Source organism: Furipterus horrens, unplaced genomic scaffold (genome assembly GCF_987537825.1).
Source record: "Furipterus horrens unplaced genomic scaffold, mFurHor1.1.pri manual_scaffold_6, whole genome shotgun sequence".
In the NCBI taxonomy this organism is placed as follows: domain Eukaryota; kingdom Metazoa; phylum Chordata; class Mammalia; order Chiroptera; family Furipteridae; genus Furipterus; species Furipterus horrens.
The window spans coordinates 90,943,897-90,996,083 of NW_028327176.1; the positions used below are offsets into that span (position 1 = coordinate 90,943,897).

Sequence of the window (52,187 nt, forward strand, 5' to 3'; positions counted from 1 at the left end):
ATAGGTCCTATTTAGAAACAGACTTAACATTTAAAAATCATTACAGATTTAAAGTTGTTTAAAAGTTGGTTATAGTTTTACGTAAATTATCATGAAGCAAAATGTAGAAAAAAAGAAAGGGAAAGGTGAGAAGAGTTTCCAGTTTACGGCGGGTAGGATTGGGGGGAGGGTTCTAGAAAGGGCGAGAAGGGTGTAATGCAAGTGTCGGGTTACTGCATCCGACCTCCGCGCCGCCTGGGGCTAGAGACCCGCACCACCGTGAGCCCGGCTGCGCCCTTTCTCTCGCGCAAGTGCAATGGCTTCGCATGCTGGCCTAGGCGGGCGGGGCGCGGAGCCCGAGCCGCAGTTCGCGTCGATCGCGAGCGCGGAACGATTGCTTCTGCCTGTTGTGTAGTTACGTTGTCAGAGAAGCGAAGAGGCGGCGGGAACCCGGGCCGGGGTCTGGCTCTGTGCTGGTTATAGTGGGCGATGGGGGAGCCCGGCTCCTTGGCTCCGAGGGACCGCCTCGGCAGCCGGAGCTGGTGCTTGCGGCGCGTGGGGATGGACGCCGAGTGGCTCCTGCTTGAGGATGGAAATGAGGTGAGCGGGAGGCCTCGGAGAATGGGACTTAAGGGAAGCCGGGCCTGGAGGGGGCCGAGGCGCCCGGGCCCGAGGGCCAAATGGAAAAGGGGAGGCGGGAGCGGGAAAGAGGATTGGGGCGCTAAGGGCCCGAAGGAGAGAAGGGAGAAAAGGTTCTGATGCGAGCGGTTGTGGGGGGAAGGGCCTGGGGTGGGGGGAGGGGTGTTTGGGGGAAGCAGGGACCGTGTGGGAGGAAAGATAGGCCTGAAGGGCGAGCTGGGGAGTCGGGTTGCTCGAGGGGCCGGTGGGGGTGTGTGCAGAGGACCTGAGGACCGGCTGGGGTTTCGAGGGGAAGGGGGCGGCTGGTTCGGGAGGGCCGCGCGGAGCCCTGTGGAGCTCAACTTGCGCGGAGAGCGTGAACTCTCGAGTATTTTGAAAACGGTTGCGGGTTTTGGTCAAAAATGCCTTCCTTTCCAACTCTTGAGGAAAATGGGCACTGAGGGGTGGGCCACTTTAATCCTGTCAGTCTCGGTACTGCCCAGTGGCATCCCCTGAGCTAGGTGCGGAGTGGGGATTCAGAAAATGCTGCTTATATTGTGTTCCAGTGCGGTCATAAATGCAAAAAAAAAAAAAAAAAAAATCAAGAAAGGTGAGACAGTTACTTTTGGGGGACATTTGGAATGGGGTGGTGGTTCTAGAGGATGACAGAAGAGGGAGGAAGGGGAGTTAAGAGTGCAGTGAGCTTGCAGAGAGCTGGATCACGGACCAGCTGATCGTGGCTGGGAACCATTTGGGTTTTGGAAATAATCTGTGTGAAAGATAAGTCTTTTATAATTATGTATGTATGTATGTTTGATTAGCTTTTCCTAGTCTCAATTCAGTCTCCCACGTATTTATTGAGTACTTTGTTTAGTGTACTATAAGGGAGCCAAATAAAAACTTCTGCCCTCTAAGAGTTTTTGTTTTGAATGGGGAAAGAGGATTTTATACTCAGAGAAGCAGTCTGTGAACATCGAGGCAGACTGTATGATCAGGTGCAAAGAGCAGTAGTGGTTCCTCAGTTCAGAAGAGGGATTCAGGTCTAGCCTTAAATGTTGCTAGATTAGGTGGTTATAAAGGGTTACTTTTAAGCTCTGATTTGAAGAACATTGGGAAGACACTTCTGCCTCCAAATCTCTTTGTCTCTCCAGGTGTCAGTGCATAAAAGTCTGCATTGGGCATTCATTCTTTTAGAGAATGAGCATTTACTTATCCTTGCACTGCCCTTCCCCAAATCATGCACCTTTGGGAACTTTCACAAATGATACTAACACCTGAATAATAGTAACTATGTTTTGTATAGGGTTTGCACTTTCACATAATAACCTAATCTGAGCCCTACACATATATATATTGTATTCCTACACACAGCCCTATAAGGCACTTAGAAGTCAGATGTTTATTCTTCAGATTAAATTGCTGTGAATTAATTTATCACTTCTGAATAGCTTGGTAACACTGTGGGTCTTGGTTGAGGGGAGGGGAGAATAGAAAGAATTAGAACATCCGTAGCAAGGACTGAAAAGCATTCCTATACATATTTTGAACTGTTGTATAATTTTGTCTGAGGAGCGACCCACAGAAACCAGAAGAAATGGTGAAGACACATGGAAGGATTGGCTTGTCTCAGAGCCCTGGTGTGGTGGAGGGGTCTGCCAGGCTGGGCTCTATGCAAGGCTGGGGGTCTTAGGAAGCAGTTGGAGCATAGCCTGCACTGTGCATGAAGAGAGGCCTGAGTCAAAGACAAGAGATGAAGTCTTACTAACTGTAATGGTCCCAAATCATAGTGCTAGCTGATGTGCACATGTTTAGAAAGAGGTATGCTGATATCATTTGATTGTTATAGTAGAGTATGATCAGTTTTCTGCCTTCCCAGGTCACCTCACAGTCTCAGATTTCACAGATAACATAATAAAACAAGGTTCCTCTCATTTCACTGTAGGGAATACTATAGTAAACTGTCTGCCTGAATGTGTGTCTTTAAATTTTTTAAACCAGAGAGTTTTCTGAAAAAGCAAATTAAAGAGATTTATTGCAAATTAGCTAGTTTCCTGGCCCTATAAGTATTTTGGCCCTTGGGAAAGGCCATACTATCTTCATTTTTTCCTTTTTATTTTGTGTTTGGTTTTCACAAAATTTTCTGTGCTAAGAGGGTTGGAAAAAGGGAAAGGATGGTTATAGAATATTTACTGGTCTTCTGGGAAACAGTAGGCATCATTCCCACGAGGACAGGGAGAGGATTAGTGAAGGTGGATAAGGACAAGATGACCAATGATATCACTTCAGTAAGCTCAAAGCCTTGCAAAATTGTTGTATAGCAAATGGAAACAACCCCAACGTATGAGTTGGTGGTTTTTTTGCATTCAGTTCCCATGGGAAATTTAGTTTTGTGTTAACAAATGATGCTGGGATATCCAGATACGCTCACTGCAGACTGTTAGCCATGGTTACTAACATAAAATTTACGACCAGTCAGTGAAGGGAAGGACAAGAAAGAATGTTTCCTTCCTTTTCTAGATCCAGAGTCTGTAGGAAGCAATTTCAGAAAAAGACACCCATCTCCCTTTTCTGTAATACTTTTCCCAGGCTACTCACAATGGCAATCTGGCTGTCTCCCCTCAAGTATTAAAATGGAGTATGGAATACTTCCTTTATTAGAAATAAAGCTACCTAAATGGAAATTCCTGTTGAATATGGAGGAGCGATAAGCCCTTAAATAGTCCTTTTTTAAAGGATATATATATTAATTCAGAGGAACTTCCATAGTTAATGAAATTTTTGGCAAACTGTCAAAGAACTGAAAAACTTTGGACTTAGGATTTTGGTAGAGGTGGTCACCACATAATTTTAAAGTGGAACAAATCAGATTGTAAGAGTTCCCGGCTGTTTGCTGCGCCATAGTTTCCAGTGGTAGTAACCCAGTTTCCAGCTTCTGGCCTGAAGAAGACCTGTCTTGGAATCTGGGAGGACTCATAAGGAAGATCTCTTCATTCATTCACAGATATTTACTGAGCACCATGCCAGGTACAGAAATACAGTGGTACACAATACAGATAAGGTGGCTGCTCATGAAATTCATATTCTGGCAAGAGGGAGATAAAAATAAACAAGCAAGTTAGTTTTGGGTTGTGATAAGTGCATGCTAGTAACATAAAGGAATGCAGTGGGGTAGGACAGGGGAGTAGAGAGCAGGCAGCAATTTTAGATAGGGTCATCAGGATAGGCCTCTGAGGAGATGAAACTTGTAAGACAAGAAGGAGCCCATGTAAATGTCTGAGAGAAGAGTGTTCTAAGCAGAGTGTTCTAAGCAGAGCAGGTGAAAAGACTTTCAGGAAGAAGTGAGTGTTTCTGATCATGATATGAGATAACACTAAAGAGGTGGAGGAGGGGTTTTGGACCTTCAGAGCCTTATAGGCTATAGGAGGAGGTTTGGATCATTGGAAAATTTTAAGGAAAAAAGGGAAATAATTTGATTTACATTACCATTCTAGTTGCTGTGTGAAGAATAAAATTTAGAGGACCAGCACAGGAGCAAAAAACAGCATAACTGGAGGAAGCCAGTTTGTTTCTCCCCCAAGGACACGTTTATTGATTTCAGAGGAAGAGTGGGAGAGGGGAGAGAGAAAGAGAAAGAAATATCAATGTGAGAGAAAAACACAGACTGGTTGCCTCCTGTATGCTCCCCAACTGGGGGTCCAGCCTGCAACCTAGGTATGTGCCCTGACCGGGAATTGACTGCATGACCCTTTGGTGTATGGGATGATGCTCCAGCCATCTCTGAGCCACCTACCCAGGATGGAAGCCAGGTTGTTTTTGACTATGGTAGTGGCCATAGAGGTAGAAGCGAAGAGATATTTAGGACATGCTAAATTACAGCCAGTAGAATTTGCTGATGATTTGAATGTGGGGTGAGGAACAGATGAATTAAAGATGGCTCCTGAGTTTTGGGCTAAGCAGATGGTTGGATAATAGTGTCAGTAATTGAGATAAAAGTGTGTGGCGGGAAGATGGATCGGGGTCTTTGAGGGACTGAGGAAGACAGGGATGATCCTGAAAGATTTTCAAAAGGAGCAAAGAGGGAAGCTTTTAGAAAACCACAGATCACTTGATGTAATGTTCCCAGGTAAGGTTGTTATATTGGTCATTAAAAAGGTGGCTTGTGCACCAAGAAGAACAAACAGGGAATTCTAAGATTTGGATCTCAGAAGAATTTCATTTCCTTCCTTGACAGGGTTATTATGAACCAGACTGGTCCATCAGGAAAGTATAATAGGTGTGAATTCAGGCTTCTTTGCAACCTTTTCCAGGGGCTCTTAATACTGTCCTTGTGGATAAGATGGAAAATATGGACTCAATGCAAAGACTTTGGTTGAATTTATAACTGGTTGAAAGATGTATCTAGAATGTGTGGTAGAAGGTTTACTAGACTTTCCTGAGAGCTTTGGCTTTGTATCCATGTCTTGAATGCAGGTACAAAGGGCGTTATATCAGTTTGGTGAGTGACTCAAACTTGGAAGGAGTAATGAATATGTCTGATGGCAGATTAAAAATTCATAAAGGTCTTGACAAGCTCATGTGACAGGCTGAACTAACAAGATGAAGTTTAATAGGAATCAATGTAAGGTCTTGCACTTAAATCCAAATTTACCAACTATCAAGTATAGGACAGAAGAGATGTGACTTAGCATAGCAATTCATGGGGGAGGGTCAGACCAAGAAATTTAATCATTCCTAAGCCTGAGGATACATTGGCAGTGTGATAGAACTGCTGTGAAAGCAAATGCAATTTATAAGCTCCAATGATAATATTTAGAACTGGGAAAGTGATACTTGGATTCAGCTGTGTAATAGAAATTAAGTTTATTTTTCTTACTATGGCATCCAGGATAGCAAAGACCCATTAGGATAACAAAGAGACTCAAAACCATGTCATGAGAGGTAGGTTGAAGTAACTGGGAACATAGGGCCAAGAAAAGGGAAGACTTAGCAGGCACTATAACGTCCATGTGGGAGGGGAATGGAGATTTTCTGATGATGTCATGGCATAGCCAGGGCCAATGGATGGAATTTATAGTGAGGAAGATGCCAAGTCAGAGTCATTAAAAAGTTGGGAACTGTCTTGTATGGAGGCTATATAGTTCTTGGCAGTGTTTAAGACTAGTTGAGAACTTCCGGTCAAGATGGAAGTGTAGGTAGACACCCTTTGCCTCCTTGCGCAACCATAGAATTACAACCAGATCTCAAAAATAATAACACTGAGAATGTCAGAAAATTGAGCTGTATCAGAATCTGACAACCAAGGATTTAAAGAAGACACATTCATCCAGTGGGGTAGGAGGGTGAAGTTTCTGACACAGGTGGAGACATGGCGTGACGTGGAAAGGCGGTGGCAGTGGTGGAATAGATGAGAGGGATACCTTAGGAGTGAGTGATCCCAGCCCCCGGCCAGAACCACAGCCCAGGGTTCCAACACTGGAAAGATAGAACCCTATTACCTTTGGCTATAAAACCTGTGGGGGTTGGGGCAGCGGAAGAAACTGCCACATTTTCTCTGCTTAAAGGGCCTGCATGGTTTTAGAATATACACAAACCTACCCACTCCAGGATTCACCACTGGGGCAGCAGCTGGAAGGGTGCCAATTGCAGATAGGAAGAGGGTGAAATGACTGGAAATGGGGTGAACACCAGGCAAACAGCCAGAAGCCAGGTGGCAGCATTGTCCCCTCTCTGAGCCCTCACCACACAGCCACAAAGCAGTGAAGCAGATTGCCACACCCTAGTAGTTATCTTAAGGTTCTGCCCCACACGATTTGCAAGTGCCTTTTCTACACAAGCCATGCTACTAAGGGAGTAAAAGCAGCTGTACCTAATACAGAGAAACAAACATGGGGAGGCTGCTAAATTGACAAGACAAAGAAATACGGTCTAAATCAAAGAACAGAACAAAACCCCAGAAGAACTAAGTGAAACAGAGACAGCTAACCTATCAGATGCAGAGTTCAAAACACTGGTAATAAGAATGCTCAGAGAACTCCATGAGTACGGCAAAAAAATAAAGGAAGAAATGAAGGTTACACTAAATGAAACAAAGAATAATCCACGGGAAACCAACAGAGAAGGGAAGGAAGCCAGGATTCAAACCAACAATTTGGAACATAAGGAAGAGATAAACATTCAACCAGAACAAAAGAAGAAACAAAAATTCAAAAACATGAGGAGAGACTTAGGAACCTCTGGGACATCTTCAAATGTGCCAACATCTGAATAATAGGGAGGCCAGAAGGAGAAGAGGAAGAGCAAGAAATTGAAAACTTCTTTGAAAAAATTAGAAGGAAACTTCTCTAATTTAGCAAAGGAAATAGACATATAAGTCCAGGAAGTACAGAGAGTCCCAAACAAGTTGGACCCAAAGAGGAACACACCAAGACACATCATAATTAAAATGCCAAAAATTAAAGTGAAAGACAGAATCTTAAAAGCAACAAGAAAAAAGCAGAGTTACGTACAAAGGAGTTCCAATAAGACTGTCAACGGATTTCTCAAAAGAAACTGCAAGCAAGAAGGGACTGGCAAGAAGTATTCAAGTGATGAAAAGCAAGGACCCACAACCTAAATTACTCTATCCAGCAAAGCTGTCATTTAGAATGGAAGGGCAGATAAAGTCCTTCCCAGACAAGGTAAAGCTAAAGGAGTTATTCACCACCAACGCATTATTAAGTGAAATGTTAAAGGGACTTATTTAAGAAAAAGAAGATCAAAACCATGAACATTAAAGTGGCAACAAACTCAATTATCAACTCAACTACTGTATCTAAAAACAAATTAAGCAAACAGCCAGAATAGGAACAGAATCATAGATGGAGAGATCATATGGAGGGTTATCAGCTGGGAGGGGGAGGGGGAGAATGGGGAAATGGTGCAGGGATTAAGAAGCATAATTGGTAGGAATAAAATAGACGGGGAAGTTAAGAATAGTATAGGAAATGGAGAAGCCAAAGAACTTACATGCACGACCTATAGACATGAACTAATGGGGGTATTGCTGGAAGAAAGGGGGGTACTGGGCGGACAGGGGCAAAGGGGAATAATTGGGACGATTATAATAGTATAATCAATAAAATATACTTTAAACAAAAGTGGTTTGATGAGGGTGTGCAGAAAGAATTTCTCCATCTCATGGCTTTTCAGGGTCCTACCAACCCTGACATCCCATGAGTAAGTCCATAGCTGTCTCTTCTTGTCACAGCTTCTTGCCTTTCCTACCTAGTGGCTCCCATGGCAGCTGAAGGAGAAGATCGTTGATGAGCTGTGTGGGTTTTATGGGAGTCTGGTTTCGTAAGTCAGGACATGTGGATACCACTGGTTGACAAGATTGTAAATCTTTTTTTCAGCACAATGGCTGATGGTGTCTCTTACACTGTTGTCTTCCTAGGTGACTTTAGGACGAGGATTTGGTGTTACGTACCAATTGTTATCAAAAATCTGCCCTCTGATGATTTCCCGCAACCACTGTGTTTTGAAGCAGAACACTGAGGGCCAGTGGACAATTATGGACAAAAAGGTACTGGAATCCATAGATACCTAATGATTTTTATGGAATTTTTGTTTATTTTTAAATTGCTGTGTGTGTGTGTGTAGCTAAGACATGATCACAATTTAAAGATTCAAAAATATATTGCCTCACCTAACCACCCAGTTGTCTTTCTCAGAGACAACCACTTCTGCATGCTACCAGAAATTAGATTATGTCAAAATAATTTCAAAGAACTTGAAGTTGGTTACTATGGGAACACCTGAATTGTGCCAGTAGGACTTGCTCCAGAAACTAGACTGAGTTACTAGGGGGGATTGGCCCTTTGTAACTTGAAGGTCCAGGAACCTTGGAAATCTGGTGAAGATTCTGGAGTATATCTGTGGTTCAGGGCATGGGGAGGCGGGAGGGGCTGTGCCTAGTCCTTCCTCTCCTCATTCCTGTCAATCAGAGCAAACCATCTTCCTCCTTTTTAAACGTGTTTATGTATTGGTGTTGTGAGGAAGATTCCCTTTGAATAAAGGGTTTTTCTGCTTTAAAACTTTGAAAAGTGTGAATACTAAGGGAGGTGAAATAGTATATAAAGCCCAGAGATTAGGAAGTACCTAAGGTGCAGATATACATGCACTCAGGAATACAGTGAAAGTAAAGACTATGAAGTGAGAGTAATTCTAATGTAGACAGTTAAGGATTAGGAAGTATAAAGTGCCTTCAGACACCATTTTACACTGCTCTGGTTGGAAGGATTTTAAAGATAACTGTTAGAAGGAAGTGTATTAAAATGGTTTTAAGATGAATTTCTAAATGTATGGAGGGTTATTCCCACACCAAGCAATGCTAGGGACACCAGCTGGGTGTCCTACAATTCTGTTACTATCTACCTGGAGGTAGCATCAGATCCCACAGGTGAAGGGCTCAGTCCCACAAGATTGCCCTCCACTTCAGACTCCAGTTGCAAGCCCAGGTTAACACCTGTGCTTCTGATCAACCAACAACCTATAGAGGTTGCAGGACCCCTTCCTTGGACTTCAGATGCCAGTTGCAAAAGTCCAGGTTGTTACTTGTACTTCTGATCAACTGGCTCCCATGAACTCCTACCCCTTTGGATTCAATTAATTAACTAGAGTGACTTACAGAATTCAGGGAAACATTTACTTATATTTACCAGTTTATTTAAAAGGATAGGAGGGCTTCCAGTCAGGGTGGCGGCATGGGTAAATGCGCTACTTGCATCCTCCCATAACCACATCAAAATTACGACTGTAGAACAACCATCATTCAGAACCGCCTGAAATCTAGCTGAATGGAAGTCCTACAACTAAGGATATATAAAAACCACAGCAAGACTGGTAGGAGGGATGGAGAGACGGAATGAGCTGGTCGCACACCAACATATGGTTTAAAATTGGGAGGGATATCTTGGCTGTGGACATCCCCCCTGAGGAGTGAGGGGTCCCAGCCCCACACCAGTTGCCCCAGCCCAGGGTTCCAGTGCCAGGAAGAGAAATCCCCATAACTTCTGGCAGTGAAAACCAGTGGGGATTGTGGCCGAGTGAGATGAAGGGCTTCTAGAGTCCCAGGCAGTTCCTTTTAAAGGGTTCGTGCACAGACTTACTAGGACTTGCTCACTCAGAGCTCCAGCACTGGGATAGCAGCTTGAAAGGCACCAGGGATATATGGGAAGGAACTGAATTGACATCAGGGCGAGAGCTGGAGGAGGGCAGCTTTCTCCCAAAGAAGTATGGGCAGAGGCCATTGTTCCTTTTCTGAGCCCTTCCCCAGAAGAGCTTGTAGGAGATCATACCTGAGTCTCCATCAACTTGGTTATCACTCTTTGCTCCACCTTGATGATTCTCAGGCCCTGCCCCACTAATTGCCGGCTCACCCAAGCTGTTTCCAGTGGTGTTTCCATATATATGGACTGTCTTGGCTCGTGCTTCAGACTTTTCTAAAATCTCTCAAACAAGTAGCATCTGGCCTTGTCATGCCCTCTACCTCTTGCTAAGTGACCCCAGGCTTGGCACTAGTGACAGCTGGACTTGGTTTGCAGCTTGGACTCTCCTGGACATCTCCAAGCCCAGCACAAGTAGCAGCCACCTGCAGAATACTTTGTAGCTCATGTCTTGTGACCTCTGTCAGAACACAGGCAGTGGCCGACTGGCCTGCACCTCCTGTGAGGTCCCAGAGCCAGTGCACTCAGTGGACAGCTTCAGACCACATCAAAGCGCCACCCAGTCACCTCCACAAATGACACACTCAGGGCAGACTCACTGGGCACCAGAGCCCCGCTAAAGTAAGTCCTGCTCCATGGGGTTGGCCCCTGTTGCACAGCTGACCCTTCACAATGGTCGTAGCCAGTTCTTGCAGCTGATCAGCCTGGGGGTAAATCCCTCCCACTGATGTGCCAACAGCAATCAAGACTCAACTAAGAGGAGGGTTACACTAGCCCTATAAGACACCTACTACATAAGGCCACTCTACCAAGCCTGGGAGACATAGCAGCTCTATCTAATACATAGAAACAAACACAGGTGGGCAGCCAAAATGAGGAGGCAAAGAAACATGTTCCAAATGAAAGCAGAAAAAAACTCAAGAAAAAGAACTAAACAAAATGGAGACAAGCAGCCTACTAGATGCAGAATTCAAAACACTGGTTATAAGGATGCTCAATGGACTTAGGGGAAAAGTAGATGAACTTAGAACTTCAACAGCATAAAAATGGACATGGAAACCATAAAAAAAGAATCAGTCAGAAATGAAGGCTACACTAAATAAAATGAAGACTAATATACAGGGAATCTGGAGTAGAGTACATGAAGCCAATAATCAAAATGGTGATTTGCAATATAAGGAAGCAAAAACACCCAATCAGAAGAGCAAAAAGAAAAAACAACAACTCAAGAAAATGAGGATAGTGGAAGGAGCCTCTGGGACAGCTTCAGATGTACCAACATTTGCATCATAGGGGTGCCAGAAGGAGAAGAGAGAGAGCAAGAAATTGAAAACCTGTTTGAAAAAATAATGACAGAAAGCTTCCCTAACTTGGTGAAGGAAATAGACATATAAGTCCAGGAAGCACAGAGAGTCTAATACAAGATGGATGCAAAGAAGCCCACACCAAGGCACATCAGAATTAAAGTGCCAAAGGTTGAAGACAAAGAGAAAAACTTAAAAGAAGCAAGAGCAAAGCAGTTATCTACAAGGGAACTCCTATAATACTGTCAGCTGATTTTTCAACAGAAACTTTGCAGGATAGAAGGGATTGGCAAGAAATATTGAAAATGATGAAAAGCAAGGACCTGGAGGCAGAATTACTCTACCCAGCAATGTTATCATTTAGAATCAAAAGACATATAAAGAACTTTTCAGTCAAAGAAAGGCTAAAGGAGTTCATTGCCTCCAAACCAGTCTTATATGAAATGTTAAAGGGTCTTCTTTTTTTTTTAAGGATTTTATTTATTTATATTTAGAGAGAGGGGAAGGGAAGGAGAAACAGAGGGAGAGAAACATCGATTGGTTGCCTCTCACACATCTGCAACTGGGGGCCTGGCTTGCAATCCAGGCAAGTGCCCTGACCAGGAATTGAACCAGCGACCTTTCGGTTTGCAGGATGACAACACCCACTCCACTAAGCCACACCAGTCAGAGCTAAAGGGTCTTTTTTTAAGAAGAAGGAAAAAAAGAAGATAAAAAATATGAAGAATAAAATGTGACTAAATACATATCTATTAACATTTGAATCTAAGAAACAAATAGACAAGCAGAACAGAAACAAACTCATAGAACATTTTGATGGTTGCCAGATGGGAGGGTGGTTAGGGAATGGGTGCAAAAGGTGAAGGGATTGAGAAGGACAAATTGGTTGTTACGGAATAGTCATAGGGTTGTAAGTACTGCACAGGGAATGCAGTCAGTAATGTTTTAATAACTATGTATGGTGTCAGATGGGAGCAAGATTTATTGGGATGATCACTTAAGTTATATAATGGCTAATCATTGGGTTGTACACCTGAAACTAATATAATTTTGTATGTCAGCTGTAATTGAAAAAATTAAAAATGATCAAAAAAAATTTTTTTAAAGGTATATGATAAGGGATGCAGGTGAACATCCAGTTGGAAGAGATGTGTAGGACAGAGGATGTAGAAAGGGTGTAGAGCTTTCATGCCCTGTCTAAGTGCTGCACTCTCCCAGCACCTCCATGCATTCACCAACCCTGAAGCTCTCGGAACCTGTCCTTTTATTGGTTTTAATGGAGGCTTCATTACAGAGGCATGATTGATTAAATCTTTGGCCATTGGTGATCAATTCAACCTGCAGCCCCTCCCCTCCCAAAAGATTGAGAGGCGAGACTTAGAGTTCCAGGCCCCCTAACAACCAGCCCTCATCTTTAGGTGACCTAGGAACAGTCCCGAAGTCACCTCATTCACATAACAAAAGACACCGTGCTCTCTGTCACCACTTAGGAAAGTCCAAGGGTTTTAGAAGGTCTGTGCTAGAAATGAGGATGCAGTCCAAATATGTGCTTCTTTCTATAATTCACAGTATCGCAGATATCCTGCAGGCCTGCCCATCAGCCTCATTTTCCATGCATATAATTGATAGTTTTAAGCTCTTGGAGAAAGTAACTTCTTGTACTAGGATTAAGTGAGTTGGCACTGTGTTGAAGGAGAATTTAAGTAAATTGGTTCAGTACTCTTGGCAAGGTACTGTGAGAAAAGAAATTGGCACTGAAAAGGAGACCTTAGAGATTATGTAGTTTAGCCCCTTCTGGGAACAGATGAACCTGAGGCCCGAAGAGATAAACTGACTTGCTCAAGGCCTTCTATGTAGCTGATTGGTTGAGTGAGTGAATAACTCAAACTCAAATAAGTCTCTCTGCTATACCCCATTGTTAAATACCAGGAAAGGACACAAGCAGTTTGCCAAACTGGCTGCATTATTTTTTAAAAAATTAATATTGCATATTTAATACACCCTACAAGGTTTTAAAGCTCCTGCAATAGTTTATATCAAAACACCATAGGGAAAGATGTTTTCCTCATCAGAGGTGGCTATTTAGTAACAGGGTTATGGTATTATAGAGGTAGGTTGTCTGCTGCTTCTTTCTTTGATTATTGGTTGAGTTAGACCTGACACTTGTTTTTGACTAACTTTTGGCATCTGAATCCAAAAATGACCCCAGATTTTCTCTATCACGTCAACTTTTTAAGATACAGGATACCCTCCCTTTGTCCCCAAAATCATACAAAATGTACATACAAAGGAAAACAAATAAAAAATTACCTGAGTATACTGTTTATTTAGAGTTATTTTATTCATATAAAGGCTATATATTGTTACTGTAAGTCAAATTGTGTACAAGTAGTAAAGTTCTGCTACCAAACATACATATTAAGGTATTTTATCTTTTCAAAAAACAGGCTAGGAAATGCCAAAATGGGATACTTGAAACAATCTCTTTCAGTTGGCAAAGCTTTAACAAATTGCTTCATGAGACCCAGTTTTATGTGCAGAGGTGGGAATATAATGTTCTTTCTGTCAACAAGTGGCTCATGTACAATGTTTGGGTCACCAGGTTTGAGGTCAGATCTTGGAGGCCAATTCGAGTCCACCCAATGCTTCTTATGAGCTCTGCTGTCCCAGATACACAGAAAACAGGGATACCTGATGTATCTGCATTGCTGACCAAGAAGGAAGCAGACCATTTGAAGGTTGACACAGATGATCCAATTGCGCTTGTGATACTGCAACGGATCAATGACTCTCTTTATGTCTTCATATTCTTCATGAAAACAAACTGAACGGCCAGTTGGGACTGCACCAAATAAATTGCCATTGTGGAGGAGGACACACTTCACGCTCCGCTTTGAGCTATCGATCAACAGTTGCCATTCAGTTGCATTATAAATTAAACCATGTATGTTATGGCAATACACAAAGCCACCCTCATTTCGAAAGTACTGCAGAAATGCACTCTCTCTTGATCAAAAGTAGGATGCCTTCACTCCTTTTTCAAGCAAGTTTTTCTCATGCAGTCTTGATGCTAGGAGTTCTGAAGCCTTTTTTGGATAGTCCCAAATCTCGTGCTAAATCATTCAACTATGCTGATCAAATCCCTCATGAACTGAGTCATCTTCACTTTCAAAATCTTCATCGTTGCTGTCACTTAGTTCTTCACCATACTCTTGTTCTTTGAAAGAGGATAGGTAGTTCAATGAAAACTGGCATTGGGATTTCAGTTGAATGAGGCACTGGCCGTATAGCTCGTGGTAAACTAGGATACTCTATTTTACATTTATTTTTCTTGTGATATCCTGACGTTTTCACTATACAAAAGTAACAGTCACTTGAATGATCTCTGGGCTCTCGCCAAACCATAGGTATACCAAATAGCAATTTATCATGTGTTCCCTTTGTCCACATCTGTAAACTCTCAACACATTGCTTGCACACCTTGTGAGGTGCCCAAGACTTATCTTGATCACCAAGTTTTACTTTAAAATATGCAAAATAGGCTTGCCAGACAAATGTGCTGATGTTTGTCTTTTGACTGGGAATGGTGAAACTGCCACAGATGTAACAAAACAAATCAGGGTTGTTCAGGCACTTAGGATGAGAAATAGCAGAGGCAGACATGATCTGTAGGAAAGGAAATAAGTACATATGTAAATAAAAAAATAAATCCTGCTAACTCCTTGTATACAGACAATAACTCGGACTATACTTCGGAATATGATTCACTACATAGAGCAGCACACAACCTCTCGCTACACTGTCTCATGTGTAACTGAATAGCCTAGACAAGTATGAACCTGTCGCTGGTCTCCAAGGTCATTCTCCACTCCTCCCCACTCGATGGAGGTTTGCTCTCAGACAATAGGAGAGTGCTAGTGCTTCCCTCGATCCAGGCTCGATCCAGCCTAGAGCCAGTTGCGTTAAGATAAGCTGTACAGAAAAACCTTGATGTTATAGAAGAAAACTAACTGCAGTTTTGAAATCAGCATGCCTATTTAACTCTAAAAGAGCTGAAAAAATCGAACTCAACAGGAATTATGTTAAAAATTATTCCCCTGTGTTATGTGCAGCATGGATGTGTTCCATTTATGAGATAGCAGGTTTTTTTTTTTTTTTTTAGAGACCTACTTATGTGAAGAACTTGTTCAAAATGGCATTTTTTCTGCTTTTGCTTTCACCTGGTCCTATGCTTTGAAAGTGTGCAAAACTCTCGAGGAAAGTATATTTATGTCTGTCTGTAGGACTTAAGAACCTGGATGCAGTTTTAGACAAGAGAAAAGTAGACACTACAGTAATAGCAGAGAGATCCATGGAGAAGGCCCCTTATCATTGGAAATTTTTTTATTTTGCCTTTAGCAGAGTGCTCTTTGTTTTCTGGGCTCCAGATTTTCAATCTGCTGATTGGGCAAATGCACCTAAAGTATCTGAGGGTGAAAGTGCTGGGTGCTTTATGGCTGAAACAGAACCATTTCCTGGGGTTCTCTGTGACCCTCAGGTACAACTTGAGAACAAGGTGGTGTTTGCAGCTTTACTGCCTGCAGACTCATGGGTTCCTGTAGCTTCTGTTTGCAGGTCTCAGCTTGTGAGCCCACTTGTGTGTGTTTTGTTTATAAGTTCCAAAAATATAGAATGTGCCAGGACAGACTCAGCAAGGTGACTAAAGGGAAATCTTTTTTTTTTTGGTTACAATAGTTCCAATTTTTTCCCCTTTGCTCCCCTCCCCCCAACATTCCCCTCCCCCAGCAATTCCCCCCCATGGGTTGTACATACAAGCTCTCCCGCTTCACCCTTTCATATATTCTTCTTCTTCTTTTTTAATAAGTAAATGATTAATTAATTATTTTAACAATAAAAAATAACAATCCCTCCCTCTCAGACTTAAGACCCTTTATAACTTTATAAAGGACAATGGGCAAAGGTCTCAAGCTCCTCTAGCTGCTTCAAGCTGGACATGGTCGTCGTCCTACCTACCCTTGGGTCCAGAAATCCCTAATAAGAGTGGGGGTGTGGAGGGGAGGGTGGCCTTCCCACATGGGAAAGGATCATGCAGACTCCAGGTCAGTTGGCTGTCCCCGGACAACGGCGTGCTTGGTTTAACAGGCTGGCATCCTTGTTGTATTCCAGCCACTTAGTTCAGCCAAACCGTTGAGTCTCAGGAGGCAGTGCTGCAGACAGGATTAAGTGAGGCCTGTATGTACAGACAATCACTCAGGTAATGAGATCATAGGCTTATGCCCTCTGTTTCAATTTTGCTCATTTGTTTGTGTTGTTCATTAGTTTCCTGTAATAGGTGACAGCATAAGGTATTTTTCTTTCGTTGCCTGGCTTATTTCGCTAAGCATAATTCTCTCTAGTTCCATCCATGTTGTTGCAAATGGTAGAAGTTCCTTCTTTCTTTCTGCTACATAGTATTCCATTGTGTAAATGAACCACAGTTTTTTGATCCACTCATCTACAGATGGGCACTTAGGCTGTTTCCAGCACTTGGCTATTGTAAATAGCGCTGCTATGAACATAGTGAGTGGTACATAGGTTCTTTTGAATTGGTGTTTCAGGATTTTTCAGATATAATCCTAGCAATGGAATTGCTGGTTCAAAAGGCAGTTCCATTTTTAGTTTTTTGAGGAAATTCCAAACTTTTCCATAGTGGCTGCACCAGTCTGCATTCCCACCAGCAATGCACCAGGGTTCCCATTTCTCCGCATCCTCTCCAGCACAAGTTGTTTGTTGATTTGTTGATGATGGCCATTCTGACTGATGTGAGGTGGTATCTCATTGTGGTTTTTATTTGCATCTCTCTGATGGCTAGTGATGTTGAGCATTCTTTCATATGTCTATGGACCCTCTGTATGTCCTCTTTGGAGAAGTGAGATAGCAGATTTTGAGAGGTTGGGAAACCACCAGCTGACTGATTTTTAAGTATATTTTATTGATTATATTGTTACAATAGTTCCAATTTTTTCCCCTTTGCTCCCCTCCGCCCAGCACCCCCTCCCAAGTCCATGCCCATGGGTCGTACATACAAGCTCTCTCACTTCACCCTTTCATATATTCTTCTTTAAAAAATAAAAAATTAGTTATTTTAACAATAAAAAATAACAGTCCCTCCCTCTCAGACTTAAGACCCTTTATAGTCTTATAAAGAACAATGGACGAAGGTCTCGAGCTCCTCTAGCTGCTTCAACCAGCTGATTGATTTTAATGATCCTTGAACATCAACCTCAGGGACACAGAGGTAGCCTGTCCAGCAACAGATCATGACAGCGCTCCCCAGGTTGCTCTCCAGTGTTTGCTTTGCACCTTTTCTTCCAGAGCTGTTATCATAAGACTCCTATCTCAGGTCTCAGATAGGAGAGAAAAGGTAGGTGCCTGATTCTTCCAAGTCTTCTGGTTTAAGCCTCTTAGCTTTGATTCAGTTCATGAGGTAACTGAGTTTTGAGAGAAGCTATGACTGGATTGTTTTGATGGAGTGACTATTCTTACAGGTAAGCCCCTCCCCTCACTCTTTTTTTTTTTTTTTTTTTTTTTAACAAATGCTCCTTTTCTTTCTGGCATGATACCTTACCAGCCTTCTCCTGATGAAGGATTTGAATTTCATTTGCAGAATATTATTGTTATGGTCATCTCTGAAGTCATTTGCCAAGTCTTTTCAAGAGGTGGATATTAGTGATAACTCAAAACTCAGAACTATATTCCTTCTTCAAAAAATGGTCTCTCTTATATGCTGCAATGGCCAGAAAGGGAAAGCTTAAGGACAGATACAAAAAAATGCAACAAATGCAATTTTGGTTTAAAATTGAATTAGAAAAAAAACAACGTTGGAGGACTGCTTATTCTGCACACAAACGTGTGGATGGGCCCTGACCAGGTGGCTTCATAGTTTGGAGCATTGTCCTGTGCACCAAAAGGTTATGGGTTCCGTCCCTCAGTCAGGGCACGTACAGGAGGCAACTGATCTATATTTCCTCTCATGTTGATGTTTCTTTCTCTCTTTCCCTGTTCCTCTCTCTCTAAAATCAATTTTTTTTAAAAACTGCAGATGGCTGTAGTTTTGTAGATTTCAGTTAATCAAGCAGCTCTTTAGATAGTTCATCCTATGTATTTGTATCCAGCTGTTTCAGAAAATCTGTTTCAGAGTCACAATCTGAAATGCTTTGGTGAGTGTGTTCATCTCCAGTCCTAGAGGCTCAGGTAAATCGTTTGAGCCTTTCCCATTTTCCTTTCCTATCATATTGCTGTTAACCTGTTAATTGGTGATTCCCACCTTTGTCCTCCTGTAGGCTCTGGCATTTAAAGTCTCTCTTGATATACACTGTGTGAACAAACCTTGCTGCTTGGGACAATTCAGCTTCTGGTCTTCCAGCAGCTAGAGCACTGGTTGTCAACCCTGTTTGCAGTTTTTGCCCTTATCTGGGGAACTTTTATTTTTCTTTATTTTTTGTTTTTTTAAATATGCTTTATTGATTATGCTGTTACAGTTGTCTCAATTTCTTTACCTTTTGTTCCCCTCCACCCAGTGACTCCCCCCAGTGGTCCCCCCCTTTTAGTCCATGCCCATTGGTTGTGCATATAGTTCTTCTCAACCTCTTCCTGTCTACTCTACTCCCTCCTACTATGCTTCTTAATTCCTGTACTATCTCCCTCCCTTTCCCCCCTTCCCCCTCCCCGCTGACCTCCCCCCAATATGTTCCCCATACCTATAACACTTTTCCCACTCTTGTTGCCTACTTAGTCTGCCTTTGTTTCGATTCCCTAGCTTCTGTTGTTGGTTGTTGTGATACAGTTTTCATTTTAATGTTCTTAGTTTTGATCCTCTTTCTCCCAAACAAGTCCCTTTAACATCCCATATAAGAGTGATTTGGATCTGATGAACTCTTTCAGGTTTACTTTGTCCTGGAAGCACTTTCTCTGCCCTTCTATTCTGAATGACAGCTTCGCTGGATAGCGTAATCGTGGTTGTCGGTTTTTGCTTTTCATTCCTTTGAATAGTTCTTGCCAATCCCTTCTTGCCTACAGAGTTTGTTTTGAGAAATCAGCTGATAGCCTTATTGGGACCCCTTTGTACGTAATTCTCTTCTTCTCTCTTGCTGCTTCTAAGATTCTCTCTTTATCCTTAATTTTTAACATTTTGATTATAATATGTCTTGGTGTGGTTCTCCCTGGGTCCAGTTTTTTTTGGCACTCTCTGTGCTTCCTGAACCTATAAGTCTATTTCCTTCCCGAAGTTAGGGAAGTTGTGCTTCATTATTTTTTCACGCAATTTTTCAATTTCTAGTTCTTCTTCTTTATCTTCTGGCAACCCTGTGATTCGGATGTTGGCTTGCTTATAGCTGTCCCATAAGTTTCTGAGCCTCTCCTCATTTTCCTCACTTTTTGTTTCCTCTTTCTGCACTGGTTGACTGTTTTGTTCCTTCCCTATGTTTCAATATGTTGATTGGATTCCTGGTTTTCTTTCCCTCACCACTAGTTTCATATGTGTTTTCATTCATTTCAGCAGGACCGGCCTTCATTCCTTCCCCATCTTGTTTAAGATCTGCTGTTAGGTCTATAAGCATTCATATAACCAAAGCTTTGAACTGTGTCTCAGAAAGATTTCCCATCTGCTGATCCGTTAGATTAGATATTTGCTGGCTGGTCAGCTGTGTCACCAGGATCTCTATCATGATCTGTGCCATCCTGACAGTTTTGTGTTTACCTTTGCTTCCTGGGCGGGACTGTCACAAATCCTACGCTATAGGGGGCGGAGCCCCTTGCACTCATCACTATTGGGTGACCCTTCTCACCACGCTGTGGCGTTTTGTGTGGGGGCGGGGGTCCAGGATGGATTCCTGCTGTTCACTCTCTACTGAGAGACCGGGAGCTTTCTCTGTCCCCATGTCCTCTGGCCCTCACAGTCCAAGGCAATAGGGGTATGCTTTTCCTAGCGTTGGAATCGCAAGCTGATGGGTCTGATCTGCAGTCAGGGGTGCTCCCCAGGCACTTCTTGCCTCCCCTTAAATATGGGTGTCTGTGCTTACCGCTGTCCCGCTGCCGTCATCGCAGCTGCCGCTGCCAGCACAGCTTGACCTCTCCACCCCGGCTTCGTCCCTCCTACCCATCCAGATGAGCAGCACTTATTTACAACTTCATATGTTAGACTCTCATGTAGCTTTATTTTCTGGAAGTTCTGGTTATTTCTGGTTTTGCAATAGTTGTATTCCTTCTTAGTTGTGGAGGGAGACGGAGCATGTCAGTCTAGGCCTCCATCTTGGCAGGAAGTCTGGGAAACTTTTAAAACATAGTGATGGTGGCCCTGGTTGGGTAGCTCAGTTGGTTAGAGCATCATCCTGATATGCCAAGGTTACAGGTTCAGTCCCTGGTCAAGGCACATACAAGAAACAACCAGTGAGTGCATAAATGAGTGGAACAACAAATTGATGTCTCTCTCTCTCTTTCTCTTTCTCTGTCTCTCTGTCTCTCTCTCCCCCTTCCCCTCTCTCTTTGAAATCAATCAGTCAATAAAAAAATTTTGAAAAAGAAAGGCTTAAACAGTTTGATTTATTTAAACCATTGTATTTGAGGTCATATCCTGGCCAGTACTTGATTGTTCTTATATAGCCATGGTATCTTCATCCTTTTCTATAATCATTTTGTGAACAGACCTGACTCAGGGCTGTGGTCCAAATTATACCACTAGGTGTCACCAGGATGTGATAAATGGGTAAACATGAAGGATCCTAGAATAAAATGTGATGGAAAAAACTTGAGAGCTTATTTTTCAGGCCCAAAGGGCCCTGAAGGGGGCAAATTAGTGGAGAGGATCTAGTGGAAAGCTACAGAATATCTTGAAAGTTTGCCCCAGCTTTGTAGGGATTCCCTGTTCTCCCTAGTCTTGGACTGCTTCTGTAACCTTTTTTCTTTCTTTACTTAACCTTATGGTTTTGCCTTTGAGATTTTTCTTAAATGTCTGTACCTTGGCATTAGGTGGCCTTCTGTGTCATATTACTTTTTCCTATGTATAATATAATTGATTCTTATATAAAATTGTTCTCAAATAAATTCTCCTGACCTCCATCTCCCTCCTCTGTATTTTCCCACATGTTGTCAGCAGAATTGATCACTCCTCATAGTTTCTCAGGCTGAATATGAATAGAATGGTTGAGAGAAGGTTAGTCAGATAAGCCAGGATAGGCCAAAGGCAGCAGGTTTAAGCCAGTCTTTCTGTAAATATCTATGTGTATCTATGCTCATCTTTCTCTCCCTCTCCCTGCTCAAGCCAAATGATATAAAACCAGAAACAAGGGCCAATACCAAACCAGAGCTGAGCTCCAGTCTCTACTCCCCTCCATCTCTGTGCCTTGTGGTCAAGGCCCCATTCCTCGTATTTGGGTCGACCAGGTAATTTTTGCAGCTGAAAGTCGGTAGCTATAGGTACTAACATAAACTTAAATCTTAGTACCAATTCAGCTGTGAGCTTCATCTCTGGGCATGTCCCCCAAAGTTAAGTCCTTGATATGGGTTAAAACGCTCACTTGTTTCTTTAGCTCTAAATTCTGCATTTGTTCCAAGTGTTTTAGAATCCATCATCCCCATTTAGCATCTCTTAGCTAACCCAGCTTCACATAATATTCCACTGCATTTATAGGCTGTGCCTTATATCCCACATTTGCTTATATGTGCCCTTGTGCTTTGCTTTCCACAGTCAGCTGCTAAAAGTTGTTTTCATATCTTTCAATTTTTTGCTCAGGATATTTACCTTGCAAGATGCTAAGCATAGAATTGAAGTGATTGTTGATAAATTGAGCCAGAACACAGTAATAGTGGAGAACACTTATATAATGCTTACTGTGTGCCAGGCACTTTTCTAAATATATTACATATGTAATTTCATTAAATCCACACAAACACCATGAGGGAGAGACTGTTATTTTCTATTTTATAGATGTGGTAGCTGGGACATAGAGAGGTTAAGAAACTTGCCCATAGTCACACAGCTATTAAGCGATGGAGCCAGATTACAAATTCAGGCAGTCTGGCTCCATGCTCCATGCTCTTAACCCTTAAACTATGATTTATTTAAAACCATAAGGTAAAAATTCATCAGGCATTTATTATATATGAGCCACTCTGCTAAGTGTTTACATGTATTTTTTCATTTATTCCTTACAGGAATCCAAAAGGTAGGTACTGCACTATCACTATTTTATAGACAGAACTGAGCCACAGAGAGGTTAAATAAATTGCTGAAGGCCATGCAGCAATAAGCCCAAAGGCAGTGCAGTAGGTTAAGTACCCAAGTGTATCTGAGTCCAGAGCTCCAGCTCTTAACCACTGTGCTGTATTGCCCATGGACCTCTGGTGCTCTTAACTGGGTCAGGTCCCACCTGCAGTTTGACCCCAGGACAAGTATCGGTATTCTTCTTTTTCGGTCTATGTGTGCTGGAAAGTGCTCTGCTCATTCACCAATGGGCTCAGGGGGCACATCCAGAGACAGTGCTTGCTTAGCTTCCTGGTCACACCTACCTTTGAACCTTATCATTAGATGCTACTTTCTTTACTAATAGCAGTTTTTTCAATCCTGGGCCATTGCCTCCAGTTTATGTCAATAGGGGCTATTAAACTTCTGTTTCTTTCAAAGCTACTGCATTTAATTGAGTAATCCATCCACCAGTAATAAGGTGATCCCTGCCTGTTTTACAGACATTTCTCTGTGGAGGCATGAATGTGAAATATAGGTAAAAAGCCAAAGTGCTGTTTGAAGAATGTTGTTTCTAAGCACAGTGGTTTATGAACCTTTTCTGTTTGTGCTCAAGGGTTTTCCTTTTCAAAAGACAGGAGGTTTTGCAGCAGCATTTGAGATATTCCATTAAGGGGAGGGAAATCATGAAGCTTATTTCGTCTTTCTTTCTCTTTTCCCAGAGCCTGAATGGTGTTTGGTTGAACAAAGTACGTCTAGAACCTTTAGAGGTCTATTCTATCCATAAGGGAGACCACATCCAGCTTGGGGTGCCTCTGGAAAACAAGGAGAGTGCAGAATATGAATATGAAGTTACTGAAGAAGACTGGGAGACAATATATCCTCATCTTGCCCCAACAAGTAACTGTTTGATGGGAAAAAATAAGGGCATGAGAACTAAAAGGAAATGTAGTTTGGATGAATTAGAGGCTTCTGAGGCTGAAGGCCCCTCACATTGGAAATCCAAAATAAGTAGAGTGTCTTGTGAACCTGGTCAGCTGCTGAAGTCACATGGGAAAGGTGAAATAGCCAGTCAACCCTCTGACTCTCTGGAACCTAAGTTGACTTCTCTTGAGCCAAGTGAGAACACCACAGGGGCTCATGTTTCCTCCGGCCCCGCTGAAGTCCTGGAGCTTCGTCATGAGAAGCAGAAAGCCTCACACCCATTAGCATCTCAGAGCAGGTTAGAGCTGTTTAAGGTGACCATGTCTAGGATTATGAAGCTCAAAACACAGATGCAGAAAAAACAGGAAGCTGTTCTGAATGAGAAAAAGCAGACTCCAAAAGGGGACTCCAAGAATGTTGTGCGAATGGAGCAGGAATTGCAGGACTTAGAGTCACAGCTTTGTGTAGAGCAGGCCCAGCAGCAGGCCAGAGTGGAGCAGCTAGAGAAGACTTTCCAGGAGGAGCAGCAGTATCTCCAGGTACCACCCGGGTGGGTAGGCCCTTTGTGAGCCTTTGGCCAGAGCTCTGTTTCTGGGTCAGGGACCAAATGCTGAGCGCCAGGGATAGGAAATGGAATGGGAACAGAAAAAGTCGAGGTAAGAGAAGAAGGTTGAATCAGAGTTAAAACTTCAGCATGATGATCAAGAGCCAAAGTCGGGGTGCCAAGATGGAGTAAGGTGACAGACAGTGCCAGCCCCAGGATGTAATTGATCCCAGGATGTAAAGTTGAGGCATCTCAGAACTAAGGTAAATTCAGCGAGAGGTTGGAGGAAGGTCAAGATGCCACCAAACCACAGTACACTGCCTTTAAACCAATAGTTGTCCTCATGAGTTATTTTTCTTTGCTCTGTGGTCAAAGCCAAATCACTTAGCTCCAAGGCAGGCACAGGTCAGCTGGTTACTCTGCCCTTGATGTGCCTGGGAACTTGTTAGCTCTATAGCTAACCCAGGAAGTGGAAGGCTACAAAGGTAGAACATGCTTTTCTTTTTGTCCTGAGCTGCCAGCATGGCAGGGGACAGGTATACCATGACTTCGTTGTTGGGTTGAGTGATAAGCCACCTTCCACGGTGCCTTTAGTGGGAAGGTAAAAATAATGACTCTCTTACCGTGTCAAGAGAAGGCCAAGTGTGTCCCCATCCCTGAGGCATTTTCTTAGGTGACAAGCTCTTATGCAAAGCTTCCAGGCTGATCCTGGTCCTTGCTTAAAATGTCAGCTCCCATTTGGCAAGAGCCACGTGTTTTACTCCCTCCTACTTGCTCAGGTAATATTGAATGTCAAGAATTCCCCATTGTTGACTTAGAACAGTGATTTTCAACCTTTTTCATCTCATGCCACACATAAACTAATTACTACTATTCTGCATCACACCAAAATATGTATTTTTTGCCAATCTGACAAAAAAAAAAGGTATAATTTAGATTCATTCACACTGGATGGCTGTTGTTATGTTGGTTGTTGTCATTTTTTTACTTGACAATCTAAGGGAAAAGAGGTCAGTGCCCCTATCTAAATAGATAGTGCATGTTTTTAAAATTCATGCACTTCACTGATTAAAAGTTGCTGACTGAGAACTAAGATAGGCCAATGAAGATTGAAGTGAATAAGCTTTTATCTTTTGTTTACTTCATTCAGGGTAAGGAACAACCAGGAATGTCTGCTTATTTCTGAACAATTTGTAAATTTCATGGATTAAATAGATCTTTCTCAGAGGGTACACTGCTTGCGTGTACCTTTCTGTTCTCCTTATCTAGCTGGGGCTAGTTCTTGAAATTAATACAGGGACATTTATCTCCCATTTTTGTTGAATGCCACCTTTCCTAGACCAGTTAATGGCTTGTGTGTTCAGGGACAAGAGTTACTGTTAATTAATATTTGTGGCTGCTTTGGGCATGCTTCAGGTATAGCTATAAAATCTTTTTTCCTGCCTAGGTGGTAAAGAAAGGTAGAAAGGACTGGTTTAGAAAATTTCTCCAGGTATGAGAGGAACATATATAAGTGGCTCATAGCATCTAGTCCTTTATTAGCTGGATTTCCCTCTGCCACCAAGCCCTGGGGATTTATCCTACCCTGACTACTTGTTCAGTAGCTCATTTAACCCTTGCTGCTTCACACAGATCTTTTTTTTTTTTTTTTTTTTTTTTGCTGGACAGAGGGTAGTGATGATGTGGAAGGCATCATGTTGGAGGGGTCCGATGGAGGAGATAACAGCCTAAGCTCAGGCCAGGTGGGAGGGGGAGCAGTTTATAGGTTGGAAGTGGTAAAAAGACTCCGCGTGAGAGACAGAGGGTGCCAAAATCAAGGGAAGAAGCATGGAGGAGCTCATGAGTGCCAGCCTAGGGGGCTTTATCTGTGTTTAGATAGTTGGTTGCTCAGAACCTTTCAGCTTACCTCGTTTGGGTGTAACGGTATTTGCAGTAAAAGAGACTTGGAGATTTAGTCCAGAGTTTCTCCACAGCAGCCTGAGTGGCGGCTGAGAAGGGACAGCCCTGAGGTGAGCAGTTAATTCTGCTTAAATCCCTTACTGCCAAGAGCTTGAAGTAAAGTGGGAAAGTTTCCACCTGCTTCCTGCCCTCTGTTGCTTCCAGATGCTCATGCTAGCTGGTCTGCTCTGCATGGTGCTGGATTTCTGTTTCTTTTTTCCCCTGCCAGCTGGGAAACCTTCCATTTTGTTTTTGGCTTTGCAGGGTTTGGAGAAAGAGCAAGGAGAAGAGGACCTGAAGCAACAGCTGGCCCAGGCTCTGCAGGAGGTAACTTATCTCTTGCCATTGTGGGCTGTGGAGTGGGGGCAGCCAGGCTTTGCGTGGCCGCTGGCTGCCTCTGCTGCTTAGCGCACACCTCTGCGGCATCTCCAGCCTGTAGATAGAGCAGGTGGCAGCTGCTCACAGCGTCAGCGCGGAGATTGGAGCCTCACAGACATGCCAGACCTCAGCATGAAAACTTACATCTTCATCTGAGCAGAAGCTGCTCTAGTGAAGATGGAATGGAGCCTGTAGCAATTAGGAAGTGGCTGCATTTCCACAAAGGTGAAGGCAGAGAGGGGACTGGCGAGCTGTGACTTGGCCACCACCAAGCACCGAGGCCCGCAAGGGCCTCCATTTCCTCACTGCTCCTGAGTTGAAGCCATCCAGCAACCGTTGCAGTAGGTTCTAATGAAGCATTTTAGGTCAGGCTGGGAATGTGCAGTTTAACAATCAGCAAAACATTCGTTTACTGAAAGGGCAGGCCTCACAGGAATGAAATTCTCCTAAAAGATCGCCTGTAATTTATTTCTCTTAACTTGACTACTTCTCTCTTCTGATTATTTTTATAAACTTTTTTGCATTTTGGAAACCTGCTTTGTCTTCTCTCTTTCATGTATTAAAATTAGTAGTTTGATGCAGGTTTAGTCAGGTTAGTGGTATGGTTCATATCTCCTTGAAAAAAGTGAGCTATCCTATTAGAATTTGTTTGGAATAATTTATCCTTAGAATCCTTTTATTGCATACCCACCTCCCAACCTTCTTACAGTGCTAACAGCCACATATTATTAAAAGCTTGGGAGGTGCCTGCCTTAATTTCCTTGAGGGGTACACAAACAGCTTTGTAAAGAATTAGGTGAAAATTAATTCATTCTTTTTGAAATTTTATTTTCTAGTTTTTTTATTTTCTAGGGTGGGAGAGTAGGCATGTTTTCCATTTAGATTAGTATTAAATTAATATTCAGGTAGTGTTTTGAAATTGGAAAAGAGTAAGGTTTTGCTACTTGGAAGTCCCTGAGGGATCACTGAGTTCTCTGCACCCCCAGCTCCTCACCTCTCCTGAGATAGTCAGGAAAGCACACTATTGTTTAGCATGAGGTACATGGCCAGTCTCCATTCACTAGCCTAAAATGGGATACTTTCTGGTCATGGTTCTATAACAACATACCTGCAGGATGTACCACTTTCTCAGCTGAAACATGGTTGTATTTTGGTCCACCCTCTTGGTCCCTCTGAAGCTATTTCTTTTCATTTACCTGACCATTATAACAACTTGGGTTTACATGGAGCTTAAAAACTTTTCTGAATGCTTTTTAATCTGTTATTTTATTATTAACACTGATGTGGGAGGGGCACCTGTTTTCCCATTTTATAGATGAGAAAGATAAGACACACACATCTAATTGGCAGTCAAGATGAATGACTACCCAGGCCTTCTGATGTAACTGCTTTTCTCAGAGACCACATATTTCAAAATTTGTTTCTTGAGTAATTTCTTTTCAGAAATATTTAGCTCTACTCCACCTTCTTTAAAAAAGGATTTGAGCTGAGATTTAAAATATAAGCTTTCTTAAGCATGAGGCAGCTCAGAAATTATGCTTCATGGAAGTGAAACCTCTTGACATTCGTGTAGGCAGTTAGTCGCAATGAAAGAGCTGCTAGCTCCTGGGCGTGCCTGGTTCCCGACCACATAGGCAGGGTGTAGGCAGCACTGCCTGGTGAGCATGTAGTGTGTGATTTGTAGAATAAGTAGTTTAAAGGTCCTTTTTTATTTCAATGAAAATGATTAGCTAGTTTCCCTGAATCCCATTTTCTCCCTGGTTATTTCTTAAAAGCCACTCCTAGTGCTGGGTAGCCTCAGAGTTACTTATGAGTTCCTGAGCATTGGATTTTAGAATCACTTGGGCAGCTTTAAAAAAATGCACATTCCTGGGCCCCAAGTGAAACCTACAGAATCAGACTCTGTGGATGGCAGCTCTTCAGGTGACTTCGATGGCCGCCGACGTTGGGTTATTTCAGAGGGATTAAAGTTTTGATGGCCTCCTGCCCTGTTTGCCCCTCCCCTGAAAAAAGGCATCAGGTAAGTGAGATGTCCTGAAGGAACAGGGGTTTTTTGAAATTTGCAGTCAGTCATCCCTTGATACAGGGAGGGACAGAGCAGGCATGTGTGGCGTAAAAGGAAGATGCAGTGTAGCTCATCTTGAGTGTGTGTTTGCTATGTTCCTGCAGCATCGAGCTCTAATGGAAGAGCTAAGTCGCAACAAGAAGGACTTTGAAGCCATTCTTCAAGCCAAGAACAAAGAATTGGAGCAGACCAAGGTACTAGCAAGGAGATGAAGGTCTAGAGTTTGGTTAGTACATGCAACTCAGCATTTTCAACAGTGCAAGGGTTGCTGTGGTGAATGGAGAGAGAGAATATGGCTGTTCCTGGCCTCAGGGGAAATAATGTGTAAAATTACTCAGGCCTATAGGAGGTTCTGCCTGTAAGACGACATCTGTTTCCTTCCTTCATTCAGAAGTGAAATGCTAGGGATAAGACACTCATCCTGCAGTTTAGTCCATGTCCTTCAGCGCATCCCACTGACATAGGCTATGGAGTGGTGCAGTCAAAATAAAAAAAATAGCTCATCCTCATGCATTTATGTAATTATTTCCCACATCAGATTGGTGGGACTTTTAAATTGGTTATAAATTCAGATGCCCACCGAGGTCAGGCTGGCCATGGAAGTGAGTCAGGTGTCCTGTGAGGACAGAGGTGCGCGGGAAAGAGGCCTGCGCCCCAGGAGGCGGCTTTTCTTTGCTGCAGCCAGTTGTTGCCATCCAGAAACGCAAGCCCAGTGTTCTCAAGTCTGAGTTTCCCACAGAAGATGGAAATCCATATGTTTACATAAAATATCCCAATTTTCAAATATTGGCAGCAGTGTTCAGTTTTTTGTTTTGTCTTTCAGTACCATAAGGGCCAAACTAAGCTGGACCCAGTCCACAGGCTATCACTTTATAACCCCTGACCTGAAATTAATGCCCAGGTCTGACTGCCTTGCTCAGCCCATACCTTCTTACATACAGGCCTGGAGCGGAGGAGAGACGGGAGGAGACTCTCTTTTCCGTTGGTTTGATGTCCTTATCCTCTGTTAAAATCACGTGGTCCCTTCTTTCCCAACCTCCAAGAAACCACCATATTTTTTAAACCCAGCAATTCTTAAGTTTTCAGGGAACTTGACTGTAGTTAGAAATGGGTTCAGACCCTCCTCACTGCCATAAGCAGTCTGATAGTCTTTGCTTTGAAAAAGAAGAGAAAATAAAAGATGAAAAATAACTATATTACCCTAAACGTCATTTCCTCTATCACTCAGGGGCTCCTGATATTTTCTTTTTGGAAGGATAAGGTACTAACTTAAATAAATGTCTGCTTCAAGAGAGCACAACTAGGATGGTCCCTTAGAAGGTTGTCCACAGGCAGTCTGGTCTCGGGGACCGCAGACTTCTGCAGGAGTGGGAAGTGGCAGGCGTAGAGCTTGGGGCCTGAAGGTACTTCAAGAGGCCACTGTTCTTACCTCCAGCCCCCAGGGAATATAGGGATTATCCCTATTTTACAGAAGAGGAAGCTACAAAGAGCTCAAGGGACTTTACACACTAATTCAAGCTTTCTGCCTCTATGGACTATTTATGTCTTCTTTTTCACCCAATGCCTTCTTGGTTTGGAGGATGATTTTATATCACCTCTGAAATGCAGTTCACTATGGGACACTTAATGTCTCATTCTAGAAGGTCTTGGGTGGTTGGTGGGGTTAGTATGCTACCTTCAGTTTTTCCCATTAGTTAATTTTGGGAAGGAGACAAAAACTACAATACAAATACTGAAATAGCAGAGAGAGGAAAGAAAGGAAGACAGCACCCCATATTAGAAAGCAGTTCTAAGAAATAGTGCCCCTTGGGGAAGGTGTTTTATTCCTTGTGTTGCTCCACCAGGATGAATTTTTAATTTAGACTCCTTCTGAATTCTACTCCAGAAGATTAATCCTGGTCCCTGTCCTGTTTTGCATTCTTGTTGGTTCTACTGGATGACAGCAGGGATTGTGTGTCTTTGCAGGAAGAGAAGGAGAAGGTACAAGCACAGAAGGAAGAAGTTCTTAGTCACGTGAATGACGTGCTAGAGAATGAGCTCCAGTGTATTATTTGCTCAGAATACTTCATAGAGGTAATTATAAACATCATGAACGGTGGCTCATGTGAACCTCGTCACTCTCCCAACCCTGTGTGGCCTCAGCTACATGGGCTGCTCCAGCTTCAGGGGAACATTCTGAAGAGCTTTCTCTTGTAGGAATTTCTCGTCGCTATTTGACTACAAAGTGACCTCTAGAGGAGGCCACTTATTTATTTTTGTATAGTCTTCTTTAACTTTACTGTCCTTTTTCTTATCTCTTTTGTTCTTGAGTATTTATTTGATATAATCAATATTTTTAGCTGCAATAAAGCCTTCGTTATTGGGGAGGAAACAGGGCCACGTGGCATTAGATTTTTGAAGTATCAGAATAAAGCTGGTCAGTAAAGCTACTCTTTCCTTACTCTGAGTGGGCACGGTGCTGTGAGTGGGCATGTAGTGGAGCCTTTGAACAGGGCGCTAAGTGTCATTGATGTGGCTTATTGGGAATTCAGCGCACAAGTGGAACATATTTCAGGGACTTCAAGGCTCCTTATGAAAAGGAAACCTCTCTCCTAGGTTACAACTGATTGCCCTGCCATATTTTTGCGCAGACTCTTATTTTTCGAAAATTCTATCATTTGTGACCAGTTCATCTTATACCACAAGTTTAAATTCAGGTTGTTAAATGACAGTGCTTTTCAGGTTCCTTTACAAGGGAAACTGCATACCAACTGCTTCCTTTTTTCTGGTGGTCTTTAGGAGGCTCAGTCTATTAGCCTCCTGAAAAATCTCTCCTGAGCAAACCTGTTTCTTTTGCTCTGGATCCACTTAGACTTCAGGTCATAAATTTCTCCCTTAATTTTAGTCATTTGGTTCCCTACTTAGAAGAAGCCTAGTCAGTGTTGTTTTGACAAGGCTTACAGACTCTTCTAGAAGAAGACAAGCAAAGGGGGCTGGGAACATGTGATAAGGTAGCTAACCTGGAGTGTCTACACAAACAGACAAAGCAGACAAGTTGGCCTGTGTCTTGTTTATTGTATACCACCTGACCTTTTCTCCTGGTCGCCTCTTAAAGTCAGTGTTGGAAAAAGGTTCCATTAATCAGACAGGTTTTTAGTCCTGTTTATAAGAATTTACCTTCTATAGTAAACAGAATGTCTCCTAGTTGACTTTCTGGGCTCAACTTGGCATTTGAAAAAGAAATAATTTCTGTGTTATTTTCAACTGCTATCCTAAAAGCAGGAATGAAGACTTTTGAGCCTCAGAAAAGGTTGTATCTTAGGGGATGTACATAAACAAGAGTAATGAAGAGAATGGTTTATATTCTTGGAATGAAAAGTACCCTGGCATAAATCTGGGTTTACTCAGAAGAGCCCCTCAAATAACATGGCTCCTTCTGTTTTCTCTCTTCTCATAGGCTTATTATCTTAGGGGTTCAGGCACTGTCAGTGAGCCCATTACATTTTTCTCCTCCCCCCTCCCCCAGTCTTTTTAGTTGTCTTTTAGATTTATTTTACTTTTTTGTTTTCTTTTGAATAGAGATGATACCTCTTACCATTCTATTTGCTGTTTTCAATGTATGTTCCCCTTTGTATATTAAAATTGAGGTTCTAATTCACCATTAACAAGACATCCATTTGCTTTTCATAAGAGAGTTAGTGATGTATTTGTACCAGATATTCACACACTTCCTAGTCCTACCTGTGTCCAAAGGCATTTGCTTGCAAGGTAGCTAACCCATGGTTAGCAATGGCCTGAGTTGGTGGAACAGAACAGACATATGAGCCTCAGTGGGGCCTGAGTTTATGAACTTAATTTAGAGAAAGAAAATAAATCATCTGACTTAAAACTTAAAATTTCCTATCCTCGAGGATGTTTCTGGTACCCTTTGTTAGCTCTCTAGATAGGATTATGATTAAATATCTACTTGGCTTTGCCTAGCTTTGAAATCATAACCACCCTGGGAAAGTAAGCCTGACAATTCTGATGTGTGTGTTCACATTCCTGTTGCAGGCTGTCACCTTGAACTGTGCCCATAGTTTCTGCTCCTTCTGTATCAATGAATGGATGAAACGGAAAGTAGAATGTCCCATTTGTCGGAAGGACATCAAGTCCAAAACCCCCTCCCTGGTTCTGGACAATTGCATTAGTAAGATGGTAGATAATCTGAGTTCAGAAGTAAAAGAACGGCGAATTGACTTAATTAAGGGACGAAAAGGTGAGTGGGTATGAACAAGATGGTGAGTGCCCTCAACAAAGTACTGTACTTACAAACTGGCAGATTTTTTTGGTTGGGGAAGAGAGTCAGATGAAAGATTCTTGAGCTAACGAGGAAGTTGAAGACATGGGGGAAAGTAAAAGGAGTTAAAGATAATGAATGTGTGAGCCATAGCTGGGTAGCTTAGTCAGTTAGAGCATCCTTGATTTGCCAACGTTGCAGGTTCGATACCCAGTCAAGGCACATACAAGAAGCAACCAATGAATGCATAAGTAAGTGGAACAACAAATCAATTAATCAGTCTATCTCTTTCTCTCCCCCTTCCCCCTCCTCACTTTCCCTCTCTCTTTCTCCCTCTTCATGTCTCTCTCTAAAATTAAAAAGAAAAAGGTAGTGAATATGTGAGAAAGAGTTGAAGTAGAATTAACTGAGTTGCTTGAGCAGCAGGAAAGAGGGAGCCTTAAGTGTATGTGCTTGGTTATAGGGGTAAAAAGAAAGATGTGATTAGAAACGTAGACACTTTGCTGTACTGGTCACTAGATGATGCTATTGTTCAAGACAGGTTAGTTGCTGTCCAGGTGTTGCAAAACCCTTGGATTGGGTATACAATCAATTATAAATTGTATACGTACAAGTCTAGATTCACACCTGAATGTCTGAAGAAATCATATACAGATTCTCCCTATCAGAGTCCTAGCTTAATTACACAAATTGGGCATAATGTTAACCCAAAGAGAGAGAAATTTAATCCTATTGTGCTATCACTAGGGATCCTAATATATTTACCAACAGGTTTCCCTAACGAGCCATACTTCCACAGTGAAAGCCTGCTTATTTAACCAAGTAATCTCATCACACCTGCCACCTGCTGTGTTGAGGGTTGTAGAGCTACTCTTCTTAAAACTTGAATGTCCTTGTGGCACAAGGACATGTCCTGGGGCAAAGCACAAGGAATTTAGTGGATGGGAAGGACTGGTAATTGGGTAGGGATGAGAGAGCATAGAAGCAGGGTACATTTGATTATTACATTAGGCCCCTCTAATAATCTAGTATAGCACTGCCTTCTGAGAAAGCTTCATGTCCAACATGCTGTGACAGCCATTGGTGGCTGCACACAAAGACCTGACAGAGGAACCAGAAGCTTGCTGCCTTTACAGCGTTTCCCACCACCTGGCCAGCGGTAATACGTTTCGGGATGTATCTTTGCCTAAGTTCAGAGAAGCTAAAGGCTTAAACACCACACCTCTAACAACAGGATCTTCTCTCCACTGCTTCATTTCTCCTAGCCCTTTGGCAAGTATCAGCCGCTTTGAGAAGGGCCAGGAACTTGATGCTGATTTCCAAGAGGCTGTGGTTTGCAACTGGCCCTCAGTTGGTCAGCCAGAGCAGAGGCAGCAAGCCTGTCATAGCCGGTGGTGCAGGTGCTGACCAGGCAGTGTGCTCAAGCCTTCTCTACTCAAGGAAGGCATTCTGACCTGTGGGAGGGAGGGGCGGCCCTCAGGGTTCTCTAGAACCAAGGTATTTTCCACTTTTTTGACAGCTGTGTGCTGTTGGATTTTATGATCAGTTTTAAGCCCTCAGAGATTTTTTACCTCCCAGGAGCCACTTGATTCTGGCAGAATCCCATTGCTCTTCCTCGCCACCTCCCATCATTCCATAAGCACATATAGGAACACTGCACTGCAGACCAGGACAAGCCTTGTCTCTCCATCTCATGGCACAGGGTCCCTGTCTAGGGAGGTGATAGGGCAGTAGGTGGTGTGACAAGTTCCACAACACGGTGCTAGGAAACTGCAGAGGAGGGGACACTCAGGTTGGCTTGGGCAGGTGGAGGTACGGGAGAAAGCTTCACAGAAGAAATCCCTTTCGAAGTGAGATTTAAAGCTTCCCTAATGGGTAGCTTTCCAAGCAGAGGCATTAGGGCAAGCAAAGCGCAGGAGTATGAGAAGCAGTGACTTGTTCCTAGCATCACCCCCTCGTGGTCCACTTAGATAGAGCATCTACATGGTGCCAGAGCAGCATGAGGACAGCCAAGGCTCAGGGAGCATCTACCGAGGAGGCATTGTGAATGCCTTCCGTTTCTTCTTTCCTTTCTGAGAGGAGCAGGGGTTGGAACCCAGATGTGACCAAGGTCAGCCTTTGAGCTGAAGTGTGCTGGAACTGGGTGGGCATGGGGACACTGAGTACTTTCTTTACCCAGTGCATTGATGAGGTTTCTTCTCACAAGTCCAAGGTCGGTAGGTGGTTTCATGCAGCCATGGAAGGGGAAAGAGTATCAAACTCCCTTTTCTCTCCAAAGGCTAAAGAGGGTGCCTCTGCCTTTTTGGTAACACTAGGAGCCTGCACAGCCAGCCAAATCAGCCTGCCTATTGCAGTCATTGGCTGAGACCGTTTTGGCACCAGTTTCAGTTTCTGCAGTTATCACAGTGAGTGCAGCTTTGAGGTTTTCTCTGGAGACAGAAAGAAGGTTCTGTGGCCCGATTTAGGGGAACATGTGCCAGCACCATCAGCAGCTTCACTGATCTACAGTGTGGGGCTAAGAGAACATTCTCATTTCAAATACCAGCCTTCCTTGCCAATTGAAAGCTGGTTTAATCCTCAGTGCGTCAGAATTTTGAAAAGGACCAAACTTAGGATCTGGGAACTAGCATTGGCAAGCCTGTAATTGTCAAAGTTCTGACCTGGAGGCAGGGCTGTGCTCCCCATGGCGGCCGCTCTGAGCACACGCCCACAGAGGCAGACCGGCCTGTCGGGCAGCATGGGCTCTGATCCCGCCAGGAGCAGCCACAAGAGGCTTCCCTGGCTGGTGTTCTCTTCAAACTCCAGGTCCTGAGGGAGGCGTAATGCCTCGTGACTGATTAGCCGTTGATTCCTCGTAAACTCTGGGAGGCCAGATTATAGAGGAGAGGAGGAGAATGTTAGGATAACAGATCCTGTGCTGAAGAAAGGGTGCTCTGGAGCTGGGGCTGATAAGGAACATCCAATAAGTGCTTGTCGCATGAGTAATTGTAATTCTCTGGGATCCTGACGTGAGATTTTTTCCAGTGGGAAGACATCCCCCGTAGAGGCCCTCCCTCCGAGCTGGTGAGATGCTAGAGCAGTCCGTCAGCTGCTTCCCCTCCCCCATTTGTTCTCTGGTTCTCATTAAATGTTGCTTGGTTAACAAGAGTGTTAACGTTCTCACTTTCAGCTTTCCCTAGCAATTTCTTTGGGTGGTGCTCAGAAAAGAAGAAAACAAATTATCTAGAAATAAAATCTTGTTGGTGTCTTATAGCAGTGATTTCCAATTCATGGGCTTTATCAACGACACTCCCCAGCTCCCTTGATGCTCTTCTAGTGAACCTTCAAGGGGGCTGAGGTGGGAGGAAGGTTCATGAGTCACAGCCTCCCTGGATTGTGAGACACGCCCCTCCAGAACTTGGGGTCTTTAGGAAGATTGGCCCAGGTTGGACCACATGGCCTGTGGTTCTTGCCTGCTTCCTGTGGGCTATCAGGAGGGTGATCCAGACACAGGACACAAGACACTGGCAGTCTCTGAAGAGAGTATCTGCCTGCCCACCCGAAGGCTGTCCCTGATGTTGCCGTCATCTCTTGCTGAAAGAGCTGAGGAAAGGAGTATTTGGGGAATGGCAGCAGTAACAGTGTTGGCAAGGCTGCCTCATCCACAGAGGTTACTTGTTGGCAAGTACTTTTAATCCACTCAGTCCGGCCCCTAGGGAATCGAGAGGGTCATGTGCATGAAGTCAGCCTGGCATAGGACAGTGTTTGTCTAAGGGACTGCAGCTCTCAGCAAGGGTAGCATGGGGTGGGGGTGTCCACATGCATGCATACAAACAGTGTATAACGCTGCACTCTTTAAAAATTTTGACTTTTAAAAATGTACCCTTCACAAATTTGTCATGGGATAGAAAATTAGCGGACTTATTACTAGAAGGTTTTTTCTTAATAGTGCAAACCACCCTCCATTTTTGCCCCTTCTTTTTCCCTTCCCTTCTCTTTTGCTTCCTATTGTTTTTTCTTTCTTTTTCCCTTAAGTGGTGTCTCCCTTGCCGCCCTGATTGGCATCTCAGAAGCACAGCTGGAAGTGTCAAAGGGCAGCATAGGAACTGTTCACCCAGTGGGGAAGGGACTGTGATCTTAGACGTCAGCTTCTAAGATATTGGAATATATGGAGTAGCCCCCCAGGAAGTCCTAGAACTTCTAATTTCTTAATTTTTCTTTTTTTTACTTTTTAAATTTTTGATTTTTAAAAATATTGTATTGTTCACACTATTACAATTGTGCCAATTTTTGTCCCTTCCACCCAGCTCCCCCTTAACTGCCTCAAACAATTCCCACACCGTTGTCCATGTCGATGGGTCATGCATATATGTAGAACCTCGAATGTCTTGTTCACTGTGTAGTCCGTGAGATTTCTGAATGGTCCTTCCATCTGGGCATCAAAAGCCTGTTCTGACTAGTGCTCTGTGGTGGAGGGTCTTCTCTCCCCTTCTCCAAAGCTACCACCTCATCACAGCACCCAGCAGGCTTTCACAGCTCAGGAGATTGACCTCCTTACAACAATGATCCTTTAGTGCACCCCAAATGCATACATGGTTGGGTTGGAGGGAACCATGCCATCCGTGCCACAGCGCTAGTGTGTGCTCGTGTTCCTCTCAGGCCTTCTCTCCAGCTGGTGGGCGCGCCTTAGCGAGTACTGGCCTTGCCCTTAGTACAGTGTGGGTGTGGGTGGGCTTAGCGCTCACCAGAGGTCCACGCTCCGCAGGCAGGTCAGCAAAGGTCAGCCCTGGCCTCGTCACTGTGGCATGAGTGGTCATTTGGGGAGTCCAGCAGGTGGGACTTCAGAACTCCAGACCCCTTGTTGCTGTTTTCCACAGCAGAAGTTCCTCCTGGCTTTTTTTTTGTAATAATAAAACAGAGTTATTTTGGCTCTCTTAAATGGATCCTCTCTTCACATTAATGTGCAACTTTATGACATCCTTCCAGGAACTTCTTATTGTACAAGATCACTTATGTAAATATAGAGTAGTGTCATTAACCAAAGCAGCTTTTCCTTGAGAGCTTCTTGGTTTCTGCACTTAGCACTAGATGTACGTAGGGTATTATTATTTTTAATTTTTTAAATATTTTATTTATTTATTTTTAGACTGAGAGGAAGGGAGGGAGGGAGAGAGAAACATGAATCAGTTGCCTCTTGTACATGCTCCAACAGGGGACCGAACCCACAACCCAGGCATGTGCTATGACCGGGAATTGAACCAGCAACCTTTCACTTTGCAGGACAGTGCCCAACCCACTGAGCCACACCAGTCAGGGCTACACAAGGTATTTTTAGAGCAAGCTCAAGTAAGTTGGTATTCTTTTTCCTCTTTTTCCCTCCCCCGTAGAAAACCACAGAATTAGGTACATCACCATTGAGGCTTCTCTGCATCAGCTGGATGTACATCTTGTCCAAGTGCCCGTTACTATTGTTCTTAAGAAACCTGATAGGACTAGACAAGCTCCTGTTTCTGGTTAGGGCTTCTGCTTGAACTGCCTTCTGCTTTCCTATCCTGGAGAGTTTGGACCTCTTACCCTTGGGCCATGAAACATAAACCACAACGAACCCCAAAGGAACATCTCCTCGGTTCCTTTCTCTGGGCCTTTCCTTTTTTTCAGTACCTACCTAGTGCCAGGTGTGGGGAATAGAAGTGGGTGGGCACTGCAGCCCCTGCCCTCGTGCAACTTCCAGTCTAGATGCAGGGCCGGGCTGGCTGTGGTAATGTGTTACAATAAAGAGGTGAAAGGTACTAGGCAAAGGTCAGGAGCCGGCAGAGAAGTGGAGGGGAAAGGAGGTGGGTGCATAGCATAGGTAGAGGGGCCAAGGGCAAGAAAGTGGGAGGAATTTGAGGGCTGGAACAAGTGCAGAGTGACGGGCCTGAAGCTGCTAAGGGAGCGTGGTGAGCAGAGGATGGAACCAGTCCTGCCTAGGACTGCATCATGAAGGTCTTCTAGACTGAAAGATTTAGACAGGTCTGTGGGAAAACTAGATTTTGTGACTGTTGACGTTTATATTTTTCTGGGTAAGTTAATGTGGCTGCAGTGAAGATAAATGGTGATGAGAACAAGAATAGAGGCAAAAGCCGCCCTCCGAATGTAGTGGTGTGGGGGACGGTGATGACTATCTAGGATTCATGTGGGGGCTGGTGGAGTCAGCAGCCAGTTTGCAGTGGATTGGAGAACGGGTATGAGGTGAAGGAGTAGACTAGAGTAAGAATAGACAAGTTCTTCCAGAAATTTGGCTACAGGCATGGGGAGCAGCACCTAGAGAAGGCTGTTGTTGGAGGAGGAAGTCAGGGTAAAGGAATTTTTCATTTTTTTTAAATATATTTTTTTACTGATTTGAGAAGGGGGGAGTGAGACATCGATTTTTATTGTTCCACTTACTTATGCATTCATGGGTGGTTTCTTGTACGTGTCCTGACCAGGGATCAAACCCACAACCTTTCTATATTGGGATGATGCTTTAAACAACGGAGCTACCGGCCAGGGCTTATTTTGTTTTGTAAAGACAGGAGAGATTTGAGCGTGTTCAGTTGCTGGTTGGAAGGAGCCTGTAGAGGAGGAGATGCTGGGAAGCGAGATAGTGGGTGGGGCACAGTTCCTAGGAAGGCAGGGGGGAGGGGAGCCAATGCAGAGAGAGCACAGATGGAGGAGGGCGCACTCTGTTTCCTAGAGGAAAGAATAATGTGGGAGGGCAGGCAAGGAAATTTGCCTGAGGGGAGTCAAGAGAATTTCATTCTTGTGACTTCTGCATTTTTCTGTGAGCTGTCAGGCGAAGCCCTTAGCTGAGAGGGAGTCTCACAAGGTTCTCCCAGCTCTCCGAGGCTGTGGGCGGGCCCCACCCCACACACGTCCCTCCTCAACCACCTCCCAGAAGTGGGAGAAAAGTAATTTTTATGACCCTTTCAATCCTCCTGCCAAAGTGTTCCAGACCTGTCTCAGGGAAGGGGACAATTTCCTTGGTGGCTTTATTGTACCCTTAGTGTAGCCAGGATTCCTGCTTCTCCAGAATCGAGGAAGCAGAAGCTGTCAGAAAAGATTGGAAGCCAGTAACTAGCCCCTCCAACCTCCTCCCTCTCTGGACTTTGGAAGACCTCCTACCTCTCCCTGTCAGTCACTGCGGATGCAATTTCCTCTTTCCTTCAACATATATTTATAGAGGGCCAGCTTAGTGTCAGTCACCTCTTAGGTGCAAGGAATAAAAAGAAAAGTGAAGATCTAATAAGTTAGATGTGATTAGTACTATGGAGAAAAATAGAACAAGAAAGGGTCGGGAGTGATGGGAGAGCGCAGCAGCTTTTGGTGGGGTAGTCACGGAAGGCGTCCCCAAGAAGGTAGTATTTGAGCGGAGCTCTGCAGGAAGAGGCCATGCTGCGTCTGGGGAAACGGTGTCCCACACAGAGGGAATAGGAAGGGGGGCGGTGCTTGGGCTGTGGGGTGGACAGCAAGGAGGACAGTGTGGCTACAGTAGAGTGAGACCAGGAGAGGAGTGAGAGGTGAGGCCAGGAGGCTGGGCGGGAGGCAGGTTGTGTGGGGCCTTCCCGGCCTTTGGAGAGACTTGACATTAACTCTCACCCTGGGAGAAGTGAGGAGCCAGCGTTGAGCAGAGTGACGTGCGTGATCTGACCTCTGTTTTCTCTTTTCATGGCTACTGTGAGGAAGAGACTGAGGGTGGCAGTAGGGAGGTCAGAGAAGGGCCATGCATGCTCCTCTTTATCTCTTTTTCTTTCTCTCCAAAGCAAAGAGACGGTTGTGACGATTGTGCTGCAAGGGCCTTTGAAAGACCAGCAGGCAGTGGAAGCTTGGAGTGGTCTGGAGGATTCTCTATGGGCTGGCCTGGGGCCGCACTGAGACAGAGCATGGGAGAGCCACATGGGACGAGTCTGCGTGGGACGGAGTCTGAGTCAGGGAGTTCTCCATCACGAGCCTCCCATGCAGGCCAGGCCCGCTGCCACCATTGTCTGAAGGACCTTGGTACTCACCGCCCCACGGCTTCAGGGTACTTAACAGACTGCCTCATTTTATGTTGAATGGTTATATAGTTCTTTTCGCTTTAAAATTTGTTGTTGTTTTTTTACTCTTTTGGTATCTCTGAAGCACCTCTGTTGACATTTGTTCTGGACAGCTTGAATGTACCCCTATGGCTGCCCCTAAACGTTAAGGCAGCCACTGTTTGAGAGGATGGAATACCTCTTTGTGAAAACAAGATGTCATTTCCTGGAAATAAAATGTAAAATTTAATAGTTGCTCAGCTGGGCTTTGGTGTATTTGTCTTCCTTCCCTTCCAGCTCCCAGTCTCACAAGTAAACACTGGCAGCTCATAAATTGCAACCAAGAAAGTGACTGTATCAGATGATAAACTCAAGTGAATGTCAGCCTGGAAGCCAAGCCCAAGATCATGGCCATAGCAGATGGGCTCTGTCAAGCCTGTGGCTGTCAAGCATCTTGTCAAGCTCCTTTTTGTTCCAGAGGTGGGTCAGGGAATCAAACCTGTGTTTCGGTTCACAAGCCAGCACTCAATCCACGGAGCCATATCAGCCGGGGCTCCGTTACCTTCTTATGCCTACCCAGAGAATCGTTCTTTGTAGTTTTCATAAAGGAGTTGAAGCTATTGACTTGACAACTCTTAAGGAGTGGTTGGCTTTTTCCTTTGTTGAACATACTGTGAAATTGTGATTCTGGAGTCTCTAGTCTTTATTTTCATCTTTCTTACCATTTGTACTAATTAAAATAGTGGTGTGGTCATGTTACAGAACCCCTGGGCTGCTCCAGTTGAAAACAAACCCACGGGCTCTTTAGTTAGGGGCCCGATTGCCCGCCGCCAAAATTATAACTCTCAATACCAGAGTTTGGTGAAAAGAAAAAGAATTGTTTATTTAACAGTTATATAGATTTAGTTATTTGCGGATTTCTGTTGTTAAGTCTTATGCTCTTTAAAATACCCACAAACACATATCCTTGCCTCCCCCTCTTCCAAACCAGGCTAGTTTTAGGAAAGTTAGAGAAACCGTTTCCCTACTTTCCAAACACAGTTCAGCTTTACCAGCAGCTGCCAATCATTCAATCCTGATTGGGGAGGTCCTTTCTGTGCTGTGGTGCCCTCCAGCTCTCAATGCAGAACCACCTGGATTCTCAGCCTCCTTGCAAACTGCCTTCTTCCTGCAAACCGCGTGGATCTTCTCTCCTCCTCAAAACCGCATGGCGAGAGCCTGTTAAAGCAGCCTGGAGACCCCTTCTCCAAGCCACATGGAGAAGGCCCCTTCACCAAGCCACATGGAGGGAGCACACGAGAGAGCGAGAGAGCGAGAGAGCCTGAGTCAGAGAGCAAGAGAGTCTCAGAGTGAGAGCACGAGCAAGAGCCAGAGAGAGTCCCAGAGTGAGAGCGAGAGCCAGAGCGCCAGTGAGAGCCAGAGCCCAAACGAGAGCTTGAGAGAGAGAGTCTCAGAGAGAGAGCACGAGCGAGAGCCAGAGAGAGTCCCAGAGTGAGAACCCGAGTCAGAGAGCCAGAGAGAGTCTGAGTCTAAAATGTCTGCAGCTGCTTATATATCCCTGACTGCGTCATCTGACGCAGTGGGCGTTGCAAACAGTTCTGACCATTCACAGACCCTTACGTAGGCTCTGTGTGCTTTCTCCATACTGTCCCCTGGTTCAAGACTCCTCCCATCTCCCTGAGGCTTTGGATGCATTAAAGCCATTTGCATAAGAAAGACTCTAGCCACCAGCCTCAGGCATGTGGAGGCATTCTGAAAGCTGCTTCCTTCTCCCCATCCCCCAGCTGAAAGCTCTGGGGATTTTTGGACTCCCCTGTTTCTGTAACAGTCAAGGAAGACGTAAGTAAAAAACAATAAAATATCTATCATAACCACATCAGAAAAATTGTGGGGAAATAGAAAAGAAAGAAAAGATTTATTACCATCTTGATGTAATAATCTCCTGTTTATCCTCTACATGTGTTTTGTTTATATGATTATGTGAGCATATGTAAATATTTCTTATTCATTACTTTGAAGTTCACATATAATCATTTTTAGACAAGTACAAATATACATTTAAACATTTTTTATAAGAATTAATTTAAGCCAAACTGACAAAATACACCAGGGAGCAAGATCTCAAATGCTCCCCAGATACACATTTGTTTGACTAGGTAATATGGTCACATGGTTTTGTGAGAAACACTCACAATAAATCACCGGGACACAGGACTTCAGCATCACAGTGAGGCATTTATTCACAAATCTGCAGAGTCCAGTGCACTGCCAGCCAGGGGCATGCATACTCGAAGTAGACAAAGAAAACTGGTTTTATTCTAATGCGATTAGCTCCCCCTCCCCTCTCCTTCTCCCCCGTTTCTCCATTACTGGTTAATCTGGGTTCACAATCTAACATGATTAACTGCTTAACTCAGGGTGTGATTAACTAAGGGAGATCTAGTTACAGGTCTATCCCAATTTATTTGCAAAGTTATCTAGACACATCTTCCCATTTCTCTGTGTTTGGTGACAACAGTCTTCCTCCTTTTGATCCCAGAGATATGTGTGAGGAGCTGCGGAATGTCATTTTTCCTCGCCCCTTTTCCATGATTCATCTGTTAATTATCTTCTATTGGTTTGAGAGTCACTGACTGGCTTCTTTATCCCTAACAGTTTGAAATCCAAAGGTACAAGAGGACCTGAAGTGAAAAGCCTGTCAATCTTGTCCCTAGTGACCACTTCCCTGCACAGAGGCAAGGAGTGCTCCCAGTTCCCTGTGTCCTTCCAGAGATTTCTCTGTGAAAAAGCAGAGATACCTGTGTGATCTTTTCCTTTCTTCTGCACAAATGATTATAAACTATGCACTATTCTGTCCCTTGCTTGTGGTGATAGTCCGTGTCAGTACATAAGGAACTTCCTCTTGCTTTGTTACAGCTGCCAATTATTCTGTTGTGTGTTGGTAACATAATTTGCTTTTTCAGTCTGTTTGTGACCTAGGTTGCTTCAAACCTTTTCCTATACAGCTCTCAAAGAAAGATATGTTAAATTTCAGAATATATACTTTTAAGTAAAACAACCAAAAATAACAATGACAAAAATTATATAAAATACAAAGTGAAGAAAGAAAAAGGAAAATCTGAAATCCACATTCTGGGGTTCTCTGTTTAAATCAAGGGGCCTCAAATCTGTTCCTTTAAAAAATATTTATGGATATAACTTTTTTCTAAATGTTTGTTAGTAACAGTCTTGTAAGTCTGGTTCCATAGTAATCTATAATGGAACTACTTCCACCTGCATTGAAATAAGAATGAAGTCCAGTAGGCTCCCAATTCCATAAAACCCTACAGTGCAAAACTCCAGTGAACCCAAGGAAGAGTTTCCAGGGTAAAATCAATCCGCTCCCAACCATCCAAGAAAAAGACAGTGCAACTGCCACTTTGTATGAATAGCCATTTACATTTTGACAAGATATGAGCTTGAGAAAGTTAACTTTAAAATATGTTTCATTGCCACTGAAATGTTTTACAAGTTATGTTGGGTGCTAGAAAACAACTGTGAAAACATGAGCTCTGTAATTGTAAGGTTAACTGATTCTTTTGATATTTAAATATATATTTGCCCCACTTAGAGGTCCTCACACTTGTGTTTCCTTGCCCCCAGTGGTGGTGGTGGCAAGCCTCCAAGGTCCCATGGTGACTGACATAAGCCACAGGACACCCATATTGGGGACCAGTGCATCCCACTTTTATGAAACAATGCTGCAGTGAACACCCTCAGAGTCAATAAATCCATCATTAGAAAGATCCTCAATGAGGAAACACTCGACTCAAAGAGCCCGAAAGCCTTCTGCAGAGACGGATTTCACAGACTGCCTGTCCTTTTCCTGGGTGTCTAGACAGTGACTTGCAACCTCTCCCTTCAGAACACCATACATTCCTCTCAAGTGTGCCACACAGGTTACGAAAGTATTTAATACAGACATCTTTTTTTAAAGGAAAAGAAAACATTTAAAATTCAGACTACTGGGGTTTGCATCCTAGCCCTGCCTTTTGTAACTGTGTGACATTGGATAAGTTACTCAACCTCTCTGAGCCTCAGTATCTTTATATCTGAAATACCCCAATGTGCAATTGTGAAGGCTTATATAATTTTCCAGTTACTGTACTGCTCACAAACAGCTTAAGTGTTCTATTTTTAAAAGACATGAACCAAAAATTAACTCAAAACTTTTGCATTATTTCTCTGAGCTACAGTATGTTCTTTCCCTGGAGAGGTAACTGATATTAAACATCATCTACATTTTGCTTGCCTAGAAAAATACATGGTAACTTTTCTGCCTTGCAGCACCAAACCACAGTATAGCTGAGCCCCTCCACTGTGCAGACTGGCTCTAATTAGAGGCATGTTCTCTACAACAGGGCTCTGAGAAACTGGTAAAGAGGGAATATTTCAGATTCTGGCTTTATTAAGCAGATGAATGCAGCCACCTAGCTCTGTGAAGCGCTTTGCAGTGAGTGGCAGGTGTCCCATATCCATCTGATTACATTAACCTAGAAAGGGCTCACACTCTGCCTCCAGGCGAGCTTCATCGCAGCCCTCGGACTGTGCCAGGGCAGGGACTTCGCCCTTTGTGGGTTGGATAGCTAGTTACCTGTCCTCTGTTCCTCTGATTGGAAGCTGCTGTTTTTATAAAAAGACCTAAATCTCCTCATTATCTCCACCCCTTCTCTTTTACTGCTTTTCCTCCTCTGTGAACAAGGATTCAAGCAGTTGCCATTGCTGCAAGAGTGCCTGGGGTGGGCAGCTCCCTCCAACTGCCTGTTTGCTTTTTACGCCCTAACTCCAAGGAGGGTCTTCCCACTTCTTACGTAAGGATAACCTAGGAACTCAGCGGTGCCCTAGGTTAAGAGAAAGAATTTGCATTGTGGCCCCAACCTAAGAAGATTAGGAGAATCCTGGAATCATTGTCCCTTGCCCAGAAATGCAGGCTTGTTCACAGGTGCAGGACCTGGCTTGAGCAGCCTGCTGCCACTGGTTGCAGCAGCCCAAGGGCTTGCTCTTCTGAACTCCGGTTAGCTTCTTTCAGAGAAAGAAAATGTTCCACGTGCTCAACTCTTTCTGATTTTTCCCATAAATGGGAATTCCGGCAATAGGAGTAGGGGCCTGGGGAGAAGATGGAGCCTTGTGTTGATGGAAAATAATGAACTGCTTTGTGCTGCTGATTGTGCAGTTTTTAGAAGAGCGTATGAATCCTAAGAAAGGGCTGGGCCTGTAGTGGGTGCTCAATAAATACTCAGGTGTAGCATCTCCAAACTGCCCACCAAGGGTTTATCTGAGTTCATTAATCTAAGCAACATTTTCCGTTTGCTGTGGCTTTAGCAGAGTCTAACCCAGATTCCCACCTCAGATCCAATTTCCAGGCCCACTATCCTGCTGACTACTTCCCTTCAGGTCTGTGAATACTTTAATCTGGTGTGACTGTGTGTGTGTGTGATATAGTGGCCAAATTTTGAATTGCCGATGTTTCCAATAAATTCAATTAGCAATAATTTTTGGATGCCCATTCTTTACTAGGTGTTTAAGGTATGACACCTAACAAAGCAAAAAAGGTGTTGAAGCTACATTCTAGTAAGGGGTCAAAAGATCAAAAGCTTCTCACAAAGATTTTATTAGATTCTGTGGGAGTGGTTTAGCAGTGTGTCCTCATATTCACAAACTTCAGGCAGAGAGCCAGGGCCACACCAAGATATAAAGCTGGCATTTCATAGCTCCAAAACCTGGGTTGCCAGAGCCTTCTTGGCTTGCTGCTCCTTTTACTTCCCCTTAGGATGTAGAAACCAGCTCTCTGGAGATTAAGCTTTTCTGGGCTTAGACACAACTCTAGCCAGGGACCTTCAAGGCATCTCTGAGGCAAGTCTGGGCCTTCAGCATGGAGGATAGGCCCCGAAGATCCCCTCAGCACTACACAAGAATACCCAGTCCCATGTTGGCAGGCACCCAGAAGCCCTAGAGCGCTAAGGGAGCCCCAGGTGATACTGCTTCAGCCCAGGTAGACACAGTCAAGTGTTTCTGAAGTGAATATTGACAGCAAGCTTAACCTGGTAATGGATGGGACTGGATAGGTTTTCAGGACATTCTAAATGTGAGGAATGCTCACAATAAAAAACCGGGACACAGAACTTGAGCAGAAAAGCGAGGTATTTATTCACGAGTTTGCAGAGTCAGGTGCACCGCCAGTCAGGAGCATGTGCACGTAAAGTAGACAAAGAAAACTGGTTTTATACTGATGTGATTAGCTCCCCCACCCCTCTCCTTCTCCCCAGTTTCTCCATTACTGGTTAATCCAGGTTCACAATCTAACGCGATTAACTACTTAACTCAGGGTGTGATTAACTAAGGGTAATCTAGTTATATGTCTATCTCCAACTTATTTGCAAAGTTATCTAGCTACATCTTCCCATTTCTCTGTGGTGACAACAATCTTCCTCCTTTTGATCCCAGAGATATGTGTGAGGAGCTGCGGAATGTCTATTCCTCGCCCCTTTTCTATGATTCACCTGTTAATTATCTCCTACTGGTTTGAGAGTCACTTGCTTGCTTCTTTATCCCTAAAAACTCCCTCTGTCTCTTTTGGAAAATTTACTACTCAAACCTCTAATTTGTCCCTTCAAACCTCATGAGGATTTCTCGATTCTCTGCCTCATAGCAAGTATTTTCTTCAGCCTCCAGGAGAAGGATATTATTCTGTTGGTAAATTACTGGCCTCTGTTTAGTTACTGCAGTCTCAATTAATCTCTGAACTAAACCTCTGATGCAGGGAATAATACAGCAGCCTAAAGCAGTAAAGATGCCTGTGACTACAATGAGGGAGAGGAGATAAGAGCTGATGTGATCATCCCTTTCCAATTCCCAAACCAGTTTTCTAACCATCCTGTTATAGGATTGTCAATGCCTGAGTTTTCTGCTAGTTCATTTGCAAGGGTGGTCAGTCCCTGTAGAGCCTTAGTGATAGATCCATCAGGGGCTGTATTATGGGGGATAAAAGTGCAACACTGTCCCCCGAGCATTACACATACACCTCCTTTTTCTGTTAGCATCATATCCAGTGCCATCCTATTCTCTCAGGTCATTCGACTAGTGGCATCTTAACTGCTGAGCTATTTCTTCTATAACATCCCTGGTAGAATTAATACATCTTTGCTGATTATAATAAATACAGTTTACCCAATCAACATTCTTATTAATTGTTGACCACCAGAAGAGGACTGACTCAAACCCTGCTGCTATCTGATTCCTAGCCTTAAAGTCATCTGGAACTCCTTTAAGGACCCCAGTGGCATTGATACAGATGTGAGGATCGAGTGATCCACCAGGAGCTGTTGACCTCTTTTTCATCCCTCCCATCTCCTTGGGACCTTGGAAGAAATCAAAGCCATTTGTATAACTAATACACTAGCTACCAGGCAAAGCTATACAAAGGCATCTTGAAGGCTGTCCTCTTACCCCACCCTCCAACTGCAGGCTCTGGGGAATTTGGGGGGACCTTACTCTGTAACAATTCCCCCTCTCAGACTTAAGAACCTTTATAATCTTATAGAGGACAATGGGCGAAGGTCTCATGCTCCTCTAGCTGCTTCAAGCTGGACATGGCAGTTGTCCTACCTACTCTTGGGTCCAGAAATCCCTAATAGAGTGGGAGTGAGGAGGGGAGGGTCGCCTCCCCAAGGGGAAGGATTTTGTAAAGTCCAGGTCAGTTGGCTGTCCTCGGGCAGCGGCATGCTCAGTTTCCTAGGGTTGACACTGCTGAACGAACTGGCATCCTTGTCGTATTCTGGGGACAACAGATTTGGCAACAGCGTTAAAAGGCATAATTAAAACTATAACCACTAGATGACAACAGGCAGGGATTAATGTTTAATGTCCTACATTAGGGAAAAAAATTGGCTTCTTTGGCAGAAGGTGTGCAAGGCATGTCACACCTGTTAAAAGCCCTTTTGCATGCTAAACTTAGTTTGGGCTGAGGGGAATATTTTTAGGATTTCCCCCTTCTTAGACTTCTGGGCCTTTTCTGTCCAAGCTATGGGACAGAAAAAGAGAAACCAGTTTTAAAGTGAAGCCCACAGACTGCCCCACACTTTACCAACTCAGCCACTTAATTCAGTCAAACCATTGAGTCTCAGGAGGCAGTGATGAAGATGGGCTTCTTAAGTGAGGTCTATACTACAGACAATTACTCAGTTAATGAGATTATAGAATTATTCCCTATGCAAACAGAAGGAAGAATATATATGTTAAGTCACACAACATAACCCACAAACCAGTCTCTGAATCTGTAAGACTGTAGAGACATCTAGCCAGGGGCCTTTGTTGGAATGATATTTAACAGTGGAATTTGACAGGTCCTCCTTGCCTGTAGATTGAACATTTTTGATGATTTTACAAACCTAGTTTTAACTGCTAAATGAAAACAAACTTTTAAAGACAATTAGTTGCACTAGTTAATAGTCTACCACTGAGCATTGTGATTTTCCTCAAATCATGATTTTTCTCCTTAAGATTACCCTCCTTGTTATTAAAGGGACTGCACTAAGTCTAGTTTTAATTTAGCCTGTTTATTTACATAAATACAACAAGAGCAGCAATTGATTACATATAATCTTTTAAGTCTGCTTTGCTGGAACTCACACAAGGAACCTTCAGGTTGACCTTCAGTCTGACCTCTGGGCACAGAAGCTGAGCCACACACCTGCCATGTGGCCTTGCCTGTGAAACCCATGCTTTTTACAAGTCCTTCAGGTTTTCCATTGTGCCTTAGGGTTCCTCTTAGCCATCTATCAGGAAAGCAACTTCATTCCTTCCCTAGAAATATTACCACGAACTGCACAACCAATCAGGGTGTCAGGCTTTTTTCTGCTTGGCTTTCATCAGCCTTGAAAGTCAACTCCCATTCCTCAGGGTTTTCTGGTAACAACTAGAGCCCAGGCATTCCTCCTTCAGGCATGACATTGCAGTCAAAGCCTCGGCTGACAAAACCACCATTAGCAACTGGTCTTATTAGTTTTATGTAAAGGAACCTTATGTCATTTCTTACTTCTGTAGAATGTCAAATACTGGAGGGTTCAGGTAGGGAGAAAAATATAAAGGCGTGAAGGAAAATCCTTGTCCTTCAAAACTGCATTTCCATGCATTATACCTTCCATTACTAAAACCATACAATTTCTTTTCAAAACCTTTATAAATTTCTAACAAACCTTTCCATTTTCACGCCTTACACTTTCCCTGGTTCCCTTTCTTTTATGTGAAGTTTTAACTTTCCCTGGGACACCTCAATTTTTCCTTTCAGAGTATAAACAGAGCAATAATTCAAAACACAGATAGCTAGGCCCTCTCTCTCCAGTATGTCCACTGGCCTCCTAGAGAGACATGACCTTGGCAGAGACATGTTCACTTTCCCAGGCTGGAATGCTCAGCAGCCCTGAATGATCCTTCCTGGGTCCCAGATGGCAAAAGGAATTTTTGCCAACTGGTTTACAGACAACCTTTCCTAGGTCTCACTGGTCAAAAACAGATACAGGGAATTCCACAGCAGGACAGACCAAAATACGCTTTTATAAAATTAGAACACAAGCAGCTGAGGTTTCCTTTTCCCAGGTTTAAAACTTCCATAACTTTCCTTTTTATCATTATGACTTTCCACAGACCTTCTGCAACATTCACAAACTTTCTAAATTCCCTTTAATTCTTTAGATTTAACATAACATGCTTCCAATCCTGTACTCAAACTCAGTATCTGGCAGCTAAAAGTTTCTAGATTTGCGCAATATCCTGAAGCTTTTTGAAATTCCTGCTTCTCCTCCTCTCTTCTAACGTACACTTTCTGAGCTTTACTGAGGAGTTTTTCAGTTGTTCTATTTGGCCTATTCATCTACTTTCTGCAATTTCTTACAAATATCTGGCCAGCTTCTATTATAACCGTGACTTTTAAGAGTCCCTTCCCTACATCATTCTCTGGATTTAGACCACCCTCAACCCCCCAGTCAAGGAACTGAAGGGAGGCTCTATTGTTATTAAGGGCTCAAGGTTTTTCTTTCTCTCTTACCATTCTTAGCAGTTGCCTAATAATCCAAGACAGCAACTATCTTGGAAGTTCTCAGACTTACCAGAAGCTCTGCCTAACAACTTCTACTTACACTGCATTGGCCAGAACATAACATATGGTAACACTTAGCTGCAAAGGAGGCCGGGATTATAGTTTTTCAGCCTCATAAATTGCCATCCAGATAGAAATAAGTTTCATCAAGTAACTAAGGGTTCTGCCAAAAGCCACATGAGTGAGCTTGGAAGTGGGTCTTTCAGCCCAGGCAAGCCTTAGTCCTGGTCAATCTCTTGACTTCAATCTCATGAGAGACCTTGAGCCAGTAACCACTGAGGTAAGCTGCTTCCATATTCCTGACTCTCAGAAACTGTGTGAGACAATAAGCATTGTTTTGATCTACTGAATTTTGGGGCAATTTGTTATGCAGCAATAGATAACTAATACAGTGGACAACAAACCCCAGTAATAGTAGTGGTACCTGTGACTTTGTCATCAATAGAAACCATAGCTATTTTCATATCACATTAAAGTTGCTGTAGATATTTCAAAATATTATTTCTACTCATAATTACTTCAGTATTATTTGATCTACTACTAGATAATACATGATTACAGGCTTTCAACTACTTACATTTGTGCGATGTAGCTGGCTAGCCATTGGGCAGCTCTGTACTTAGTAGTTGATGTGTCTCTCACTTTGACAACTCAGTTATCTTTGTGGCTTTCCAGGAATTTCTATCAAAAATTATTTATCAAACAAACAACCAAAAGAGGGTGAATTGTTTCTATTGTTGGTTCATGTTTTGTGAATCAACAGTTCAAATGAGAATTCTTAACTCTCCATTAGGCAGCTTGACTTTCTGTAACATGAACAAGTATGCCATCTAGAAGGTGGACTAGGCAGTTTCAAACATGTCTAATGGTCGAGGTAACTGTTACAGGATGTTATTTAAGATAATTTGTTTTTAATAACACATGATACAGGTCATTATTAGAGTTAACAAGTTCTGTGAATATAAGAGATTATTTCGCTTACTTTTCCCCTTAAGCTTCCTTTTTGTATGTTGTCCATATTTTGAAGGAAAGGCATGAACACACACTGTGTTGTATAAGTAGTATCTGTCTATTATTTTTCCTTGGAATATACTAAGCATTTAAAACAAGAAAACTGGAAGCAGGACTCCCAGGTATGGCCAAGTGAAGAGAACAGCATGGCCTTTCCCCAAAAATAAAGGTGACAAAAGTAATAGTGGACAAAAAGAAAAACCAGCAAAAACAACCATTTTAGTACTCCAGAAACCAAACAAAATCATACAACAATTTGAGAAGCATTTATGCTTGAAAAGCTTCTGAACTTCAGATAAGAATGATGGGACTCTGTGGTGTTGTGGCCCATGGCTGCTCCATTACACTCCTCCTCTGCTTCTCTGACACAAAGGTTCTAAATTTGGGGGCAATCAGGACCAGCAACTTCTCTGTTGGGATCGATGGGGGCTCACTCACTTTGGAGCAAAGGGTAGTGCCAATCTCAGAGGCAGACCAGTAAGGAGAGCCAATGGCTCTACTAGTTTGAGGCTGTAGTCTTGGTTCGGGCACACATGTTCTGGGCGGAGGTTGCATGCATGCCCAGAGGAGACCAGAGAGGGCTCAGGTCAGCTCCACACTCCT

The 52,187-nt window shown here is 43.4% G+C and overlaps 1 protein-coding gene and 1 pseudogene across 2 annotated transcripts; one reads left to right on the forward strand and one right to left on the reverse strand.

Moving 5' to 3' along the window:
• The first annotated feature begins 343 nt into the window (after positions 1-343).
• On the forward strand, positions 344-40,691 carry RNF8 (ring finger protein 8). 2 transcript variants are annotated; one of them, XM_090282328.1, is made up of 8 exons: positions 344-579; positions 8,030-8,158; positions 23,045-23,785; positions 25,993-26,055; positions 28,276-28,365; positions 30,137-30,244; positions 32,204-32,408; positions 40,190-40,265. In XM_090282328.1, exons 1-8 carry the CDS (start codon positions 469-471, stop codon positions 40,204-40,206), a joined length of 1,464 nt encoding a protein of 487 aa, XP_090138454.1. In that variant the 5' UTR covers positions 344-468; the 3' UTR covers positions 40,207-40,265. The 2 variants fall into 2 exon arrangements, with proteins under 2 accessions (XP_090138454.1, XP_090138453.1); XM_090282327.1 differs by lacking the exon at positions 32,204-32,408 and having other exon boundaries at positions 345-579; positions 40,190-40,691.
• Positions 40,692-43,627: 2,936 nt separating this feature from the next.
• LOC150006947 (TM2 domain-containing protein 1 pseudogene) lies at positions 43,628-44,144 on the reverse strand (annotated as a pseudogene).
• Positions 44,145-52,187: the final 8,043 nt, after the last annotated feature.

Bases quoted from the DNA above. Each gene is read 5' to 3' on its own strand.
- RNF8 (XM_090282327.1), top strand. From the start codon at position 469: ATGGGGGAGCCCGGCTCCTTGGCTCCGAGGGACCGCCTCGGCAGCCGG. The intron at 8,159-23,044 runs GTACTGGAATCC...CTCTTTTCCCAG, and splicing joins GGACAATTATGGACAAAAAG to AGCCTGAATGGTGTTTGGTT. The intron at 30,245-40,189 runs GTAATTATAAAC...TTCTCTCCAAAG, and splicing joins GCTCAGAATACTTCATAGAG to CAAAGAGACGGTTGTGACGA.